Source organism: Setaria italica, chromosome IX (genome assembly GCF_000263155.2).
Source record: "Setaria italica strain Yugu1 chromosome IX, Setaria_italica_v2.0, whole genome shotgun sequence".
In the NCBI taxonomy this organism is placed as follows: Eukaryota; Viridiplantae; Streptophyta; class Magnoliopsida; order Poales; family Poaceae; genus Setaria; species Setaria italica.
This window is the reverse complement of record NC_028458.1, coordinates 48,533,647-48,602,403: the sequence shown is the minus strand read 5'-3', so window position 1 is coordinate 48,602,403 and position 68,757 is coordinate 48,533,647. Positions and strand designations below refer to the sequence as shown.

Below are 68,757 nucleotides of genomic sequence, written 5' to 3'. Positions count from 1 at the left end.
GACGGGTTCAGCCTGTACGCGCCCTCGCAGCAGCTGTAAACCTGGCCGTCCTCGAAGCACCGCAGCGACCGCGCCGGCAGCAGGTCCGGTGGCAGAGGGTCCATCGGGACATCATCTGCGGCCATGTAGGATTCATTATTTGGACATGAACCAACTCCTTTTTTTTTTTTTTTTTTTGCGAAGTGGACATGAACGAACTCGACGTGTTAGCATCGCCAAAGCAGTAACGAGTGAAGAATACGATGACGACGTGTGTGCTGTGAGCTTTTGGCGATGGAGGATGCACGTGCTGAATCGATGATGCTGAGCGTGCACACCTGGCTTGCAGAAGGTCGCGCAGAGGCAAAGGACGGCCACGAAACGGCCGCAGCAGCGGCGGCTGTGGCGAGCAGAGAGATCGCCCATCCCAGGAATGGCAGTAATAGATGGAGCTCGGAGCTCCTATCCAGGCTTGTGCAAATGGCCGGTGATTTAAGATTGGGAGCAAGGAATTAAGCCGGCAAGTTGGAGAAGCTCAAAGTTCAAACCTACCCTGACCTGCCCTCTTCTTTTCACTCGCGTCTTTATCCTGCGATTCGCCGGTTCATGGATTCCTGGAGATAGCGAGAGAGCCCAAAAGCTGCAGCAGGGTTGGACGATCTGGATTCTGGAAGAGGTTATTGATCGAATTGAGCCACTTTGGGAACGGCTGTTTGAGTAGCAGTTGTACTTTGCAGAAGAGATTTGCTAGAAATGTTATACTACGTAGTAGGAAGTCTCCACAGATAAAAGCTGCTCCTTTTTGCGACTGTGTTGGCCGGACCTGATGTTCCTGGGTTACCGTTTGGTGGGAAACATGAACGGGAGGGGACGAGGCTTGTGCCGTGCTTGACTCGAAGTTGACGTGCCGCGGCATACGAGCTCTCGTTTCCGCCGGATTTGGCCATACTATTATCGTTAGCACCTAGCAGCTACTCCGTCGTAGGTTAGATTCGTGTTCCGTGGTGCTGTACAAGCTAACCACATTGTTTATGGGCTACCAATACTTCTAGAAGCTCTCCTCGTTTATTTCATTTCGCCAAAAGCTCCCTCTATCCATCCATCAATAATATACGGACTTACGGAGAGAGTGTACGAGAGCGAGCAACGAGCAGCTCCAGTGTATATATTTTAAGGGTGTGTTGGAACTTAGAAGATGTTAGAAAAAAAGATTCCCGTCACGCTAGCTAGAGGGCGTGGGATGCTACTAGGCTGTTTGGGAGAGCGGTAGCTTTTTCCAAAAATTCCTTTTTGGAGAGGTTCTACCCGCCAGTCCAAAAAGCTACTTTTCATAGAAGCTCCACCTGCAAAAATAGGTCTGTTTGGCGTTCAGCTTCTTGAGCATTAGCTTCTGTGTGAAATGGCAAGGGAAGGAGCGGTGCAGGCGCTGAAGGGAGCTCGCCACCGGACGTTGAGGAGGGCTGCCGCGGATCTGCAGGGCATAGCGCGCGAGGATGGCTCTCGGGGGAGGGGCAGCGACAACTGGCACGGAGGTGATGGATGGCGGCGGCGGTGAGCGGCGCGGAGGCGAGGGGCTGCAACGTCCGGCATGGAGAAGGGGTCATGGCCGGCGGCCCCCACAGAGGGGATAATTGGCGGCAGTCCGCACGCAAGGAAGGGTCGACGGTGGCCGGCGCGAGGGGTGGCGGCGGTCAATGAGGAGGGGCACCGGCGGCCAGCGCGGGGGGAGGGGCGCCGGCAGCCAGCGTGAGGGGAGGGAGCTCGTCTTCTCAGGGGGCGATGCGGATTCGAGCAAGAAGACGAGGGCAGAAGCTCGGGAAACTGGTTTTGACCAGCTTCTCCGCTTGCAGGTTAAATAGGGTTTTTGGAGCTTTTCGATTGTGGGAGAAGCAACCCTGTTTGGGGAAGCTGTTGGCTTGTAGAGCTTCCTGGAGAAGGAAAAGCTCCCCAAACAGGGTCTTAATTAGCTGCGGATGAATTTGTGACATTGCTTTGTTAGTTGTTACCACAACTGCAGTAAAACCAAGCAGCTGCTTGGATGAGAGGTGAGCCGTTAGCGGAAGTAGCAAGGGACGAATTAAATCTCGTTCTATGCGGAAACGAGATCAATCCACTAAAGAAAACAAACTAAGGGTGTGTTTGGTTGCTCGTATCATTTACTTTATGTAGGAATGATTCAAAATAATAATGATCATTTTGTTTGGTTGGGTGAATTGTAACATCCCATCCAGGATTGAGCTATCGCATTATTCTACTAATAGAAGTGAACCATATGGTACAGATAAATTGGTTGAATCCCACCATCCATGATCATACATGCATGCATCATACGGTACATGCAACCAAACACATCCTAAGCCAAGCACGCTGATCGATATATAGACCTGGTTCCTCCGTAGAATCAATCGATTTTCACTCTAACCTGAAAACTAAAGAAAAAATCAGCAACCTAACGGCATTTCCTATTTCACCAAGTTGAAAAGTAGGTGCACGCAGCCGATCAACAACCTTTTTGCAATGGCTCTTGATGAGATTAGGCTAACAGCTGCTAGCCTTGAGATTCACACAAGAAAGGAGATTGACAGAAATGCAAAAACGCTCTGGAGAATGAATTCAGTTACAGAAATGGCAGAGTTTCTTTTACTGTGGGACTCAGTTCAGAACATAACTCTAAATGATCAGCCTGATGCAATTACCTGGAGATGGTCTGCAAACGGAGAGTACAGTGCCAAGACAGCGTATCTAGCTCAGTTCAGAGGATCCTATTGCACATTCCAACCAGCAGCTATTTGGAGGGCGCAAACTGAGGGCAAACACAGGTTTTTCACTTGGCTACTGCTGCAACAAAGGATCTTAACCGCTGACAGGCTTCTTGCACGAAATTGGCCATGCAACCCTGTCTGCCCTCTCTGCCAGGTGGAGCTTGAAACTGCTACACATTTGTGTCTCCAATGTCCATTCGCGTTGCAAGTTTGGCGAAAGGTCAGTGATTGGGCAAGTGGTATGGTTACTGTGCCATTGGCCGGTTCAGAGCTTCAGACATGGTGGTGTTCATCCATCAATGCGGCCGCGAAGGAAAAGAGACGAGCAACAGCAGCAGTTCTCATTTACACGGCATGGAATCTATGGAAAGAGCGTAATAGGAGGATTTTCGATGGAATTCAGTGCTCGGAGCTGCAAGTTTTCTTCTTTATCAAAGAAGAAATTCAACTTCGACAGAAGGCCTGTGGCACGCCGAGTGTCGACTAGGAGCAGCATAGTGCATCTTAGAGCTATGAGATCGGAGTTTATATTTCATCATGTAATCTTATTTATGTAAACGGTTCACTCATCTCTCTCCTTATATGATATGGCAGTGCTCCTGCCCCTTTACGTTTCAAAAAAAAGTTTTCATATTTTTTTCTTTATTAAGATCAGAGGACAGCTTGCAAAGTCAAGAGGCATCGATGATCGAGCAACTCCCAAAATCAAGAACCATGGATCGTTTCACATTTATGTGATGCAGGCACTAAGCAGATAGTTCAGAGTTCACACGACAGCAAAGCATCATGAGGAAAAAGAGGAGACGGGGAAAAATTAAAATGGAGATGCGGGGTATCGATCCCCGTACCTCTCGCATGCTAAGCGAGCGCTCTACCATCTGAGCTACATCCCCTTTTGGTTAACTGACTGCTGAATTAATTATTCAAACAAAAACATATCATTTCATTTCCCTCCCAAGCCGAGATCCCAATTTGATTTCCCTCCCAAACCGAGATCCCGCGACCGGCTCTCGAATCTTCCCCGGTAAGCCACGCACGCAGGCACGAGCTCGGGCACGAAAAATCCCCAAACCAAAACCCCCCCCCCCCCCCCCCCCCCCCCTTCCCCCCCGTCCTGTTCCCCGCCATGGATTCCTCCGGCACAGACTACGACATCGGCGACGAGCACCTGTTTGACGGCGTCCGCTTCTTCCTCGTCGGGTTCGAGAGCGACGTCGAGTCCCAGGTGCGCCCGTGACACCCCGCGCCTCATCCTCTTCGATTTTGTAGCCTCAGTTTGGCTGCGGTTTGCCACGATTGGCTTGATTTATTCCAGTGGCTGATAAGTTCCGACGGCATCCGTTTGCAGTACCGGTCTGAGATGGAGGTGCGCGGCGGCGCCGACGCCGGGTCATTGGGCAATGGGTGCACGCACGTAGTCGTGTCGAACCTCTTCTACGTGAGTTGGATTTGCAAATTGGTCTCTATATGCCTTGGCAGCTTGGCTGGGGGACGGGCTGTGATTTGTTTTTGCGGTGCAGGATGACCCAACGTGCGTGGCCGCGCGGGCAGAAGGGAAAAAAGTCGTCATCGATCAGTGGGTGGAGGATAGCTTGGATCGCGGGGTGCTTGCTGATGTTGATAGGGTGAGTTTTTGCTGCTAATTGTTCGGGCACTTCTGCTGCCATTTCTGCATCAGAGCCATGGTTTAGTTTTGTGACCTGGTTATGTTAAGCTTTTGCAGGTTATCTATTGGCCGGTGAGACATTCGAATGGAATACCTGGTGCACAATCACTGCTCATTTGCTTGACAGGTTACCAAAGAAACTATCGCGAATACATAATGGTAACAGCCTTCCAGTTCTATCTATATGCTAATAAAAGTAATGATTTCACACAATGAGATATCCATAGCCATAGTATAAACGGTTTGATGCACACAACACAGAATGCCGCACTTTTTGGAACTAATGTGATGCATAAATTTAGTTGCATTTCTTATATATTCCTCATTCAAATAGGAAATTAATGTGATGCATTCACATTGAAGCTCTTGGGTACTGTACTTGCGCTTGTAATGTAATTTATGTCAGGTGATATCTTCTAATTGTTATGCAGAAAATGGTTTCTTTGATGGGAGCACGATTCTCCAAGTCTTTGATAGCAAATGTTGTGACTCACCTTATTTGCTATAAATTTGAAGGTGTGTTGTTTCTTTTATCTGTCAAGCCATGACATACATAACAATCGATTAGTTCTGCTGCTTTTCCTTCCATGGAACTTCATGGCTGTTGCCTTGTACTCTTTCCTTTCCAAATTATTTGTCACTTTAGCTTTATCTTAAGCCAAACTTGTCTAACTTTGACCAAGTTTATAGAAAAAAGTACCAACATCTACAACATCAAATTAGCTTCTTTAAATCCATCATGAAATATGTATTAATAGTGCATTTATTTGGTATTGTGGAAATCAACATATTTTCTTATAGACTTAGTTAAAGTTAAAGAGGTTTGACTTAGGATAAAGCTAAAGTGATTATGGGAATGTTTGATTGTAAACTTAGTTTGCTACACATTCCTGCTTAAGGCTACTTAGGTTAGTCTTGCCGTACTTTTGTGGCAAGAAAAATAGAAAATTGACCACCTATCCTTAGACAAAGTTAGGCAAGAAAATTTAATGTATGACAAGTGGGCAAGTGACTAAGAAGTTAGGCGGACTAAGTTGTGGCAGCAAGCAACGAAACACTGACTAGAAAAATTGTAGCTGCCTAAGGTTAGTCGTGGCAACCTTAGGATGTGAACCAAACAGGAAATATTATTTGGAACAGAGGGAATACTTGTTTAACAAAGCTATCTTTTAATAGGTTGATGTCTTCTTTAGTGTGAGATGCAATGTGCTCTTTAATGATTCTAAAGATTAGTTAAGAGTTTTATATCCAATTCTCAATGGCAGCTATGTTTCCAGTTTGGTCATAATGGACATTTGTTGCTCGGCATCTGTGTTTTTTGGTTGTAGGATGCGATGATCCCATAACAGTTTGGACCTTGCTCCTGTTTAATTTTTATGTGAACCGGTTCGCAAAAACAATTGCGAACCATACAAAGGTTTAACCTCACCAACCATGTTTCCTCCTTTTGTGGTACAGAACTGGAGGAAATTCGTAACTAATGACCAGAAGTTATTATTTGTACATTAAAAAGCATAAAAAAGCATCAAAGTAATCCAACAACATAAATCATAACATGTCTATTACATGTACGCTTTTAGTCATTTCTTTCTTTTTCTATGCATATATTGATACTACATAGTTCTTTTATTTGTTGTATGAATTTGACACCTCGATTTTCCATATAATGCAAGGCGAGAAGTATGAGGTTGCGAAAAAGGTGAACATCAAACTTGTGAATCACCAGTGGTTGGAAGACTGGTATTTCAAAACCACCTCTCCTGACTTAACTAGAAAGCCAATATGTTAACTGGATTGCTTATGTTTTGATTCATCCTCTTCATTATTTCAGCTTAAAGGCATGGGAAATTCTCCCAGTCGATGATTATAGCAAAAGGTAAGTGACATTGTAGGGTTTGTTCTTTGATTTTTTTCTAGTTTCCTGATTTCACAGTATTAGAATGCACTGAAAACTAATTCTGGCTATTTTTGTTATTCAGTAGCTGGGAGCTAGAATTAATGGAGGCGCAAGCTAATGACTCTGAACATGAAGCAGAAGCTGCAGGTCCAAGGTCATTAAGCAATAGGTCCAGTGTCAGGTGCACTCTCAACTCAAAAAATTGCAAGGAAACTTTTGTGAAGTATGATGTCGATGCACGAAAGCGATCACCTGTAATTCCCAGTGGTAATAAAGAGGTGGTTGTGGGAAGGAATTTGAACAGCCCTGATCATATCTTGAAGACAGAAGATGCAGACAGCAAGACACGTGATATTACAGGCCAAAGCAGTGCTAGCTCTATGGTTCCAGTTTCTGCTAAGGCTGATGTCTTTGCACGCATTCAAAGTCCACTGGGTCATATCATGAACGCAGAGGATGCAGACAGCAAGAGACATGATATTAGAGGCCAAGGCAGTCCTAACTCTAGTTTGTTGGCAGTTTCTGCTAAGGTGGATGGCCTCTCACCCATTCAAACTTCACTTGGCCTCAGTCAAAAGAGAGATAATTCTGTAGTAAGGAACAACAATAGCCCGAATCTGCAGGAAGCTGAAAGAAAACATGTTGGTGCAAGGACACAGGATTTTGCAAGTGGTGTTCTAGGCACTAGCTCAAGCAAAATGACTGCTTTTAGTAATCATCATTTAGATACCTTAAATAAGGCCCCGGGCATTCTAAAGGGCCACACAGATCATGTTTCTGGAAAATCTTCTGCCAGTCAGGATCATATAGATGTTACTAAAGTCCCATTGTCCAGCCCCTTGAGAGGAAATCAGTCTGCGGATGAGCTTGATTCATCAAAAGTTGACAGATGGCAGCGTCACGAGAAGTGTGCACCCTCAGGTATTCATATCACAGCAGCTGGTCGGTCAAATACTGATGACAAGCTCACCAATCATGAGTCCAATCCAAAATCAGGAGGTGATTCCAAATTCAACAGCATCAAGAACACAAGTAACTCTAAAAAGGCCTCTCGGAAGTCTTTGTTACCAGAAGTGCATTCAGTTAACCATATGCAATCACCTAAGAGGGCCGAAGATAGCACACTGCGAGCTGACTCCAATATTTCTTCATTAGAAATGGGACATCAAAAGGTTTTTGAGAATGCTGACGATCAGAGCAAGAAAGGCAATGAAAATATTAAGTGTGTGGATGGACTAAATGGTGCATATGCTCAGAAAAGGAAGATCTTAGTCTCCCCAGCTAGCCTAAATTTGCAAAAGGAAGATCTGGTGTCAGAAACTGGTCCTTTAGATTCTCCATTTGCGAGTTGGCTGAGTGATGCATCTGACGCTGAAGCTAATGCTGTTAATTTTGGAAAGCAGCAATTTAGCTTATCTACAAGCAGACAAAGAAGATCTAGGAAGACCTCTCTCAAGCATGGTGGTCTCATTAATGGAATCAAGCTTCCTGAATCGTCTTCAAGTGATAAGAATGTAAAATCTTCATTGAAAGCAAGAATGTCACTGAAAGCAATGGTAGAAAACAAATGCACCAGGACTCCTTCACCCGCTGTTCAAGATGGAAAGACAAGTTTCTCCTTTCAAAATAAGGATGGGGAAGATACACAAGGTAGTGGTAATGCGGTGAATCAAGATTGCTTGCATGAGATAGGAAATCTTCGCACAAAGGATCAGGCACATGACAAATCTGTACATAATTCAAGTAATTCACATGTCGTTTCCTCTTCTGGAAATGTTGGCACCAAGGTTACTGATCCACTCAAGGTCAATGATTACGAAGAGCCAGTGGTGTCAAATTCTGAACTTGAGAGGGTAGTGTCTGATGCCAATGTGAAAGACAAAGAAGACGCTAAACGATTACAAGACACTTCAAGCAATGTTCAGGGTGAAACCAGTTATTCAAAGAAAGTAGCAACTCCTGAACGAAGGAATGCAGGTGCCAAGAGGCCTCGAAGTGCTAGTATTGAGGCTGAAGGGTCAGCTATTAACAGTGGTAAGAAAGTAGTTACTGAATCCTGGCCTGCTGAAGTGATTCCTCATGAGAATGCTGATCCAGCCTCCAAAAATGGCTGCACCATGGCAAGTGCAGCTGAACTCAAAACAAATCCTTCAAAGAAAGCACTGATTTGTAGAGTGACAGATACTGTTGCAAAGAGGACAAGGAATGCTTGCGCCAAGACAGATGACACACAAGTAGCTTCTAGTTTGGAGTTCAGTAAGGTGATTTCTCAAGAAAATATTGAGGCAAATCCCAAAAAGTTTTTTGACACCGGAAATGCTGATGAACAACAAAGAAATTCACCTAAGAAAATACCCAACACCAGAGTAAGGAATACAGCAGCGAAGAGGTCACGGAAATCTGACATCAACACCAGCAATGAACCGTTAGTTGACAAAACTGGGACAGTGGCAACTGGTTCATTGTTTGATGACTTGTTTCCTTCAGACAATGAAGACTACCCTAAAAAACTTTCTAGTTGTGCAAGTGCTAGTGACTGTGGAACACTTTCCTCCAAGACTGTATCGAATGGCAGAACTAGGAATGCAGTTGCCAAGAGGAAAATGAAAACTGTAGAAGACAAATCAGGCAGCAAGTGTGGCAAAGTTGGTAGTGTCATTGCATCTGTAGCAGAAGCTGTTTCATCAAAGAGAACTGAAGAGATTTCATGCAATAGCAACAAAATAACCACTGATCAGGACTCTGACAAATCCAATAAGGATGTGATAAAAGATGCATCCGGATTGTTTTGTCAAGATTCTGGTACGGTAGACAAGCAAGGAGGATCATACAATTTTAACTTGAGAAGCAGCAAAAGAAATAAAGCTCTTACTTCGGATCATGAAAAGGAGAACAGACTAGACCATAGTAATCTCAACTCTATATCAAATAGAACTAGCAGTTTGCAGTCCAAATTTGATGCAAAATCAATTGAGAAAAGCACACGAGTGCTCAGTGACAGTGAGCACCAAGGGGTAAAAGTAAGTGAATCTGGAACCTTGATCGTGAGTGAACCTGCATTATTTATTTTAAGTGGAAATCGTGAGCAGAGAAGGGATTGTCGCTCAATTCTTAGACGGCTGAAGGGACGAGTTTGTAGGGATTCACATCATTGGTCATACCAAGCAACACATTTCATTGCCCCAGATCCTCTCAGGAGAACCGAGAAGTTTTTTGCAGCAGCTGCAGCAGGCAGGTTAGAACTACGATCTTGGTTATCCATGTTCCATCTTAAAATACTTGTTCACATTTATTGTATGGTCCTTTTTCAGTGACAGATATACATGCAAATATATGGCTTAATTGACCAAATCAACTTTACTTGCTAGTTTATTATGCTAACATTTTATCAAGTGTTTTGGGATTGTGTAGTAAAATTCTGTCTTTTCACAAATTTGAATGCTCACAGCTTCTTTCTCCAATTAGGTGGATACTCAAGAAAGAGTACTTGACTTCGTGCACTGAGGCTGGCAAGTTTGTGGATGAAGAACCATTTGAATGGTTTGGTTCGGGCCTTAATGATGGAGAAACAATCAGCCTTGATGCTCCTAGAAAATGGCGAAATATAAGGCAGCAGATGGGCCATGGTGCCTTCTATGGAATGCAGATTGTTGTCTATGGACAGCTCATACTACCAACGCTGGTAAGAGTTTTTGCTTAATTAACTTATCTGGCAAGCCTTATGACACTATGGTGTCTGTGGAAACTAATTCACATTGTAGGCCAATCGTCTATTAACTTTATGCTTGGCAGTCTGATTTTGTTATATTCACTCTAAAATTAGAGTTCTTGCCAGGATACAGTGAAGCGCGCGGTAAAAGCTGGTGATGGCACCATTTTAGCAACATCGCCGCCATACAGTCGATTCCTTGACTCCGGGTTTGATTTCGCTGTAGTATCAGCGAGCTTACCAAGAGCAGACGCATGGGTTCAGGAATTCATCAGGCATGGTATTCCCTGTGTCAGTGCTGATTATCTGGTTGATTACGTCTGCAAGCCTGGCCACCCCCTCGACCGACATGTTCTCTTCAAGACAAACGATCTGGCCAACAAGTCCCTTGAGAAACTCATGAAGAACCAGCAAGAGATGGCCACGGATATGGAACAGTCGGAAGATGAAGAGGACGATCCGGAGGACCTGAGCTGCTCAGCGTGCGGGTGCAAGGACAGAGGAGAAGTGATGTTGATCTGTGGCGACGAGGACGGTGAAACCGGTTGTGGGATCGGTATGCACATCGACTGCTGCGACCCTCCCTTGGACGCTGTACCTGACGATGATTGGTTGTGCCCCAAGTGCGCTGTGCCGAAAGCCAAGAGAAAGCCTACTAGAGGCACTGAACGCAAGGCAAGAGGATCCAGGCGAAGGTGATCTTCTGGTGTTGATGTGTCCACTGCACACCCTTGTTTTATTGAACAGAATAATGTACTAATAACCGGAGCCATTGTAAAGTTCTCAGAAATGCCGGCTCAGCATTTCTTTGATCATGTAATCATTTTTTTATGAGACTGTAAATGGAGCAGTGCTGGTGCAATGCGTATCTGCAGTTTCATGTGCCGTCTCTTCTGCTGCTGAACGGACAGGCGATCGCATGTCAGTTGGGCCGGCAACATCCGAGCAGCCAGGCAGGACCGGGCTCTACTTGGGCCTCTGGCCTGGGTCGCTTCACAGGAGGCGCCGTGTACAGTGTCCACCACCCACTGCAGACTGCAGTGCATAGGATCGAGGCACGGTTGTCAATTGTCACGCGATCCCATGATTACCGTTCTCCTCGCTTTCAACACCCTTCACCTTTCCGGCTTTCCATCCTCATCCGGGGCGTGCCATCATGAGACCGCACGAGCACAAGCGCACGCTCGCTCCCCCGATTCGGGAACCCTCCCCGTCCAATACCCCTCCCCGTCCCCGATCGAGCCGGGCAGAGCCGACTTGGCTTGGAAGCGAGCCAAAAGAACGGAGCAGCAGCGAAAGCACGTTGGTTTGGCACCGAAGCGACCGGGTGTTTCTTTTCTCTACCCCATTCCCTTCCCCGTGCCGTGCGCCGATCCGGCAGTTGGGCACGGACCTTTTCTTCCAGGCGCCGCGAGCCACCATCTGATCCGATCGACCGATCCGCCGATCATCCTTTGGCTCCGGCCGCACTCAAAGCCGCCGCGCGCTTTCGTAGGGCTGCCCGGGAAAGCCACTGCAGCCATCACCTTCTCCGCGCCCGGGCCACATGTGGCGACGACGCGAGCGAACGCGACGGGTGATGCCACCGCGATCCTTTCCCCCCACCTGCACTCCACTCGCCTCGCCCAGTCACCCGGTACCCCCACAGGCCACACACGATCTCTCTCGTATCCTCTTGCGATCCCGGTATTGAAGAGGAGGCAGGAAAGGGGGCAGTAAAGATGGTCTCTGGCCCGGGCGAAGCAGCAGCAGCGTCGTAGGCAGGGCAGGCGAGGCATGCATGCGCGCCCGCTGGAAAAGGGCGGGCAATAATCTTGGCGCAAGTTGTGCTGCGGCCCGGGCCGGGCCTGGAACGGGAATTTCCCCGTCGACCTGTCGTTTTTGTTCCCGATTGGTGCGTTCCCTATCCATTACTCTCGTTTGCCTACACCTCGGAAGGGCCCCCGGCTATGGCGATCCATCATCCATGATCTGCCCCTGCGTACGACAACATCTGCAACAACCTCAGACCGAACCTGTGGGGCTTTCTTCGGCCATGGAGCGCTGCCTTTGGCTGTGAGCTCTGAGCTTTTCGCCCTCGTCGCTGACAGATTTGCATGCAATCCAATCCACTCCACCCACGGTGAAACAGGCGTCTGCATCTATCGATACACACAAGACTACGTTGATATAGGAATTGATCAGTATCATTGCTAATGAATGACCTATCACGAGACGGAGACTATTTTCTTTTCAACGTACAAGAAAGTCTCCACCCGTGGCCAGCCACGCCGCTGTCACGTGTGTGACCAAAAGGAGGACACGGAGAAAAACCCACACACATACAACCCACACAAGTCTCGTCATCGGAGGAACAGGCAAGGCATCAAGGCAAGTACAGGCTACAAATCCCTTGCTTTCGTAGGTGTCCAGCGGGGTTTGCAGGCCTAAGGTCAAGGCGGCCATGTGCGGCCCGCCCCCACTCGCACGTGCCGCCCAGCTCCTCCCTGCTCGCCGCCGATGCCTGCCCCTCCCGCTGGAACGGGATGGAATCCGATGCGTGCCCGACGATAATCATAGTACCACATCCATCAGCATGCCATCACATCACCGTGATGGGCTTTGCTTACTTTATGCTAACCCCGTGGCCTTTAGCTGCCAAAACCAGCTCGATTTGAAGTGAAGATCGAGCAGGAGCATGCCGGAGAGGGAGGAGAAAGGAAGGAATTTCGCCAGCCGAAAAGGTGCTTGTGCAATTCAGCGGCTCATTATTGGTTTGGCCTCTGTCCAGATCTGATGGGCCGGCGTGCGTACGGCCGTGATTGTTTTTGGTTACTGGTTGGGAATTAGATGAGTTGGTTAGGCTTGAATATCTTCAGCGCCATTGCAAGTACTATCCACTCTTGTGACCGTACCGTTATGCTCTTAGTTACTAGGGTAGTGTTCAAGGTTGCCTTTTATCTACGAGATCACATCAATTGAGCCTCTACCTAGTTCACGATCGAAAAAAGTGCCGTCCTTTTCTATTATTGGATATTCCTTTTTCTCTCTCTCTCTTTTTCTATATGAATGATGAAATGCTAGTTCAGGGGGTCCTATTTCTTCTTTGCTCCACCTGAAAATGGAGTTTCAACGCTTCTACATTGCCGATTCATACGCTTGAACATGGCGATGGAAATGCGCTCCTTCAAAATGTCAATGTAAAAAGTTAAAAGGATTTAAACTTGCTTCATGGCATCCACGCCGTGTCCATAAGTTGTACGCTACATGCACGTATCGTGAGAGAAGAGGGGACAAAGTGTTGGAGGAATCATATGCTCTTTGTGATGAGCGAGCTAGCCAATATAATGCACGCATTGTTCAGATCAGATGCCGTTCACATGAGTTCCAATCATGTCCATTGGCCAGCCACAACGCTCCTTCACATGACCTGACCCGGCTCAAAAACGATTCACGGCTGTCCCCTCCACTCTTTTGTGCCCATGCTTTCCATCAATGCACGCCCTCCATAGATTCTTGCCAAATGATGAATTGAACTCTTTTGCCCCAGAGTACCAATTAGTGGCCGATAGCCCGTTACAAGTAAGTTTGGCTGTGTTTTGAAAGGATTAGGACAACTTTTATCAGTGTAATTGTATCTTGAATTTGCTCTCAGTTTGATGGTGCCTTTTTCCTGTCACGTGCTGCTGCCTCGCACGCACGTACTCTATATCCTCTTCGATCTTCTGGGGAACACGTATGGATGGAGAAATTAACACCTCTGCTTTACCTTTTTTCCCCCCCTCACCAAGGACAGTGTGGTCCTTGAGAGATTTATGTACGTGCCCTTCTTTGCGCAGCTAGCGGTTACTGTTGTTGGACAGCCTTTATTTCTTGCATGGTTGTCGCATGTACCTTCTTTTCATGTGAAAAATATTAAATTTCTGTTGCATGGCAAGAACTGATTGGATTTAAGAAATAGAACAAAATATTGTAGCAGTTTAATTTGAGTCCACAACAGAAATACAAATGGATATAGGTGATGTTCTGGTGGTACTGCTGATTGACCACACTATCTGCCCACTACTTGTTCTAGCTGTTATAATACTGTTACAACCACTAGTGGTATGTGCATGGCTCTGAACCACACCCATCAGTATGATGCAGATATAGGCATCCTAGGCTGACAGTTCATCAAGTCCAATTAATAAAAAGGCATTAGCAAGATACTATAACTCCACTACCAACCTGTGTACTGTAGGCCATCAATCAGCATGAACTTGCTAACTGGTCTGCATTTCAATAGAGAGCTAGTATGTGTAACTACTACGCTTTATTCAGCAAGTCAGATTTGAATCCAAGTATGTATATGCTTGTTCAATTGTATATATCTGTATATATCTGCAGCTTGTGCTCCATGCTGACGCAGTAAAAAAAAATGGTGAGTGTTTCTAGGCTGTGAGTGGCCAATTGGAGCAGGAGGAGATGTACGGTATCTCTTCTGCATGCATGACCAGTAAAAGAAGCGATGAGATAAGATTGTATAGTGGCCCTGCAATCTCCATGCTAGGAGTATCTTCTCCTTGTACCCAAACAATGGATCGTTTTAGACGACATTAAATATTACCTGTCGCACAAGTTGGAGGCCGCCGATTTGTATATATCACACGCAAATTGGACAGGACCATCCCTGTGACGTATGCTCTGTAGCAGCTGCTAATCTTCCTGCCTGATAGCCATTAGAAGTACCCGGCGATGCAATTTTTTATGGCGCAGATCGCCTTGTTTGGGTACCTGAAAGATTCTGTGCGTGGTAGCAGCTCGGCGGCTCCCCGCTGCACTGGTACCCAAGTTACGGGGCTAAAAGAATTTCAGAGCGCAGGGAGGCACGCACTAGCGCAGGCAAGCGTGGTCCATGCACTTGCTCAATCGCTTAGCCGCTATCTAAAATTTTAAGGGCTTGGTTGTACAGTGCGTGTACCTGCTCGCGTATTAAACCTGTGATAATTAGTCTGTCCGAGATGATGCGTACATTGCGAAGCAACTGATGAAAACTGGTGGTTGTTATTGCGGTTTAATGCAAAGCATATCGTCCTGCTTGCAGCTAGCGGTCCATCGGTTGATCAGCCAAGATTCGTTGCTGTAGTAGTACTGATTGATTATGGACGCGTGACAAGGTATGGAAATTAAATTTATCATAAAAATTCCATCGGCTGTTGATGAAGCGATGGAGTGCAGTCTAGCTGGCGGACACGGCCCAACTCTCGTCTTGCACTTGGATCATTCAGACTGGAATCACTGGATCCAGTCTAACCTACGTTTTAAGGTGCTGTGCGCACGCATGCATCGAAGCACTGAGCACGGCGGTCCAGTTCAGTATGCGTCGAAATGAGCTCTAGTACAGTAAACACAGAGCGGCCGGCAAGCAGGTCAGTGGAGCACCAGGATCTCGACGATCAGAGCGAGCTACTAGTCATGATAGCCTTTCTCCCTTGGTTTTTCAGCCGGGACGCAATCCAATTCGGAGCATTCGTAAAAGTGCTCCGAAATAGCCATGCATGATGCCACCCCGTCCTCTCCTCCCCTCTCTCACACGGCCACGGGCCACCGGCCGGTGGCGGTGCGCAGGTGCCTCGAAGACAGCGGGAATAAGGGGATGGTTTGGAAAGCCACGCGCTGACGCGCGGACCGAACGACCCGGCCCTCGTCCCCGTGCGGGCATGTCGTTGACATGCGCGCGACCTGCTTCTTGCTGCCCGGAACGAAAAGAACTCACCAACCCCCACGACGCCGACGCCGACGCGCGTGGCGAGCCGTAAACTACTGCTCCTCCACTGCAGCCTTGTTCGCCGGAGAGGGTGAAAAAGGGCGCCCGGCTCCGCGATTTCCACGCATGGTGTCAGTGTAAAAACGGCTTTGCTAGCTCTGCTGCATGCATGAGTCAATGGCCGGCCAATCGTGGCTGGACAAGTGCTGCCTGCGTGGGACCGGGGGAAGTGGTCAGACTAGGCTGCTGCCGGCCTGGGCGTAGGGCGCCGTGGCCGCGCGCCGTCGGATCGAGGGAACGCGTACGAGGGGATGGACGCGCGTTCCGGCCGGGTCACGCGTGTTGGGTGCTGAACGAACTTGCCCGTGCCACGTTCCGTTGGAAACGGGTCTCGCGTACAGCTCCTAGAAAATATGCTGTGCGACCGTGTAGCGTGTACAGAACTGTTGGTTTCGTATTACGGCGAAGCTGCCCCGGGCGATCCCGTCCCGGCTACGGCAGGGCCGCCTCCCGTCCTCACCAGGAACGCGACTAATTTTGGATCGACTCGATCGGCGCCGTCAAACTGAAGGGTTTAGGGTTACTATTTTGCCGGCTGGCGCCATTCTCTGTAAAAGCTAAGTAGCAGGTAGCTAACTGGTAACTTCATCCAGATCTCAAGAGATCTACGTATGCTGCAGACGGACACGGACTGGTGGTTTAACGCCATGTCAGTATGTCACCTGGACGCGCCGTAGCCCGTAGGGTGCGTACCGCAGCTCGCAATTTTCAGTGCGTATACCGGCGGCCGATCGACCGTTCGCTCTCGCCTGCGAACGGCAAGCCCATGTGAAAACCGCGAGAGGGCCGGGCGGAGGGAGGCCGGCCGAGAGGAGTGGGCGGCCGCGATCCGGCAGGCGGATCTGTCACGGTGTGTCGTGCACGGCAGGGGGTGCCTGCCCCCGGCAACGGCCATACGAGCCGCAACTTGCCGCCACAGTATACTTCCTACCCCAAGCAAGCTCCTCGACGCAGGACCGTACCGAACCCTAATGTCAATGATCATCAACGGCCTCGTTCCGGTGAATGAGATCAATTGAAGGCGGCAGCGGCGATCTACCAACTGTAGAGCCTCCGATCGAGAGCGAGCTGCCGCAGCAGATTAGACACAACTAGCAGTCTAGCACATTGGACTTCCACAAATAGATCGGCAAGCCGTTGCATGTTCTCGGTCCGTTGCCGGCTGGGCGCGACGCCGTGGCCGTGGAGCCCACCCCCCGCACTTCGCCACAGTGCCGCGCCATGCGCGCCTGCTGGCCAACTGCCCAACTCCAGGCTCATGTCATGTGCCGGTGTGCGTGCCCAACCGGCCGGGAGGCTGGGTTTTATGCCCTTGCCATGGCATTTTCGAACCAAACAAAATCCGCCACGCGCTTCTTTTGTTTAAATGTTACTATAACAAAGCCAGTACTCTTACTACGAGTGGTATTTCTTGACCGGCGGTTTTTCAAACTTTGCATCTCTGTCTCTCTGGCGGTCTGGCCTCCGGGCAACGTGGTCAAACTAGTATTTCAGTCGGGGCCGCCGGACAGCTCTGTCATGCCCCGTGTTTCCTTGTGCCATCATCACCCAATCATCGACCGTCCATCCGTCTCGACATCTTGTCACGGCGCCAGGGCACGTCGTCTCGGACGCTCCCTGTCCCTGCCTATCTGTAGAGTAGCCTGCGACCGCGTGCCTCTACACGTCGTGGCATATAAATGTTTTTCCGATATCATCATAAAGCTTTTGTCGTACAGTAGCGGTTCGGCGACGGATGCACGTATCAGAAAATGGATGATGGAGCGTTTTCGTGAGCCAAGTGGACACGGCCGGTGCGTGATCCGATCGGGCGATCACGTACCCGTGCCCGTGCCGGAAAGCTAGATTTCGGCGGATCCCTCTCACCCTTAGTTTAACAACCCCGGACGGAGCCGGATGTGGCCGGTGCGCCCGAGCTGTACGTATTCGAACCGGAAACCACACAAACGGGACCAAATAAACAAAAGCGCCCCTGCGTCCTGCCACAGGACTCGCATATTTTTTTGTGTGTTTGTTTAAGTCACCGTCACCGATCCGTTGTACGATGCCGTCACGTTGCATCATCAGGACGGGACGGGTCGGGTCGGTTAATCCCCTGCTCAGCCAGAAGGAGTAAAAAGTAACCCGAGTACCTCTCCGTGGTACGAGACATTGTTTTAGCCTAGTCGGCACAGACCATCCATCACCAGCAGCAAGGCTGCAAAGGGGATCCAACCATACATCACGCCACGGCGCTGCAGCAATAACACAAGCTCCCTCCTTCCTCGCTGGCCTAGACGCAGGGCACGCAGCCTACGCGGTTGCGACACTTGTGTGCCGCGGATGCAGTAATAAATGGGTAAAACAAATGCACAGTTTCTTTACGTACAGGTACGTACACAGATCAGTAAAAAGTTAATCATGCCTTCCTGCTAATCTGCTTGCGGGTTAATCCGGACCGGCATGGGATTAGTAAAAGCTAATTAGGCATGCTAATGGCGCTGTACCCGCCCCTCCCCCCGCATCAGCTGATAAATTTCTGCCAACCCGCCCCCACCAAAGATTTAATTGATCAACCCTCCACAACCCGCCCCAACCCATCAGTTGCTAATTAAACATTCTCGCTCCTTTAGCACAGTTTGCAGAAAAAGAAGAAATTGCATGCATCAGTGGCTCATTTGGCACAGTTTGCAGATGGGATGTACATCTAACAAAAAAGAACTAGGCTGCCAATAAATTACAAACAGAATTTTCTCAGCTCTCCAGCTTCCATGTTTTCTCCATCATTACAGTAAGATTTGGCACACTCAATGTTTCCTCCGCTCTCCATCAGCAACTTCTGGAGCTTGAAGAAGGGGGACACGTGGAGGACAACATTGTCTGATTGTCATTGTTTTCTCCATAGAGCGCATTAAAAATGAAACCATTATCACAAGTTCACACACGCCAAGCACAAACAGGGCTCACAGATTCTCCTCTTTTCTCAAACAAGCATTTGTCAAAAAGTATCACAACATGGATCTCAAACTTTAGTGAATAATGACGAGAGAATAGAGACTGTAAATCCCATTAGCGCAGAAGCATAGCTACACAATTGATTCCTACAAGTACAGGGAGCATTCTACTAAAACATCAAGCAATCAGTTGCTAACGGATGTACCAACAGCTAACTATGAGCTATGGTGATTCAGTCAGAGATTAGTAATGCTGAACAAAACATGAGCAGGGATAAGAAGTCTGACCGTGCAAAGGATCTTAAAGGATAAGGATAAGCTTCTCAAAATTCCCTAACTCACTCCTAGGCCGCACACACAGATAAAGATCATCATGTCATGTGGGTACAGATGCAAATATATTCATCTCAATCTCTCTATAGAATTATTAATTTCCGATGTGTACAGCCGGTACACATGCCTGCCATTTGGTCGCTGAAAGTCCCTCCAAGGGTCCATTTCTTTCTTTGACTTTTCACTCAAAATAAAGTGCTGACTAGAGATAGTGTCAACAAAAGGAAAAAACTTGAAGACAAAAGCTGTCTGTTCTGCAATGAAGATGAATCGATCCAGCACTTGGTTTTTGAGTGTGTAGTAGCAAAACAAATTTGGGGGCATGTTTCCGAGAGTTTAGGTAATGACTGTGGTAGCTGTTTTGAATCCATTGGAAAACTATGGCTTAGTAATAAGAAATTTGTTGTAGCAAATATGTTTACTTCTGCTGCCCTGTGGTGGCTATGGAAGCTAAGAAATTGTCTGTGTTTTCAGAATGGGCGATGGAAAAATGTGGCTTGTTTACTGCAAAGAATAGTAAACCTAGTCCACAATTGGAGAATATTGTGTCCAGCCGAGAAGAAGCAAGAGCTGGAGCAAAAGCTAGACAGGTTGAGACACTTAACAGGGCAACCTAGAAGATTGGCAGCTGACGATTGCGCAACCTTGTTTCCCCTTTTGAGCAAACTGTGCTGTAAACGTTTTTGACGGTCTTTGTTGATAAGTAAGACTGGGGCTATGCCCTATAACTCTAAAAAAAAATCACAGGCCAATACTAGCGCGGCTCCAGTTCACGCATCATGTCAGCTGATTAGTTTAATCTAGCAGTTTGGAGTCGCGGGTGGTGATTGGCCGGCGACGGACGGCGGAGATCACGTCGGATCACGGGTCGCGCTAACCACGCGTCCACGAGCCGCTGCGCGAGTAGCCTAGTAGATATTCCCGTGACGCCAGCAGCTGCGGCGACGGGAGTGAATTCTTGCGACTTTCCTCGCGTCTGCAGAGGCCATCACCCTACTTCACTTTCAGTGACCACACGGAGGGCGGAGCTGTGAAAAGTGGAAAGTGAAAAGCCTACACACACGCTGTAACTCCGGCGCCAGGGCCACGGGATTATCCATGACACGAGGACGCGCCCACGCCCGGCGCCGGTGAAAAGGATATGGCTTTCGCTTGCTTGCAAAAGCGAGCAGCGGCGGCAGGCGCCGAGAACCGAGGGGCATCTAATCTGCCACCACGCTAGATCGCATCGCGTCGCCCGACCCCAGACCCCTCTCTATCATCTATCCACAAGAACAAGACCACAACCGCCTCGCAAGGCCACAAAAGATGGCAGAAATGGCAGGGGAGGGGAGGACCGGGCCAGAGAGAGCAGAGTCCCAAGCGATCGTCCACTGTGCACCATTTGCGGGCAGCTTTAAGAGCGACCCCCCGTCCCCGCACTCTGAACGCGTTGGCCCGATGCGAATGCGACCCAATCACCCACAGACGGGTGAAAACAAAGCCAGAAACCACAGGGCAAAATAGCAATGATATTAACGCAGCACGGCAGTAGAGGTTATTGAGGGCAGTATGATCATTGGGCCCGGTGCGGATTCTGAACTTGGGGTAAAAACCATCAACAAGGGGAAAGACTGTACACGGCTGCTGCAGCAGCAGCTAGCAGTGGTAACCGGAGGGAGCAGGTTTCTGTGTAAAACCTGCAGGATGAGATAACAACGGCAAGGAACTAGTACACGCACAGAACTAACAGCACTGTAACAACTCACATTCATGAAGATGCAGCCAAAATTTACCGTCCACTAGATCACCCCATCCTGCATCCCAACATTTTTGCACTCGCCGTTTTTTTTCCTCCCCAACCATTCCAATTCCACTTCCCCCAAACTGTACAGCAAGTGAGTTGGACGACCAAACAATTCAAACCCATCTCCCCTTTCCCGCCACCTCGCTGGATCTCACGTTCCCATCCGTCTCCGTCTCGGTGCACGCCACGTCGCACATGTCATGTGTTGTGTCCAGCAGAGCGCCATCAGCATCAGCAGCTCATCGCCTCGCACTTCACCGGGAGGGCACGGTCGAACCCGCCGCCGGCGCCGCGGGACAGCAGGGTTCCCACCACAGCCATGTCGCGGCAGAACACCCCCTGGTACACCGGCGCCGTCGAGGTCACGGCCACTGGCGCCTTGGACACCGTTGGAACGGCGGCCGTCTTGGGCTTCGTTTTCGCCTTGGGCGCACGGCCTGGCGGGCTCCTTGGACGGACAGTCTCCGTGGTCTTGGATTTCTCAGGCACCGGCTGCGGTGGTTCTTGCTTCGCAGCTTCCTGCTTGGCAGCCAACGCGGCGGCCGCGGCTGCAGCAGCGGCCGCAGCGGCGTCCTTCGCCCTCTGCCTCTCGGCAGCCTCCTCGTCCAGCACGGCGGACATGACGAACGAGTACCCCTTCTGCAGCATCCGGTACAGCAGCAGCGCGGACATGCGAGCCTGGTCGCGCACCGCCTCGAGGTCGCGGTGCTCGTCCACGAGCTCCAGGCGTTCGCCGAACACCACGGCGCGGTCAGGCTTGAGCTTCAGCGAGAGCAGCAGGTGCGCGCGTTCCAGCTCGGAGCGCGTGCACCCGCGCCGAACGCCCAGTAGCAGGTAGTAGTCGATGTTGCACGCCTCGCCGGCGGCGACGCGGCTGCGGAGTCCCTGGATCCGGGCGGTCAGCTTGCGGTGAGCGCCGGCGATCTCACGGTACCGCACGCCACCCTGTGGCCGCCACCGCGGGCCTGGGAGCTTGCCGTCCCGAAGCGCGGCATCGTAAAGGAGTTTGAGGTGGTCAAGGTCACGGAGGCAATCGGCGAGCGCGCCCACGGACTGCAGGAGGTCGGCGCGGGCACGAAGCGCTGGGATGTAGGCGGGGTCCAGGGCGAGGGCGCGGTTGCAGTCCGCAATGGCGTCGGCCGGGCGGCCACCGGCCTGGAACGCGGCGGCACGACCGACGAGGCACGCCGCGGCGAAGGGGTGCGGCAGCACACCGCGGCGTGCCTCGAGGATCTTGGAGAAATGGCGGACAGCCTCGGCCGGCAGCCCTGCGTCTAGCGCGGCCATGGCGGCCGCGCGGCGGCGAAGCAGGAGCTTGACATGCGCCAGGAGCTGGGACACGGCCTCCGATTCCATGGCCGGGATAATGAACGCCGAACCGGACTTTGACGTTTTCCCCGATGGAACGGTGGCGACCGCGGCGGCGGCGGCGGACGACGTGAAGCTATCGTCGGACCAGCAGACGCTCTCGCGGCGGAACGCCGCTGAAGCGAGGCGGCGGCCGGTCTGGAGCAGCACCATGGCGTCCTCTATGAGGCCGAGGTGGAAGCAAGCTTGGCCCAGGACCAAGTACCTGTACATGGGCATCAATCATCAGGAAATCGAAATCTGTAGGATTTTGTCAAATCGAGAAATCATCGGTCTTATGGAGTGTGCAATGCCCATGGTTTCGTACCTCCATTGGGTGTCCGTGTTGGGATTCTTGGAGAGGCCGGCAAGGACGCGGCGCTTGAGTTCGGAGATGTCGAAGCAGCGGAAGGAACGGACGGGCCGAGCGTCAGGCTCGGCGTCGTCGGAGCGGTGGCGGTCGGGCGAGAGGAGCTTGGCACGGGAGATCGTGCCGAGGTCACCGGAACCGGAGGACAGCAGCGACGCCGCCGACGAGGAGGAGGCGGTGTCGTCGCCGGAGCAGGACTTGCCGCAGCTGGGGATGTAGTCGCGGAGCATCTCGGCGACCTCCCGGTAACGGCGCAGCACGAGGAGCGCGCGCGCCCGCAGCTCCAGGGCGGCCTCCATCCGAGGCGACAGCTCCAGCGCCGCGTCCACCAGGCCGAGCGCCGCCACCGCGTCCCCGCCGCCGGACTCCGGCGCCGCCACGAGAATCGCCCTCGCCTCCCGCAGGTACTTGTCGATCACCTGCCCAAAACGGAACAGGAACATTAGATTTCCGAACCTCAGGAAGCTTGACCCTTGAACAGAGAAAGCTTGACCCATCTGAGAGGACAAAACAAACCAAACAAAACCAAAACAGGACAGGCGGACAGAATGCGCTGGAATCCAGCTGTTCTTGTGCGAAACAAACAAAACGCACGCACAGCGAGCTTCAAAGATCCAACCCGTTCTTCGCCGTCCTGGCATTTGCTTGGACGCCAAGAACCAGCAGTCAAAGGGCTCAATCTTGGCATTAGTGCAGTACCAAAAAGAGAGCAGCAGTTCTTGAGCACCAAGAAACATTCAGGTGGAAACGGAAACCGACCCCAACTCAGAGAACGGAGGCAGCGCGCAGGAGGAGGACGGGAACCGGCACTGACCTTCCTGTTGCTGAGCAGCCACTTCCTCTTCTTCTCCGGAGCAGAAGAAGGCGAGGACACCGCCATTGCCTCCCTCGCATCAATCGCACAGCCCAGCCGAAGCTTGAATCGATCCCCGAGGGGAGGACACCTGACAACCCACACGGAGAGGGGAAGAGAGGGGGAAGCCCGGTGGGGGCGGGGGAGAGGGAGGAGGAGCTTGGGATGCCGGAAGGGGCCGAAGGGCAATGGAAGGCAATGAGGCAAGAGGAGAGAGGAGGTTATATATACGGGGTGCCAATACTAGCTCCCAAATCTATCGCGGCCTCGGCGTATTTCCTAAGCTTTTTGTGTGCTCGATTTGAATCGAGTGGGGAAGAAATGGGGGTGGGGAGGAATACAATGTAGAGCCAGACGGAGAAATGCCAGCTTTGACTGCACTGCGCCCCACTTCCTCTCTCCCCTCTCCCCTCTCTCTTCTCCCTGCTTTCCCTTTCAAAGAAAGCTTCGATCCCTCGCCATCCTAGCTGGCCAAGATGCCTGTCCAGCGACACCTCTCATCCACCTCAACGCTCCTCGTCGCAGGACCAGTAAACTAAAATAAAAAAGGCCTCACAATTTCAAAAAAATTGAAAAAGGGTCTCGTGTAGGGTGGTGAAGCTTTTAAAAGGGCAGAAACCAATCGTGCTGCCCCACTACCAGTCCTCCTTCTTCCTCACACCCAACCATTTTAGCTTCTTTTCCTTCTTTTCTTTTTCCTCCCGCTATCTTTTTCCCATGATTCGTTTATTCGCTTCCTTATTTTAACTTATCAGTATTTAAAGCTCGGAGGATCACATTACCATTTTAATTAAAACAAAAAATCCCAGCCCTCAAAACTGAGCTAGCCGTTGACCACCCTTTTCAGCTCAGGCACATGTTACACACAAACATACGCACTTCGTTTTCCTTTTTTTAGCTTCATTTTTGTTGTCGCCAGTGCAAATTAAAGCTGGAGAAATCACGCGTACTACTCACCTACCGAATACGTATACGGGGTTATGAGTTGAATCACCCAAGGCGCAAATACGAGGCCGCGCGGCACTCATAAATACGGGGTACCGCTACTTGCAGGCTGGCTCCCTTCATATCCGAGTCCGCGTACTTCCTGTCGAGTACAGGTACTCAGATGCGTATACGAAGGCAATAAATCCGAGTAACTACTGACAACAGGTGGCCTTGCTTTCGGCATAGACACGGCACGGGGAGAAGGCTTTTCTGTTCGCTGCCAAAATACGGTAGGCGAGCAGGGCCGCGCACAGTCAGTGTAGGAGTACGTGTGTATGCGTACGTATACCTTCTTTTAGATGTACTGTATACGTGCAGGAACGATTGGGGAAACGGGCGCCATAAAACGTAAACGCTCGCCGGAACCGGAAGTCTGGTACAAGTCCTGCCTGCCGGTTACTGGAAAACGGCGTGCTTGGCTGCTTAAATGGGTTCCGCAGCTCTTTTTTTTTTTCGAGTGACAATCCGGTACCGCAGCTCATGTCGGAATGGGGAGCTTCCTGGAACAGACTCTTTTTAATCCACATGATGCGGAGATTATCTTGGTGATAATTGAAATTCCGAAGCAGGGCATGGGGATTCCTTTGCTTGGAATAATGGGAAGTCTTGCCATTTTGAGGGATGTTTGGTTCTAGTCCCTATCACATTAAATATTTAGATACTAATTAGGAGTATTAAATATAGATTAATTATAAAATTAATTGCACAGATTGAGGCTAATTCGCGAGACGAATCTATTAAAAATTCATATTGCGAATTAGCCTCCATCTGTGCAATTAATTTTATAATTAGCTCATATTTAATCCACCTAATTAGTATCCGTGGAACCGGACACACCCCTCACTGTCCGCAGTGCTTACAGACATCACTCGGCCGTTGAGGAGCTGAAAGGGCAAGAAGGCCCTGTTGTCGGATGCCGAACAGAGCAGTGCAGGAAGGGAAAACTGGCACGACAGGGCTCGCTTCTTGTCGCAATTAGCGGTGGATTTGACTGACCGGAGCTAGTTACAGAGACGCAGATTTTGGCACGGTGCTTAGTTATCGCAGCAACTATCTCAAGGGTATGCTGTATGCACGGCACTTCATGCATGGAGTCTGGTAGTTGTACCCGATCGATATGTGCGATGGCTGTCTCAGCAAAGTAACAATTGTTTCGGGGTCACGGCAGATCGATCTTTAGCACCCGCGCGATCACGCGCGCGCATGATGCGCCCTAGCCTCTAATTCCTATCCACAGCACGGGAATCGGGAAGGCGTAGGGGCTCCAGGCCGGGCTCTGAATGATGCAGCGCAGCAAGAGTAGCAGTGTACGTACACGTAGCGTTAGCGATGGCGCTGCACCGCCGTAGCCGTAGCCCAATTTATTGCCGGCGATGGTTCGGCGCAGCTGCCGCCGATGATGGATCGGACGCAGGGACGCGCAGCAGAGTAGAGTGCCGCAGAAGCAAGAGCGAGCCGAGCAGCGGCGGCAACCACTGTAGCTGTAGCTGCCACCACGCCCAGCAGCTAGCTATACACCAGTAGCAGCGGTACACGGCGACGCCCCACCTCTGCCGTGCCGGCCTTGAATACCCCCCTCTCCTTTTCCCTTCCCCCCGTAGCCCCTACCGGCTTTACCCCCATCGCCATTGAATGCCCGGTGGTCACATGTATGCCTGCCGCCGAGGCGCCGAGGAGATGTCAGCGTCGCCCCCGCCCGCTTTACAGCCGAGCCGGAGCCGAGCGCCCGAGCCCACGTTCGCGTCGTCGTCCGTGTCCGTTTCTTCGCTTCCTCGTCCGCCCGCGAATCGTCGCGTTCCATCGTCCAATAGCTCTCAGTTTGTTCGCTTCCGATCTCTTCTCCGGCCAGCTGCTTCGCTTCGATCGTATCGCTCGAGGAGACCGATCCTGGGTGCGTACGACTAGCGGATGGACATACGGATATGTATGGGCGACCGTATGGACGAGACGACGACGTAGGCGGCGCGAGCATACGTTGCGTCAGTGATACTCCTCCCGGGGACAGGGGTCAGGGAATATAAGCACGCACGCAAGCAGTAGCTCGATCGATCGATCCGAGGCAAAGGTCGCCCTATCATTGGAGCCGGAACGGGGGAGAGCATCTCCTACCCATCATGTCTCCATGTTCTGCCTATTCCGAGGCTCTCTCCGCCCTCGATCGGTCGACCTGTCGCGATGCTCGTTGCTCGTTCGTCAGGTTCTTGCTTGCTCCTAAAGCATGCCTAGCTGCCCCTTTTGGGGCTCCGTATCGCGTGGTTCCTCTCTCCGAGCACGTAACGTAGGAGTAGCAGTGTGCAGAATAATGCTCTAGCTCGGCGGCGGATCGATCGAGTTCGCAACGTGCCGTTGAGCGGCCGAGCGTGCACACGCTTCCTTTCTTTCCATTCGCGTACGTTGATGTCTGCTTTGCGGCGAGAGGTCGCTACGCTACGTGATCGATGTGCAGCAGCGCCGTCGTGTCCAAAGGGTTCGGTTTGCTGTTGGTTGGGGAACTGTGGAGGGTTGGCGCGTACGCGTATCGACCCCTACCCGCGCGGGGCAGCGCGTGTCACCGCGGCGAGCGGCACGGCAGCGACCATCGGATGCCCTGCGCCTGCAATCCCGGCGCCTGTCGCCGGGCAGGATCGATCCAGTATCTCGCTCCCGCCTTCTTCAATTCCCTCTGGCCTCTGCACACTTGCACAGCACTGTTTTCTTATTGGCTCGTGATCTTTCATACTGATACTGTAGGAGTAGTATCGTATTGCGGGGCAAGCTCGAACAAAGTCAATGCGCGATTATTAGCTCGGCTCTAACGTAATGCGAACTGGATAAGTGCCCGGATAGTCGTCGGGCACACTCCATGTCACCATGCAGTATTGTACTCCTGCATGCGGGCTTGACTTACTGTAGAAAATACCAACGATCTGCACCTGACCCCCATTCTACATACCCACTTGCTACCAGAGTAACAGTACCCTCCGATCGCTTCTGCTTCAGGTTTTGTCACTTTTTTTTATAAAAAACGGGAACTTCTTCAGGAATTTTCAAAAGCATACGCTACGATCGATGGTGGGGGCCAATGCGGCTGGCTTTGTCTACGTGCCTGCCATGATGGCCGAGCACGTTGGCGCCAGCTGCCGACCTGCGAGTGGCTCTGCCCCCATTGGCCAGTGGTGCTTTAGGACAGGTAAGCCTACGCCAACAAACAGCTTGTAGGCCCTTGACCAAATACACATGGGCATGGCATTGGTCTACGTGTACCAGGCTACCAGCTGATGATGGGCCCGGGACGACACCCTGTCACTTTTCACACTGGCATGTGGGGCTCAACAGTGGGAAACTAGGAATACACTAGATAGAGTGTCTTCCCACACGCACACCATTGGTCAATTAGTCAATATAAGCCGCGGCGCCAGCCGTGTCATGAGCAATTGAGCATGTAGCTAATTAAAAGGCTCAACTACTGTTAGTTGTCCCCGAGTATGTTGGCCGTCAATTGCTCCCCAGTCCCTAGTGCTGAGATATGATCCATTTCAGAATTGAACAGTAGGTAAACTACTTCTGTACAGTATGACATGAATAAAACCGTTCACAGCTTTTGTCAACCAATATTAGTGTGTACAAATCCTAATGATTGAGATGCATCTGTCCAAATGCGTTTGTCGTAAACTCGTAATTCATGTGTTTTCACTACAATTTTCGATGATATTTGTTACAGAAGGCAGTTTCAACCAACAAACCATATGTTACAATTTCGTTCCATATTAGCTCTGCGCCTCTGCCCATTGACACATGACCCACTCTAGAAGAGAAGATGATTACTAGCGAAACCCTTTGCGATATATGGTGTAGAATAGATGGTTACTCTTGTATTTGTAGATACAAGTGGTACAAGTTGGCATTTTTAGTTTTAAGCACTCTTTTGTGCATTTTACTCCCTCTATCTACTAGAGGCAACTACAGCTGCTGATTTGTAACACAATTTATTCGTAATTTTAGAGTCAAGTAATCTAACAGTGTTTCTTGTAGCAGTATTTTCACACTGTCAATCTTTGATGGCATGTTTTTTCATCATGCACCACAGCACTAAAAAAGTTTAAAAGGTTGAATTCACATGTGAGGTGTTTCCTTAGAAAAGTTCTGCTAAGAGTATTTTGTAGGATTAGGTGCTCATTACATGTACTTTAGGGCTCTACACCTGCGTCGCGCTTGTGTTTTTTTAATTAAAGGGTTGGCAGAAAAGAGAGCCATACCTAAATGTAATTAGCTGCTCTTTTTCAAAGCATAATTGCACCGGTACGTTGATGTGTCGTGCTACTGGTAGAGGATTCATAATCATATAGGAGTACAAGTGTCACCCTAATACGAGCGTTGAATCAGTATTTAATCAGATGATTTGATTGGTTAATCACGTCGGTCTGGACCGGTTGTTTGTTTAAATGAAAGCACCAGGACATCAAGGCTTGAGGATCAAGCGACCAATTTGCCATCATTTTCTCAGTTGTTTGATTAATTGGATCAAAAAGTTATAGGTTAAGCGCAGTGCGTTATTCACTAGAGTTGGCTAGATGTCGATAGACATTCGATTATATGCAAGTGATCCGTCATTATCATGACTAATTGTAGCTTGGCAAAAAATTTTGATGAGATAGGAGGGTTGTCCCCTACAGGTGTAGCTTGACAAATTAACACCATGCTATTGCTTGCTAGCTAGCTCTGATTTTTCATTTGAAGAACAAAGCTAGGCAGCCTTCCTCGAAGTTGCACGCTAGCTTCTTGTATTTCATTTTCCGCTATATGTCAAAATATCCCTTTATATGATACATTCTGAATCAATATATGATGGTAAGTTGGGTGCACTTAACCGCGTCTTATGGAGATGGAGCTGAAAATTACGTCTGCAGTTTTGCAATACATTTGCTTTTTCAAGTCCAACTTTACAAAAACGTTTTTTATAATTAACTAAAGCGAAATAATGTTTTTCATTATTGCTCCAGTCAGCTAATTGCGCTGACACAGTGCTTGAATTAAGATATATGCTAGCCGCTTGCTATTACTAGTACCAGAATGCACTGCGTCAGATCATCAATTAGCTAAGTGAAATAAGACTTCATAGTACTAACCGCACCCCAAAACATAAAGTATCAGTACATTTCCTGCACGCCTACCTTGCTGAATGCTGATTACCTAATTAAAAAGATTTCTCACATAGCGCATTAATTCTGTGATTTATTCTCATATGTCCTAGCTACTTGATGCCCCTGTCCTCTTGCACAGCCAGATTCAATTTTCTCTGACTAGCAGATCTTATGAGTACATTTTAATATCTTTCTGTAAAATAATGATTGCACAACTGATGCATCATTCATTTTGAAGGACAAGCTAGTCTAAACACTAAATGAAGTTGATGTACCAAACATATCATGCAGATGCATATATAGTCTAATTTTTTAAATAATTGATGCACCGAGTATATGGTGCACAGTAGTGACCAACCACAGAGCGAGAGAGGTGGTTGATCAGGGAGGGTTATCCAAAGCCATTACAGGAGCACGCTGCGATCTACACTGTGCAGATGTAATTTTTAGAGAGAAGGTTTTGGCTTTTGGGAACAAAATCAGTTTATGCCTGTTCCTTCCGAAAGCTGTGACAGCCGCTGTACTTGAAGCTAGTAGAAACTAATCCAGGACAACTTTCTTACTGGTTTTGCCGTTTACCTCTCTTTTTGCCTCCTGCTTATGCTTATCTGCAATTCTTTTTTTCCATTTGAAATGCCTATGATGTTTATTTATAGGTTTTGTTTTTGCCTCCACTAGAATCGTTTAACAAAGTTCATGAAAAAAAACTTTTTAAGAAAAAGAACTGACCTCTACAATTTGTGTTCTCCCTTGACAAACACATACGTACTGTATACAGGTTTCGGGGCCTCAGAAGAACAAGATTAACGAGGGCACTATTTTATTGAAGCTGTAGACTGTTGAGAGAGCCACGAACCAGAGAAGTTCATAATTTAAATATCCTAAATTCCTATAGCGATTAAAATAAGCCGCGTAGAACAAAAACTGTATGGAATAAATGCAGCACTTGACAAACACTAGCAGGAATCTTGTTCGGCTAGGCCGCTAGCCATGCAGCAACCTGCGACCCCCCGGCCAAAGGCGGTCTCCCCGGTGAAGCCCCAGGGTCAAAGCGTCGCGGAAAGTTGCGCGAGAACAATCTGCCTAGCCTTCTGGGCCGCAGCTAGGCTGGACATACATGTAGGCAGCAGTAGGCTCGACAGCCTAGAGCTTGTTTAACCCCAGCTACTACCATTCCTAGCTCTGAGCTCTCCATGGCTCCATGCTGGCATGCTCGATCGTGTAGGGCACCCTGGCCTCTTCCGATTAAGGCGCGCAGCTTTCTTGTGATCTCGCCTCGTCCTTTTCCCCGCTTCTCGCTGCGCCGCTGGCCTCTCTTTCGGATCCTCGTCTTTTTCTTTGATCGTCGTCTCAGCCCTGACTCGCACTCACTGACCATATCCATATGCATCTACAGCTGCCGTCCGTGTACATGTACACGTACACTATGATCCGCTGCTGGATTCGCCGCAGTAGAAGCCGGGTACTGTCACGAGGCACATTTCTTGTTTCTGCGCGCGTGCGTGCACCCCGATGAAATGTGCACGAAATGACGAAATCAATATGCACGCAGGCTAGCTGCAGGTGCTACGACATGGCACTGCAGAGATTGCTCGCCGACACCGTGCAGGGGAGAGCAGCTGATCCTACGCTGCGGCGAAATTAAATGCCCGTGTGCATGCGCCGCGGCTCGGTCGCCGGGCGAGCGACGTGTGCCGCGAGCGTGATATGGATCGATCCATCCATCGGGCGATCGAACGACGTGCCTGCAGTGAATGTGATGACCACCTGAGACTGACGAGGGCGAATCAAACGGAGCTGGTGGATCGAGCGCGCTCCTCGATCCGGGCACGCAGCAGCAGCATTCAATGCTGATCTCACGCCCCTCGCTATGGTTTCGCTAGCGTGCTTTGGACACAACACAAGCGGTAACGTAGCCGAGCAGTGATCTTTGCATGCGCTCGTCGTCTCGTATAACAGCTATAGGCTAGCTACTACCTCCATGGCTCCACTAGATCGTTGCTACCCTTTTCCTGAAGCAAGTTTGGCACTACTCTGGCAAGTGACATTGCTAGGACTTCTTCCATGGTTATGGGCTTATGACAATACAAATAAAAGACGACCGATAGGGTCAAACATGCACACAACAACTACACAAGGAAAAGGTTTGCATCGCATCGATCGTCGTGGCCCACGACCACGAGCGAGATGCGTGTTCCTGTTTCCAGAAACATGATGTCTCTGCGTTCAACAACTTCCTACCACAAATTAACGCGCCTCTCCGTGCAAAAGCTGGGTCAGTAATGAAGAAAACACAAGCACCCTGATACGAGACGCACGAGACCAAGCGCTATCAAACAAACACAGCCCGGTAAAGCGCGAGCCCATCCGGTCACTTTACTTCCGCACAGTGTGCGCGTCTGCCGTCAGGCAGAAGAAATCCCAGCGTATCTATCGATGCCTTTATACAACCATTTATCATCTTTTTACCATGAGCGCGCGCAGCATTTCTTAAGCTCCTGATGTGTTTATGTGGTGAGAGTACATAGCCAGAAACAGGCTATGCTGCACGATCAGATAAACGTACGTGTCAGGAAGGAATCACCCGGCCTGTTGGCGTGCAGCCATGTCCTCCGCCCCCGTCGCGATCGATGCGTGGTGGATGGAGGACGACGATGAGGCAGGCCGCCGGCACCGCGTTAACGCCGGCACAGGGGATCGGCACAAGGGGCACAGGAGGCGTACGGGCTCGGCACAATCACATCACTGTCCGGTGTCCGCCGGCGACAGTGTACGGGCGCGTCCAATAAATGGCGGCGGCCTGGCTCGTTCCCGCCTGCTGGGTGCCGGCCCAGGAAAGCACGAGAGCGGGCAACGCCGCAGCGTGCCCGCAGGTTCGCAGCGTACGTGCAGCGCATGCCATTCGGCGCGCGTGGGACGTACGCGACGCGCGTGTCTGGCGCGCGATTGGCCGGGTGTTCTCGGGTCCCCCAGGCTCGGGGCGCGCAACGGGGCATGCATCAGCCCATGCGCGGCTAGTCCCCTGTGCTGTGGAGATGCCTTCATCACGCTCTTGTCGTCGGCATGCTGTGGTGCACCGATCGGTTACATAACGTACTGTTTATTTCTCGCATCGATTCATCCTCTTTTCCAGCTCACGACCTTCCGATCGAGAACTACGCACGGTGGATGTGGATGTGTGGGTGGATCGAGCTGACCTTTCTTCGTTCTGTTTCATGGCACATGAGTTGAAGAAGGCAATTATTTACTCACCCTATAACTAATGGCTGGTCTGCCACATGAAATGTTTGGTGGCCTGCGAGCTACTAGCCACTACCAGCTTAGCTCGATCGCTCGCTCGCTAACTGCCCCTTCCGATGCATATGCGGGAGATGGGCCAATCGATCTTTGTCGACGTCGCTATCGCTGCCATCCATCGGGTTAATTCTTACGGAAACTAGACAGACACAGCGTGCTGACTGAACCCGATCAGCCCATCGTTCATCGCGATAGGCTCATGTTAAATGTTTAATGCTACGACTTCTTCTCATTGAACGGAGAAATGCGAGAAAGACCTGTGTGATTCACTGATTCGTCATAAAATCCGAACACTAGTATAGTAGCACCCCCGGCATGCATGCTTGCTTTGCTATAGGCCGGAAGCCTTCGCTAGATTCCGTGTGGTATTGTCAGCTGTACGTCGCGTACTATACGTATACTGTATACACAGACATCTCCCGCTGGTTGTCGTGCACTCGTGCTGCACGCAGATGCGCCCGTCCGTGGAAATGATATATGCCGCCTGTTCCTGTCATTCACGAAACTTGCAGAGATCGCAGTTTTTGTCCCTGTCGTCCCTGCGTAAACCAACATGCCTCTAAAGTCCTAACAGTCGCTATAATGTTCAGGATGTTTCAATTTCAACACAGCTCGGCAGCGTGTTGCTTCTATTGTGATCACCGCTCCTGCTGTCACGCATTTGCGCATGGGTATGGCCAAGGCCCGACAGTACAATGATGCAGGCATGCGCCGGATCCTCCCTTTCTTGTGAACCGAGGGCCAGGATTCGGAGGAGGATGAATGCATGGACGCGAGGCTTCCATTCCTTTCATTTCTTCACAGGGATCGTGCAATGTACCTACCTACACATGTATATATGCTACTAGTTTCGTGTGATTGGTTATGCATGCCTCGCTTGTGAGTTGTGATGGTCACGTTCATTTGTTCGGTGAGGCAACGACCGGGAAAGCAACAGGTACCTAGCTAGCTTTTCGATCCGATCCACGCACACCATGCGCCTGCCTGCATGCAACGCAACGATGCGCACTGGCATGCACCAGCACACACATGCACAGTGCGCGGCAGGGTGGCAGGCAGGGCACTGGAGCTGCGAAACGGCCATGGCGCCATGCATGTTCTCGGGCCGCCATTGGCCTAGGTGTGACACGAACCTTTGGAGCGGTTGCACGGCTTGGAAGCATGCTGCCATGCTGGTTAGTGGTTTTGTCGACGCGTGAGGCCGTCCTGGTTTTTATCGGCTCGCTCGCTCGTCCTTGTTGTAGTGCGCTGTGTCGCGGGCGCGAAAGCGAGGTTGCATCGCCGTCTCGCCGATGCAAAATGATCCCGCAGCAGCTAGCTAGCCCCAGCTCGATCGATGCGGTCATCCCACAGGTCACTGTGGCATTGGATTCCCGGCGTCAGCGTCCGGCAGCTGTGTGGGCGCACAATAAAGGAAGCCTTCAGTTCCAGCATGGCAGGTCACGATCTCATGCACTGCACGCAGTGCCTGTCTCTCCTCTCATCTGCGCCAGGCCAGCGCGGGCCAATTGGCAAGGACCTCCTCATCAGCTAGGAGAAAGAAAAGAAAAATGAGAGAATCACTCGAGCCCTTTACACATGGACCAACCGAAGCCACGGGAGGAGGAAGATGGAGCGACAAGCAGGGAGATCGAGGTCAGGCTACCTAGGGTGGTGCCGCGGTGGCGCACACTCCGCACGTACTACACGACTGGCCGTCATCGCCTTTGATGCCGGCGCCACCATAGCCTCACTGATTCACTGTGGCTGGCGCAAACACAAGCTGCCTGCACAACCCACGTCGCATCCCATCAGCCATCACTCGGTGTCGCGCGCCCGAGCTCCCGTTCGTGCAGGCTGGCTGCGCACGGATCACTCGCCCGGCCGTTCGTTGTTTAAGGATCACGTCCTCTGCGCGGCGCAGCAGCCTCCTGTCCTGCGACGACGTGTCGGCCGCGCTGCGCCGCTGCTCCTCCGCACAGGCACGCACACGGATGACGTCGCGCAGCAGCTTAGCTCAGAGCCCGTGCATCGGCCTCATTCAATATGCATCGTGAAAACACAGAGTACCAGTTCACCTCCTGCATGGAGCCGTGAACTGTTCCAGACTTCCAGTCGGTATATCACCTGAAACTTGCACAGTATTTGAACTACTCACCGAGTCACAGGGGTTCGATTGAGTCGTTTCTCGTCAACTTTTCGGGGAGGAAAAACGCCAAATCAAGTCGATTTTAGAATGGATTTCACCGATCTTTTGCGTAGTTGTGGAACATGGATTGACAGTGTTTATGTGTCGGGACTATGGGTGATTGGGTGCGAAGAGGCGGAGAGCTCCCATTGCTGCGTGTCGGGGTGGGGCGTTCCGCGGGCAGGCAAGCGAACAAGCGAAGCCCAACTCCCTGTCCCCGGGCTGGGCCCGCGCCGCGAGGAGGAGAGGCAGGAGGCATGTGACCTGGCCTAACTCGGCTGACCTCGGGGCCCACCGGGCACGGGCCCAGCTTGAGTGTGAGCGCGCAGGGGCCCGCGGCCACTAACGGCAGCGCCCAGGTTTTTTAGACACCACCACCCTTTATTAATCAACTCGGGGTATATAGGGTTGCAAATGCCTTATAACAACCAAACTTATCAACCTAACTCACAAAAACCTGAGCTTCTAGCTAAATTATGAGAGTCCATATGGGAGGCTCTACTTTCATGAACGAACTCAAAAGATTCAAAGGCTCTCGCCCTAGCCTTTATCTCTTGGACGATATGCCCATCGCAAGCCAGACGAACCTCACTGAGCACGAGGTCACTAGGTAGGGTAAGTCCCTCTCTGCAATCTGCAAGCAACTACTTCCATCGATTCCGGCTCCGTAATCCCATCAATAATTAGCACTGATGCACCTATGAAAGAGCCAGTACCAACTCTTGCTATTGCCGCAGCAGCTGATCTGCCCGTGTTCTTTGAAATTGTTGCGTCCACATTAATCTTCATCACATTCCCTAGTGGAGGGATCCACCTAGGTGCCTTTTGTTGAGACTCTTGTTGGTCGTTGCTCAGGCTTGGTAAGGTCAAGATTAGCAATAAACCTCTGAATGAAATAATGCGTTGATAGTGGACTTTGCAATGAATTTTCATGCAACGCATTCCTCCGCACCTACCAAATTGCCCATATGGTGACCACAATTCTAGTGAGGTCATCATTCGGCATTGTCTCCACTGCTTTTGCCTACCATGCACGAGTGTTCAGTCACCTCTTCACACTCTAGGGCCGGACACACCTAGCCAAGTTGCACTCAATTAAGGAATGTTTCCAAGAGTCCTATGGAGCGCAAATACCACAAGAGCTCCTCCATGCTTGTTTTGCCAGAAGAGCTAGATTAAATAGCTCGATATCCCTAAAACCAATCCCGCTGAAGAACTTTGGTTTCACCGTATCATCCCATGCAACCCAATAGGTTTTCCTTTTTCCCTCCTTGCTTCCCCACCAGAAGTTCCGGAGCAGACTATTAATATGATGGCACAAACCTCTAGGTAACTTGAAACACAACATCGAGTAAGTTGGAATGGCCTGAGTGACTGATTTAATTAGTACCTCCTTCCCTCCTGCCGATAGACACTGCTCCATCCATCCCTGTACTCTCTTCCATACTCGATCTTTTAGATACTTGAAAGCGCTGTTAGTCGAGCTCCCAACATCCGATGGCATACCCAAGTACTTCTCACTGAGTGATTCATTCTGAACTTCCAAAACCTCTTTAATCTCGTCTCGTATAACTGTCGACATCCCTTCGCGAAGTGGATGGAAGACTTTTCCAGATTTATTTGTTGTCCCGATGCCTAACAGTATAGATGCAAAACATCTTTGATCTCCATTGCATTCTCCCTGTTCGCCTTGAAAAGCAGCAGGCTATCATCTGCGAAGAGTACGTGACCCACCATCGGTGCTGATGGTGCCACCATGATTCCTTTGAGGACTGATCACTATATTCTAGACTTCAACAGGCATGAAAGGCCCTCTGCTGCAAGCACAAAGAGATAGGGGAAATAGGCACCATGATGTACTCTAGAAGGTTTAAAGGTGTCGAGGCATACCTCTAGAAGGTTTAAAGCTGTCGAGGCATTCACCGTTAAACAACACCAAAAAGGATACAGTTGTAACCAACCGCATGACCATATTCACCCAGAATTGATGGAAGCCCAATTTTAGCATGATTGCACGGAGATAGCTCCACTCAACTCTGTCATAAGCCTTCTTCATATCTAATTTTAATGCACAGTAACGCTGATCTAGGGGGCACTTCTGTTTCATAAAGTGCAAGTATTCATAAGCTGCTATGATATTATTTATGATTAGTCGCCCCAGCACAAAAGCCGACTGCTCCTCTGAGACTATATCTGGTAGCAACATCTTCAATCTATTCGCCAAGACCTTAGATGCAATCTTGTAAATCACATTCCACAAACTGATTGGTCTAAATTGATTTAGTTCCTCCGGACTCGCAACTTTTGGGATCAAAACAATAAAAGTGTTGTTGATGCTAGCCGGATCATCCTCTCCCCGTAAAACCCTCAGCACAACTGAGGTCACCTCGCTTCCACAAAACTCCCTGGAAAAAATGTGCAGGAAATCCGTCCGGCAGCGCCCAGGTTAGCCCCTCGCTGCAGCGGCGGGCCGGGGTGGGGCGCATTGGGAGCTTATAAAGGCTAACCCCACAATCATGCCTTGTCCTCTGGTTGCGCCCGGCACTCTCTGTGAGTGACATGTGGGTCCGCCTTTCGTCACTAATGTCAGTGGCGACGTTTGGTGCTGTGTGCTGTCTCTGCTTGGCGCCTTCTCCTCGGAGTTTTGTTTATCCTCTTCGTCGCCGACTCGCCGTCGGCTTGAAAGTTTCGGCCACGTCGGACTCGTCTACGGACTACGGCAACGTGCCAAGTTACCAGTTGTACGTGATACAGTAGATAGAGAGAGCCAGAGCGGAGGAGGAGGAGAGTGTAGGGGGGCCTGGCCTAACTGATAGCAGAGTACGTGATGTCTCAGTGGCCATGCAGATGCAGGCATGCACGCAGCCACTCTGCACTGGGCCACTGGCTGTTGCACCATGATGAGCTGAGATACGCCAATGTCCTTGCCATCTGCCCTGGCCTTTCTCTCATACATGTTCCATCACGGGTTCTACACTAGGAGACCGGCCGATGCATGATCGAGAGCTGGCGCGCAAATAGTCCTCCATCTTGACTTGCAACGCCGCTAAACATGTAGCGTGGGCTCGTTATTACGCGCTCTCGATCGATCCCGATTCTGACCGGCGGCCGGCGCCTGTCCTCGCCGTGGGTGGGCACGCGGGCGCCACGGGGGGTATAGTAGTTTTCAGTTTTTAGGCGCAGCAACGGCAGCGCGCGCGCAGGCTGCAGCCGGCCGGCAACTCTGATAAATGTGGCGCCGGCGATCGAGATCTCTGGGCTCTGCCCAATGATTGGTGGAGCGACGCATGGCGCCCGGGACCCGCACGCCAGCGGCTGCGTGCTGGCTGTATCGATGATGATATGATCTGCCTGCATGTAGTAGTCTTCACAACGCGGGCGCGTCCTGGGGCGCCGGAATTCCCTTGTCCCTGCTCACATTATTGGTTGGGCACGCAGGTCGATCGATCGAGCTGGAACCCTGATGCCAACTCCGGCCAGCCATTGGTGGCGATCGGCTGGTCCATGCCGCCGAACTGTGTTGACACGCAGCGCAGGGCCGGAGAGGGGGAAGCCCGTCCTCGTCCTCGTGTTCCCACCCGCCCCTGCGTGCCATGTTGCGCGAGCAGCGCGGTGCAGTGCAGTGCAGCCGGGAGGCTAATTGGATGGACGTTACCCCAGAAGTCTGAGATTTTGACAAGGCTCTCGCTCGATGGCGATCTCGATCGCCATGCATGCCGCATGCATCTTGGCAGCAGGCCGCAACCAACAATGCAGGCTGCTGCTGCTGTTCCTGGTCGTTTTTGGTCCACAGTTCGAGCACTGTAGGCTCGTGTGTCTGGCCAGCAGTGCCGGGGGGGCTACCCGCTGCATCTTCAATTGGCGTGCTTGGAACTCGCCGCTAGCGCAGGGCCAAAGACGCAAGCATGTATATGCCAAAAGAATAAGGTTGTTGGATTTATTCACGGTTCTTGGAGTAGTCTTCTTTGGTGAAAACCAGAAAACTCATCTTACATTCTTACTCGATCATTTAATTCAAAAAAAAAAGAATCTAACTTAGATCATCATCAGGGAAGGATCGAATGCCTGTAGCTTTTGTGATCTCTCTGGGCTCTGGCGCCAATCAGCTCGCAACACGTAGACGTGTGCCAAGCTGACAACCTGCTGATCTTGATAGGTTTAACAATGGGTTCATGATCTTGTCCCCCTTTCTTTTTGTTGCCACCAACGTCCTCCATCCTTAAACCTTCATTACGACACCCCCTCCTACTTTCAACTGTAAAGGTCCTTCCATGATGCTGGGTCTGGGTGTGTCTGCTTGCTTGGGTCTCACAGCTTTAATGGGTTCTATGTATGCCAACTTTCCCAACCATACACTGATCGATACGCAGATGCATATGGCTGCCGTTGCATCTGGATCCGGGCAACCGTTGCAAAAATGCATTATTGCCAGCCAATCCAATTACCAAGAACAAATGATCCGAGAAAAAGATGGAGCCGAGATCTTATCCTAAACATCATTGTATCTTTATGAAGATTGCGCGATCGATCCGATAAGTAACTTACTAATTAGCGTCCCACTAAAGGCAAAAGTGAAGTTGGGTGTTGGTAAACCAGGTCAATCATGGAATGATGCTGAGCCAATTAGGCAGGACATGCGATCAGCATGATTATTATGACCGGTCATATGAACTCATGTGGCTCCTATTAGCAATGGCTTGTGAACAGTAAAAGAAAGCATATAGTCAGATCAGGCCTTTAGCTTTTCTCTACTCTATTTGAAGAAGGAAGAAAAACGACCAGGAGGGTCAGATTTTTAAATGACTCATGTTGAACATGAGTGAGTTTTAAAATGGTACGGAGCAGGTAAGAGCAGGCTGAAAGAGACCTGCGGGTAGTAAAATATGAGATCTTTTTGAGAACATGCAGAGGCAGCTAGCAAAGCCACAAGATCCAAAGCTGAAAGGGAGTGTGTGTGAGAGGGAGAAAGCACGGTACTGGTCCTGCAAGGACTCCTGTGCGCAGCTGTGTCCAGATCTGGATTGATGCAATGGCATGAAAGGCACTCGCTCATAGATAGATAGATTCCTGCTTATCAGGACAGAGAAAAAACATGAAAAGAGTTGAATGCATATAGTATGTGTGTAGACAAGTAACAGGTGGTCACACTGGTCAAGTAGACAGACTGTACATGCGAAAAGCATGACCTGTTATTTCAAAAAAAGAAAAAGAAAAGCATGACCTGAACTAGGAGTGTGATGAGTGTGAGTTGCAAGCTCACCAAATATACGTAGAGCGGTTTGTGCCTTGGCCCTTGTGGTATATTGTTTTTTTAATAAGACAATAGCTTTATACTGCGTCCATCCAGCTAAAAAAGCTTGTGAAATACGAACGAAAACGCTGCAGTGGCTAGCCGATTTTGTCTGCGTACCCCGCTAGCTGCAGCCAGCAGCCTGCAGGGTCCAGATGAAAAGTCTTGCAGCCTGCATGGTTGCATGTTCACGGGAGTTGTTGCTTTGTGGCGTGCTCTTTGCCTGCCTGCTCAAGCCATGGGTATAGGCCTAGACAAGATCGGCACGCGTGTGTTGCCGGCTGAGCACGCGGAGGATGATTGTGTTGAGCTTCCATGATAGGGCATCAATCATCTTCTTCCATGTATGTAGCCCGATGGAAATTGTATGCCCGACGATCGACATGCTAGCCAGTCAATTGGAGTCCATGCACACCCGTTTATGCAAAAGCTCTCCGCACGAGTTCAAAATAAACAATATGCCCAAAGGCCAAAGAAGGCAAACACTAAGCTTCAGAAGAGGGTCTAAGCAAAGACACCTCGCTCTCCATTACCCAAGAAAAATCTTCTAAGTTCTACAGGTACAACGTACTACTTTTTTTTTTTTTTTGAGAGAGTCCAACGTACTTCCGTGGCGCTGGCGACTTAGTTGGGCTGAAAAATGTTTATTAAGCCCACTACTAACTAGGCTGAAAGTTTATAGCGCGTGGTGGGTGGTCGTTAGTACCGAATTCTTACGGTAGGAGCCCAATAAGCTGACGGCCTTGGTAGGAGGCATAGCAGACCGTTGTCAAATATTGGGCTCCCGTCGTGGATCGTGGATACTGGACAAATGTTTCCCCCCAAATGAGAAAACTTTTAGCTCAAACACCAACCAAGTGCCATCTAACTTAAGCATGATACTGATAATTAATCCGTTCTGATGATAGACATAGTAGAGGCTGCAACTGCCAAGTAGCCAAATTGCACCTCGAGTTTCTGATTCACCCCTACGATTCCGGACCAGCCAAGCATTTATCCGAGCTCAGCATCCTCCCCTTCGTGCCTCCGAGCAGTCCCGCCAGCTGCTGCAATGCGAAGCCTGCACTGCACGAACACGCAAGGATGGTCATGTCTTTGCTGTGCTTTAGGGCCTGTTTGGCAACCAAGTGTTAAAGTTTAACACCCGTCACATCGGATGTTTGGATGCTAATTAAGAGTATTAAACATAGGCTAATTATAAAACTAATTGCATAGATGGAGTGTAATTCGCGAGACGAATCTATTAAGCCTAATTAGTCCATGATTTGATAATGTGGTGCTACAGTAACCATTTGCTAATGATGGATTAATTAGGCTTAATAGATTCGTCTCGCGAATTAGCACAAGGTTCTGCAATTAGTTTTATAATTAGCTCATATTTAGTTCTTCTAATTAGCATCCGAACATCCGATGTGACACTGTTAAAGTTTAACACCTCGTATCCAAACACCCCCTTATGCTCAGGTTTTTGGAGGCCACAGCCTGCTTACCGAGCGTCTCAGGTGGAAGCGCAGGTCGGCTTGCGAGGGGGCAGCTGGTGGTGAGGGGTTCTCTGGACAGGGCAAGAAGAAGACCAATAGTAAGTTCTGTACTGGAGAAATCTCATGAGTTCATTCAGATGAAGTTTGTTATGAGGAGTAATAGTTAGTTGAACTGAATGTTGAGATGGTCCAACTGACCTTCAGCTTGGGCTTCAGAGACTCAACAGCAGCCCTTGTGCTGCTATTTGCAGCTTGCTGCAAGAGGCGTTCCAAGAACCAGGGTTAGATACAGCTTGAGCTCTGACGGTGCAAAGTGCCACGCCTGAATATTGGTGTGAGCATTTTTGTTCTCTTCTTCTCTTACCTTGCCGAGCACCCAGTCTGCTGAATCGAAGTAGGCGCGCTCGTGGTCCTGCTTAGCAAGCAAGAACGCGGTGAATGTAATGATCAAAGCTGTTAGCTAGCTTGTTTCTACAGATGGTACTAGTGAAGTGCACGGTCGGTACCTTGGATATCAAAGGCTTCTTGGGTGCAATTCCTCCGTACTTCTTCTCAACGCATGCCTGCAAAATTATTCGTTCAGGGCATCAGAAACTCCTGACCAGAGCCTGCACAGAATATGCGTAAAAATCACGACTAAACATGCAATCCTTTTGAATAATTGAATGTCCCCCGGAAAAAGAAAGAAAATAAGAAAATAAAATCGATGCATAAGTTGTGTACGGAGACATCGAACATGAACATCTCCCGGGAGCGAAGGAAATCAGGGAAGGTTAATCCGTTTGTTCAGGGGTCAGGGCCATCATGCCGGCACAGACACAGACGCTTCTCCAGTGGATTGACATGACAGCATGAATGCATGATACACACACTAAACCATGTGTTCAGGCACCCGACCCTTGCCTTTTTGACCACCCGATCAACCATAATTTCACGGCTGAAAAGAGGATCGGCCGAAAGCACACCCGTTCGCTCATGGGATCGCATTGCGCCCGCGATGACAAAACGGGCAATCCCTCACGCGACCAATAAATCGTCCCGACGAAGGACGCCGCTGCGCTATGCGGCTGCTTTTGATCCACCGAAAGCATGTGACCGATCTACTGACGGCGATCTCTGAACGAAGCCACGAAAACGACAGGATTCCTGAAACTGTTACCGGGTCGTTCGCCGCTCATGCATAATCCATGCAGATGCAGTTGCAAAGCTGAGAGAGATTCTCCGGCGGTCAGCTAGGTCACAGTAAAGAGGCAGGGCTGGTCCATCATCGACGGGACCGAGGCCACATCGCCTCATGGTCGTTCAGAACCTCAGGAGTTTCAGTCAATAGATTCTTGGGTTGAAGAGCAGGTTGCGTAAAGTTTACTTTGCTTTAGATCCTTCGTTCATTCCGTCACGGTATATTAAACTAAATCTTTGGTGCCTACGGTCAACAAAAGCAGTTTCTTGGGCGTAATCTACAGAGGTATTAGTACTAAGATAGTGCAGAATCTTTAAATGCGTTGGGCATGGAAAGTTTGCTAGTAAGCAGGTGCTGAGGATAGGTGCAACTCAATCAATCGACGCACACATTAGGTGATGTCCTGTAATTGCCTTTTTTAGTGGTTAAACCTGATGGTTTTCTTTAAGGCACAATTAAGGCCAGAAAAGAAAACATCACTGTGGTGTCAAAAAAGGGGAAAACTGAAGAAACTTTTGCAAGTTATGAGTATTTGCAGTTTAGCACTAAATGCAAGATATTTGTTTCGTTAAAGAAACTGAAAGCTGAAATGGGCAGACACGGGAACCTCATCTTTTCCCTTTATCCCCTGTTTTCCTAAGCTGCTTGTCGGTTATACATTTTCAGGCAAGAAAGAAAGGAGTTAGGGAACGCTACTGCATCTATCTTGGGAAGTTGTATGAACATGGTTCAGGAACTTCAGGATAGTTTCAAGAACACTTTCATAATTCATAAACAAACCCAGCAGCATTCAGAACTGGAATACCTCAACACACACAAAATTTATTCAAAACGAATAATTGGCCGTCATGTATTTCGAAATAGAGCCCATCATCAGCTCTGCGAAAACTGAACTCTACTCGATCTCTCTACTGCGTTTACGTTGTTAAGATCCCCGTAGTCCCGAAAAAAAGATCTCTTTGAGATCAATAACTCAGAATGTCCAAGCAGGTACTAATCCAAGTAACCCAGGTAGTGGAAACAACAAGCCATGTACAGACAATGCATGTTTTCTGCCAGAAACCAGTTCGCTGAAATCACGCAAAGATTACCTCTTCCTCCATGGAGGCCGATGACTTGGCTCCATCGCCGCCTGCCATCTCGTGCTCTTGCTCTCTTACCCTTCCAATCTCCCTTGCCTGCAACTGCAAGCAATCAAACAACGGCGCTGCGAGTTTCAGTGCCTGAAGAAACAGGAAAGCAAGTGAAAGAAGACGATGAAACATTCAGCGTGAAAGGGGGGGAGGCGTTGGGTAGTTGTTGAGGCAGAACCTTGTGGCGCTCTCTGCAGGAAGACGGAGAGGAAGGAAGCGCGTGTGCTGCAGAGGGGCAAGCCTGTTTATATAGAGCTCGTACGGGGGAGTGGGGGATCAGAAAACTTCTCGCGCAGCAGCACAAAACGCTCGCACAACAGCTCGTCGATTCCCCAGCTGACACAGAGGATCCCCAAGCCTTGCGAGATTACGAGCTGCAGCGCCAGGGCCGGATCTCGGTCGCTGCCCCTCGATCCGACGGCCGCCCGACGGCGATCGACGCGGCGCCGGTGCCGTCGCGTCGCGCACGGGTCCCTGCAAAAGCAATGCCCCGGGTGGGCACGCGATCCTTGTTGGACGAGACGACATGTCACCAAACCTCTGCCGATGAGTCGACGTGCCTGTACGTGTCCATGTGTCCTCGCTCCTAGCGCGTCCCTATGCCTGTGTCTGCAGCCGTGACGGCCTTGCTGGCGTGTGACGACGAGCGACCCGGCGAGGGACACGTGAGGCCGTGTCGCCGGCCGGATCGAATTAGCGAGGCGTGAGGGTTTGAGCGAGGCGTGCCGTGGAGATTTTTGGGGAGAGACGTATAAGGCTGATGATCGGATCGGCGGACAGGAATAACTCTGGCCGTGGTTGCCAAATTGGTTCACTAGCAATCAAAGAAGATAATTCTTTTTTTCTTCTTCTGAAAGACCAAAAGAAGATAATTCTAGAAAGGTAATAGGAATATGTAGAGCATGATTTTGTTATAGTATGTACTCCCTCCATCCTTTAATATATGACGTTGATTAGTTCAAAAATGAGCTAACCAACGTCGTATAATAGAGAATGGAGGTAGTAATTTAATATGACATAGAGGTAGCATTTGTAAGGCATATGAGTGGCATTTGTAAGGTATATGAATTGCATGTATCAATCATTTCAATCCAAAAACCTAAATGATAGAGGAAGTTTGGTAAGTCACTTATAATTATGGATGAATGGTGATCAGAGGTTTCAAGAAATAACTTATCTAGTTGAGAGGACGTTAGGCAATTCACTTGTATTTCTACAATTACGAATGAAGGGCGATTAGGGATTTAAGGAATAACTTACCGAGTTGGGTTGGACCAACGTCAGAAACTGAAATAAAAATTGTTAACTAAAAAATGATTTCAAAAACCAAACAAACTCTAGAAATATTGACAAATCGGTTTCTTTTTCATTGTTTGGTTTCTTCGGTTCTTTTTTCCAACTTATGCTATTATGCTTTTGTTTGGATGGCTTGTTTGCGCAACTGAAAGCTTGCACATGTCATGGTTGGATCTGTTAGAAAATCAGCACAGGTAAGAAGTTTTGCTTGCTAGTTTTAGGAATGCAGGAGCTGAAAACAACTATTGATTTTTGAACTGTGATGAGCTACTCTTGCTGGTGGCTTTAGCCTCGCTGAAAGATACACTACAAACCAGCCATAGTGGCTTACTTCCTAAGGTAAAGACTTGACTACTTCATCCCAAAAAGAATACAATTTTAGCTATAAATTTGGACAAGTGTTTCAGCATTCTTTTCGGTACGGAAGAAGTAGACTTGACTTGACTTACTAAGACAAAGACTTAACTCAAACTTGGAGCATAAGGAAACTTACTACCTAAAAAACTAGGATCTATATTAACATTGTTAGATAAGCAAAACATAAGGATTACTGCCAACAAGATAGCATGTATCATGTTGATGTTTGTTTTAAGAGTGGAACCTTTTGCATTATCCAATGCATACCAACAATGTGACATATATGGTCTAAAAAAAGTGATATATCATAATTAAATTGCACAGATGGTATCGCTGATCGGTGCTCTATCCGCTTCTGACCTGCGCGTCATGCTCATGCCTCTCCTCTCTCCAGTTCTAGCAACAGTTTTCGTCTGTGGTTATTCTCCCTCCCTGCTCCAAAAAATCCGATTCAAATGTGCCGTCGACTCTTGTCCCCGTTGGATTCTAGCAGCCAGCTGCTGCAGTGCTGCCCTCGTATATTCTCCCGCGTGCGTGCTCTTCTCCCCTTATCCCTGCTCCTTGCATGGCGATGTGTCGCCGGACGATTGGCTGCTCCTTGCTCCAGCTTCGCTTTACTAATCATGCTGTTGGCTCACTGTCACTGGTGGCCATCCCGGTCAAAATTCCGGTGAGTGCCTACCTTTTTTCTTTTCAAAAACTAAAGAAATGGAATACCGGTGGCTGTGAGTGGCTATCTTGGCGTGTCGAGTCATGCTGCAAATCAATTCGCTAAAGGAAACGTCATGATTCATATCTCACACGATCGGCATATATGTTGTGTGTGGCTCACGTAGATGCACAGGTTGCCCATGTTGAGCTCCTCAGGTCTGAGTCTGAAGGACATGCGCATCTTGCTGAACATCTTGTCAGTGAATAGACGTTTTTGTCTTGATGCCATGATTATTTTCCTAGCTGTGTGACATCTCCAGTATCAGCAATATGCATTATAGAGTACTTATGAAAATAAAGGAAGTTTAGGGAACCATCTCTGGATGTGTTGGCAGGGTTGAGGAAGATATCCAGATCAAGATTCTCACATGCTTAAGAGGGTGTAAGGAATAGAATGCACCCCCTGCTGGTTTCCAATGTGCAATTTTGACTGGAAGTTTTTATATTACACGGTAATTAAACTGTGTAAAATTTCAGCTTCATAAAAACACGTAAAATCCTTAATCTAAAAAAATAAAAACACGTAAAATGTGATTTTATCCACCGAAACCCCATGGCACGTGTTTCATTGAGTTGCTTGATATTGGGTTGTTGAGTTAATTGGTGCTGAGAAGTTGTTGTTTTCACATTTGTTTATCTTCTTTTTAATGTAATTGGCTATAATCGGTGGCTCTCTTGCTTGGTCAAAGTTTGATTGCTTGCATTTTAGCAATACAATGAGCCCCTTTTCAAAACTCGAGTTTCTTTTTGTTTCAATCTATATCGAATCTCTGTAAAATTCCTGCAACCTAAATATTGCTGAATAAGCAAATACTACTGGATGGTTTGTATGGGAAATCGTTTATAGGTAGCCTCTCTGATGCTGGTCCTTTCAAGTAAAGCTTGGTAGGAGCCTGGTTTGGGAAAATCTTGCACTGGTAGTACATTTCAATTTAGGTCTTGGTAGGCTAACCCTATCAATCAGACTGTAAGGCCATTAACAAAAGCCATCTGCTCCAAAATTAAGATACACACGCGAAGCAACTGATGTGGTGTGATCTTTGAAGCCAAGGAAGGACGATCCATCCACACCCATATATCCCCACAGGAGGCTGGATTGGATAAGATCATGACAATTCAGTAAGCCATTCTCTGAAATCCAACTGACCCCGCAGCATGCTGGGTATGTATCTAATGCAGAATAGGGAAATAGCATTAGTTTGAGTACGCGTTTAACACAAGTGATTCCAGCCAAATGTTCCTATCCAAATGAATAGTGGAGTACTACTCCAGTTGGATGTCACTGTCAGTGGTGTATCAACCCCGGAGAGTACTAAAAGCCTGGCCGATTGCTTGTCGGCACGGCATGCACACCAGTCACCAAGCTGGCGTTTCAATGCAATACGATAACAGATCCAAGGCTTCGAATCTCTCGCGCAACGTGTGTCGCCATGGGGTTTCGGTGGACAAAATCACATGATTAGAGTATGACCGGCTGGGACCCTGTGTATTATTCGAATGGATTGTTTGCAGATTTTGTTGCTGGGTTCAATCTAGGATGGATGATCAGGAATGTGACAGCAAACGATTTTTTAACAAGGTCGCAAATGATACCTTTCATCATCGACTTAAATTGCAAGACTATATCCGTAAAGCCTAGTATGTGTTTTTACTAAATTAACAAGGATATTGCGAGTCAGTCTAACATAGAGAAGAGATTTGCTCAATATTAGGTGATTCGTATTTGCAAATACAGTCACATTTGTGATTGTTCATCAAAGAATGCAAACATGAAAAAACGACATGTTCATTTTTTTTGTTTGTGCACAGTATGGAGTGGAAGCTAAACACCTTCTTCTTGATCTTTTTCAGTAGGAAGTAGGGAGTAGAAGCTCAATTTTGGGCTACCTTTTTCATCTATTAGACTATTATTCCTTTGAGGAACATCATTCACTAAAGTGAAGAATCTTAATCTTTTTCCTCTGATGCATCTGTATGGTTTTGTCTGAGTTCTTTCATATCTCGCCGTATCCATGGATTGACCCAAAAGGAAATTGACCGGAATATGTTCTGGATTTCTGACGGGAAACCAGGAATCCACATTTTCTTTCAACTTATTCTCAGCAACACATCATATGATCATATCAGCACGCACAGCACGAGGTCGCATGCGTAAAAATGAGACGTCAACTCTTGCCTGAGAGTAAAAATACGTGCTCATGTAATCCTTCGAGGGCTTGTTTGAATGCAACGGGGATTGAAGAGGAACAGAAGAGATCGAAGAGGAAACAAAGCGCCTCTTTGTTTGAGCTTTCTGGTAGCTTCTCAGCGTAAAAAGTTAGAAGCTCAAACAAATAACGAAATTCTCGTGCAACTTCTGAAAAGTTGGAAGCCCAAAAAAAATTAAGTTTACATGGAAAGTTGGAAAACTCACTTTTGTGAGCTTTTCGTAGTTTTTTGAGCTCAGGAACGTAAACCCATCTTCTATAAGCTAGTGTTGGCTTTTAAAAAAAATCCAATAACAATTTTTTATAAAAGTTTAAAAGCTGCAGTTTAAACAAACGGACCCTCGATGCCTCGGTCCACAGGAAGAACGACGCATCAAAACTAAGCCTGAACAACAAAGATATGCGCTGATGTAGGAACGGTATCCTTTTCCCAGGCTTTTCAATTGTCGCTGTGCCCCCATGTGATGACATGGACCAATCCTGCTCCTTTTTCTTTACATGATTGCCGCGCGTTTTCCGGACGCGATGCGCTGTCGTGCAGCCAAGCACTCCAGCGGTGACGAACTATGCGTGCGTGCATGCCGATGCGATGCGGCGACGACGCAGGAGTCGCGGCATAAAGAGGAGCTTTTGCACTTTCCCTAGGATGGCAGATAGGCCTGATGGATTCTGTCTGTTCTCGCGTTTCAGCCAAAAAAATCTGCACACGTCGTCGTTGTCGTTAGTGACTGAACTGGTTGTTCGTTCCGGGCTAGCTACCGCTGTAGCGTAGCTTTGGGTCGTACGCCGGAAAGCAAGTGAACCTGGAGAGAGATACTTCTGTTCAATCAGCTTTTCAAAAGAGTGAAAGACCCAATCTTTTCAGATATCTCACTTTTTTGTCTTCAATTTTTTTCATGCGGAGCTTTACGGTTTTACCGTGGCAGAGAATTTTGTTCTTCAATCTTTCACTTCTTTGAGGTCTTTGTAATCGTCTTGCCATTAACGTACCCTTGGAATACAAGTGGAGTGAATGAGTGATACACGAAGTCCCTGAATATTCAGATCCTATCTGTTTTCCAGACAAATGACAAACTCGAATACAGTTTATCAGGTGCACATGTTGGTCGTGCAATAGAGACATTATACGAAATACAGTCTGTAGTATACCACCTTCATCTAAGAGTACAGATTACACCGGCGATTTGCACTGATGCCAAATGGTTGCTCAATGTCGAGACAAGATCGATCGTAAGGAAGGTTCAGACCAGCTGGTGGGTGGAGTCGTGGAGAACCTGAGCGCAAGTCGAGCTCACATCCTGCTCTTCCGGACCGGGCCCAGCTCCTTGGCCTTGGCCCTGAGCTCATGCTTCTTGATCTTGCCGGTAGCCGTCTTCGGCAGAGGCCCGAACACCACGGACTTAGGCACCCAGTAGCCGGGCAGCCTCTCGCGGCAGAACCTCATGATGTCGCGCGCCAGCGCCGCCTCGTCCGAGCGGTCCACGCTGTCCTTGAGCGTCACGAACGCGCACGGCGACTCCCCCCACTGCTCGTCAGCGCGCGCCACGACCGACGCCTCCAGCACCGCCGGGTGCAGGTACACCGCCTTCTCCACCTCCAGGCTGCTGATGTTCTCCCCGCCGGAGATGATGATGTCCTTGGCGCGGTCCCTCACCTCGATGTACCCATCGGCGTGCCGCACGCCCAGGTCGCCCGAGTGGAACCACCCGTTCTCGAACGCCTCGGCGTTCGCCTTGGGGTTCTTCAGGTACCCCTTCATGACGCCGTTCCCGCGCATGACGATCTCGCCCATCGTGGTGCCGTCGGCCGGGACCGGTGCCATCGTCTTCGGGTCCACGACGTCCAGGCCCTCCAGGCCGACGTACTGGATGCCCTGCCGCGCATGGAGGCGCGCGCGCTCGTCGGCTGGCAGGCTGTCCCACTCCGGCTTCCAGGCGCACACGGTGGACGGTCCATACGTCTCCGACAGGCCGTAGGTGTGGGTGATGCGGAAGCCGAGCTTGGACATTGATGCCAGGATGGAGGGTGGAGGGGCAGCGCCAGCAGTCATGACATTGACGATGCGAGGCAGGGGGAGAGTGTCTGCCGGAGGGGCGTTGACAATTGTGTTCAGGACGACCGGCGCCCCACAGAAGTGAGTCACACCCTGGTGGGCTATCGCTGAGAAGATGGCCTTCGCTGAAACCTGTCATACAAAGTTTAGAGAAGAAAAATAAATGTCAGTTGCAGATGAGAACAATTTACTAGGTGAATAACATGTTGGTGATTCCTCTCTCATATGTGAATAGGGCGAATTGTGAAGAATTACTTTATTTTATCATGTGATTTGTAAATTTTCATTGCAGCAAACAAGCAAGGTCATGTCCTCAATGACCTTACAATAAAACTTACTCCAAAAGAAATCAGAAACAAGTTTATCAGGAAGCCTAAGCTTTGCCCAAATTGTGCTGATCTGGGAAATTCTACAGGTCAACAGCCAAGATGGACATCAAATATTCCGCTTGGCAAACTTGCTTCAAGCAACGCATGTCAAAAAGAGTTCTTGTTAGTACTACTTACTAGCATCTGGAAAAAAAAAGTTCATTTTCAAATCAAACAAGGAAACCAACCATCAAGCTGGTAACACAATAAGTTTTAGTCAAAGGATAAGAACAGCATTGGTTCAGCTTATGTGAACCTATCCATCCATTCATGTGGGTATGGGGTCATTGCCTCACATGCAAGTCCAATAACCATCAAGCACCTAATGTTTTCCTGAGTCATGTTATATTTGGATACGGTAGTAAAACTTGTGATATGAAGAAAACCTTACTAGTGAGAAACCAAGACTTGAGAAAGAAAGATGAGCAATCGATCAGCCACCTAATGAAAACTTCAAGATACCCTGCTTATAACAGCATAAATACCCATCCTAATTATAGCCTGACAATGTAGCAATGCAGTGCCTACCAAATATTGGTTTCATATTATGTTTTTCCTTTCCTCACTTTACATATATCATCCAAGTAACAACTTTTATGTTTATACTGCACCACTCTTGAAAAATGTAAGGAAACATTTATCAATAGCAATATAGCGTCCAATAAAACTTGATCAGTTTTGATCAATTACTATTTAATTATTTACTGTTTTTTAATTCCTCATGGTAATTTGTTGGTATGATGATTTTCTAGGGGCCTTTGCATCAGTCTAAGTGTGTTTTCCAGTTATATGTGCTCTTATTCTTGAAGTTGTGTAAACAATCTTCTATTTGTGTACACATGCTATTCATGAAACATGACATGTCATATATGGTGATCTTCATAAGTATTACCACTTCAGTTTTCTATAGACTTCTACATGTATTTGATAATAAGAAGGTTGGCATATACTTATTTAGAAAAAAAGAAGGTATACCTGACGAAGACATATACTTGTTCCACAAAGAGCAGCAAGCGCCCATGTATAGCACCAGCCATTACAGTGGAACACTGGCAAAGTCCACAAGTAAACAGCGCCTTCGTTCATTCCCCATACCAAAGCACCACTCAGTGACATTAGGTAAGCTCCCCTGTGATGTAATACCACACCCTTTGGATTAGAAGTTGTCCCAGAAGTATAACCTAGTGCAATACTCTTCCATTCATCCTGTGGTGGTTTCCATGCAAACTCTGGATCACCACTTTCCAAGAATGTCTCATACTCGATGGCTCCTTTTCTCAAAGCATCTTGGAGGGCCGCTGGATCACATGTCTGGTCACCAATAACTATAAGAAGTGGCTGTTTGAAAGAACCTTTCTTTTGATCCGCAATAATCCTCAAAGAGTCCTCTGCCAGGGAGAAAAATTCTTGGTCAACCATCACAACTTCAGCTGAGGAGTGCTCCAATAGAAATGCAACAGTGGCAGCATTTAGTCGAATGTTGACGCAATTGACCACTGCCCCGGCCATGGGCACTCCAAAATGAGCTTCATAAATTGCTGGGACATTTGGAGCTATTACAGCTACCTATGAGATTCAGGATAAACTAAGAATCAATAAAACATGATAGAATGGATTGAGTGCACATAATCAACAGAAGTTTTATCTAGGACAAAGTAATAGATTGACACAATAGTAGAACATGAACAAACAATACTGTATGCAATATTATTTATGAAATTGTTCTCCTGTACAAGGCAAACAGAGTAATGACTGCAGCTGCCAGGGGCAGATCCAGCATGTATCTATTGGTGTCCCATACTCCCGTGACACCAATGGCTTGCTGCTAATCCAACAAAAATTCTAAATTTTTTAGATAAAAGAACTAGGTTCCAGCCTTTTACAAAAGTATGTATACAACATCCAAAAATTATTACAGAGTTCTAATTTTGTTACATGATGACACAAAACTAAGCACAAATTCTATGATTACACTGCCAGCCGTGCTTGGTAAAAATTTGCATTGCCATCAATGGCAAACTCTAAATATACATAGCAAACAATGCTTATAAAGTTATAAATAGGTACATTTTTCTATATTCTCTAGGAGTGACACCAGTGGCAAATGTTTCTGGTCCACCCCTGGCAGCTGCTGAGAGTTTCCTTTTACATTGGCAGATGGTGGTGGTGGATAGGCCTTTCAATACATCTCTACATCAAAACTTCACCACAACATCCCCAAACAAGCCAGGACCATTGTCAAGCGCAATAAGCAGTGATTTCGGAACATGGAAGCTATGTTGAAACAATATATTCTTATCTTAATTTAGGAAGTTTTACAGACCATAGTTCTAAGAACTGAATGTACGCAAACGAATATGGTACAGCATTCCAGATCTACTCTGGTAGAGCAATAGCACAGATATGGTAAACGAGAGCTAAGTACGGACTGTTTGGGGCCAAGCATGAACATATTGGAGACACTTTGAAAATCCTATTTCACACCCAGAGATGGTATCAGTTGATTTCTGCCAAAAGGCATGTCAGTATTTCAGATTATTTCAGCTAGCATGTGACGCGTCAAATATGTCATGTGTTTGCGCACACAGGAAACATGAGGTGAAAGGGCGAACTAAGTTTTCAGGGTGTACGGCTGCGGGTACTGAGGAGTGAAGAACCACAACATTTACTCATTTGGCCAAGCATCCACTGCCAACATGGTAGGACAAACCATCTGTTTTAGCCTTTCAGCAGTAATTCAGGAGTTGACAGCCTAATTTATCAACACACTTATCAACACACCCTTTTGCTTTCGTGGCAGGTTTTCAACAGCATAACCATTTATTGTTGAAATTTTTACTACTACCGTTTCACAGTGAAGTGTAAGTTTTCTCTCCGTTCACATCTCAGAATTTAAAGTCAGAAGATCCATGGAAGAAGAAGACTAGGCAAACAGGAGAAATGAGCGGGAAGAGATGGAGGGCGCACCGTGCTGCCGTGGCCGACGGATCGGCGCGCGAGGGCGGAGGCGAGGCGTCTGCACCGGCGGTAGGTGTCGGCCCAGGTGTAGCGCACGGGCCCGTGCACGACGGAGGCCCTGGCCGGGTGGGTCAGCGCGGCGCGCTCGATGAACCACAGCGGCGTGAGCGCCGTGTAGTTGGCGTCGTTCCGCGGCAGGTCGTCGATGTCCCGCTCCACCGCCATCTCCGCGCCACCACCACCAACGCCGGGCCCTCGGTTGAGCCCGCGGCGTCGCTTTGACCTGCCTTGCCTGCGGGGATGGTGGGGGGATCGGAACCGAAGGGAGAAAGAGTCCGAACAAGTGGGGGCGGGGGGCGCCTCGCTCGCGTTTTTATATGTGTTTTTGGGCAGCCGGCAGGCGGGACAAACCCCGGCGCCCGGCGTGGGCGTGGGCGTGGGCGCGCGGTGTGAGGGAGGCGGGGGATGAGGAGCGGGTGGTGGGGATCGGCTGCGGGGGCAGCCCCGTGGCATGGGTTTTTGCGGGTTTTTTAGTGGCGGCGCACGGCGCTGGGCGTGTGTCCGAGGCTCCGAGCGGGTAGGTTGGTGGGTGGCTCGCGGGTCGCGAGGCGGCGGGTGGTGGCGAGCGCCGTGGCAGGCCGATCACGTTGGGGTTGGGAGAGCCCGGGAATTTCTGCTGTTTGTTTAGGCAGGGGCTGCCTGGAGCGGCGTACAGTTTTGGGTGGCAGATCCTGCGATGTGATTGCTTGCTGTTAGGATTAAGGCTGCTGATGGTCTGAGATCCAGACTATAAAGCCGCACCAAACCCACTATTCTGCTGCTCGTCAATTAAACCACATCACATCAATCTGCATGCCTCAAAAACGGAACTACACCAATCCGCCAGCGATTTCACACCAAAACCAAACTGAACTTGTGGTCTTCACCTGATTCTCTAACCATACATACTGTGGTAGCTTGCTTGCGCCAGCTTGCGTGTAAACTATCGTTTGAAAGGAATCTATTAAGCCTAATTAATAGATTCCTTTCAAATCATGGACTAATTAGTTTAATAGATTCGTCTCGCCGTTTAGTCTCCACATATGTAATGAGTTTTGTAAATAGTCTACGTTTAATACTCCTAATTAGTATCTAAATATTTGATGTGACGGGTGCTAAGTCAAACGGCCGAAGTACGGTGCTGTACAGAAATCTGGAGGAGGAAGCAGTGGCAACTCCGAGCGAATCTCCGCTCTGCTGCACTGACTGGCTACAATTTCGGGATGGAGTAGATACTCCAGAGCCTGCTGCCCCTGCTCCTCGCCTCCTTCAGCTGCTCCGCGTCGTGGACGCCCGGCGGCGGCGGCGGCCGCTCCGTCTCCAGCCCGCCGCGCGCAGGGCAGCCGCTCCTCGAGTCCTTCGCCCCTGCTCCCGTGGCTGTGGCCGCCCGCCAGAGAAGTGACCAGTAGTTGGGGCACCCGAACGTCGTCGGCAGCGGTGGGGGAGTGGCAGAGTGAGGAGTACGACGCGGCGGCGCCGGCAAGATGGGCAAGGACGAGCCCCCGGCGTCGGCGCACTGGGAGACGGAGGGAAGATGTGGAAGGGGGTCGCGAGTCGGGGTTAGAGCAACCGGCCGTTTGGATCGAACCAGGCCGGACCAATCTATTATGAAAGAAAACCACACCAAACCAGCCTACTAAACACCTCAGCCTGTTTACCACCGAACTAATTAAGCCCAAGTAACAAAACCAGTCCATTAAAACCGGGCTTAGCCCGAACCATTAGCAGGCTTAGTTAGGATGGTGAATTGGTGATCGCGATTCCTTCGCGAATGCATGAATTGCATGCTGGGATCCTAAAAGGCTGCTTCCTCAAGAAAAAAACAAAGAAACGGGGAACAGTTGCCGGATTAATCAATCCAGATAGCGACAGATGTCTTTGTTGCGCTTGTAGAACAGCTCCAGCTACGACCATGGGCACTATGCATATCTCGCACATCTCACTGTGCATGCTTCCCTTTGGTGTTACCGAAAGGGCACGCGGCGCCACGGCAAACTCCACTGCTCCCTGGTAGAGAGGCTGAAACGAGCCGTGCAATATTTTTTTTGCGGACAGCTGTATCGTAGAAATATGTTCTTCGTGCCCTGTAAGGCTCAAGTTGTCAAACATTTTGATGCGGACGAAACTACACTGTTGGTTTAAAAAAAAAAAACTACACTGCACGTCCTTGTCGGATTAGCACTGGCTCGCCGGTCGCTTTTGCCTGATCACCTCTCGATGGATCAGGGGCATTTGGATCGGAGCTGGGCGCCACGCTTGACTCGCCGTCGCGAAAATTCTTCGGCAGCAGCCAGTGCCGACGCTTGGAGAACATATACAACTCCGCGGATTAAGCTGAACAGATCGGGTTGGGGAAAACTCATCGTCTTCTTTGTCGGGCCAAACAAAAGAAAATTGCAAGTGGGGCAGCTACCATCCTCTGTTATCAATCTGTCGCCGTGATGCGAATGGATTTTTCAAACAAGGATATGATCGGCCGCCTCCGCGAGACGAAATCCAAACGATGCGCACCGTGACCTGTTCCAACGTGGCAAGAACGGATGGACGTAGAGAACGTCAGCACGCGACTTCCACCTCCGTTTCTTGTACAAGTAAGTGTGCATGGCGATTGGAACTGGAATCCCTCATCGCAGGTCAACACGAGAAGCTGCTCGTGCAAGCGACCGTTCTCAAGAAACAAGAGAGAGAATGAAGAATGGCAAACATGGTCTCCTTAGCACATGGCAGCAGCGACCACTCTGCTCCAAACTGTAAAATACAGATCTGATCTGAATCTCTGAAGGATACAACTGAATAAAGCACAAAGTAATCAACCTCTGTGCATATTTTGAAATCCCAGGACTTTGAAGGTACTTCGCCGGTGAAATTTCTGGTTTCCTTTATGTAACGACGTCGGCCCAACCATTTTCCTTTTCCCCTGTACTATACTCCTGTCTCAGCACCAGGGTTCACACCTTCACATCCTGCTCTTCTTGACAGGCCCCAGCTCCTTGGCCTTGGCTCTCAGCTCGTTCTTCTTGATCTTCCCCGTGGCCGTCTTGGGCAGCGGCCCGAAGATCACCGACTTGGGCACCCAGTACCCCGGCATCCTCTCCCGGCAGAACCGCATGATGTCGTTCGCGGTGTCCTCCGTGCCGTCAGCGGCTCCGTCCTTGAGCGTCACGAACGCGCACGGCGACTCCCCCCACCGCTCGTCGGCCCTGGCGACAACCGAGGCCTCGAGCACCGCCGGGTGCATGCACACCACCTTCTCCACCTCCAGGCTGCTGATGTTCTCCCCGCCTGAGATGATCACGTCCTTCATCCGGTCCCTCACCTCGATGTACCCATCGGGGTGCTTCACTCCCAGGTCGCCCGAGTGGTACCACCCGCCCGCGAACGCCTCCGCGTTCGCCTCGGGGTCTTCAGGTAACCCTTCATCACGGCGTTGCCGCGCATCACGATCTCGCCGTAGGTCTTGCCGTCGGCCGGGACGGGCGCCATCGTCTTCGGGTCCACCACGTCCAGCCCTTCCAGCGCGATGTACCGGATGCCCTGCCGGCAGTGCAGACGGGACCGCTCCTCCAGCGGCAGCTCGTCCCACTCGGGCTTCCACGCGCACACCGTCGAAGGCCCGTAGGTCTCCGACAGGCCGTACGTGTGCGTGACTCGAAAGCCGCGGATGGACAGCGCGGCGAGAAGGGACGGCGTCGGGGCGGCTCCGGCCACGTTGACGTTTACGACGCGGGGGAGCGGCAGGAACGTCTCGCTTGCCGGAGCGTTGATGAGGTTGTTGAGCACGACCGGTGCAGCACAGAAGTGCGTCACACCTAGCTTCGCAATGCTATGGTATATAGCTTTCGTGCTCACCTGCAAATTGCAAAATGGTGTTTGAATTACTACAGCCCAAATGAATTGCACGGCAAGTTTTCTTGCTTTTTTTCACCCTGAAGTTGAGTAGATGTAGCTGAAACTAAAAATGCATTCCGCATAATTTCATAATACACTTGGGGACCAAAATGTGGTCCAGGACAGATGGTTAACGTACCTGGCGAAGGCATACGCTCGTTCCACAGAAGGCTGCCAGCGCCCAAGTATAGCACCAGCCATTGCAGTGGAACATGGGCAGAGTCCACAAGTAAACAGCCCCTTCAGGCATTCCCCACACCATAGCAACACTGAGCGCCATGAGATAGGCACCGCGGTGATGCAGCACGACGCCTTTTGGGCTGGAAGTAGTCCCCGAAGTGTAGCCTAGGGCGATGCTCTGCCATTCATCCTTTGGTGGCTTCCAGTTGAACTCTGGGTCACCAGTTTTCAGAAACTCTTCATACCCTATAGCTCCCTTTCCTAGAGCATAGTGCAGGGACTTTGGATCACAGGTTGGGTCACCAATAACGATCAGGATAGGAGGCCTGAAAGCTGATTTCTTCTTCTCGGTGATTATCTTTAGGGATTCTTCAGCGAGGGTGAAGAATTCTTGGTCCACCATCACAACTTCTGCTACAGAATGCTCAAGAAGGAATGCTATTGTCTCGGCATTTAACCTGATATTGACGCAGTTGACTACAGCTCCGGCCATTGGAACGCCAAAATGAGCTTCATAAACTGCTGGGACATTTGGGGCTATTACAGCAACCTAAGCAAAGAAAAAGATTCAGTTTATTACAATTCAAGCACAAATTGTTTCCAAGATAATCAAAATGCTTCCTCTTTCTTAAGGACCTCAGGAATCATACAGCCACAATGTTTATTTTAGTAGCTAAATAATCATCCAATTAATTTTATCCTAATGGTCTCCCCCCACCCCCCAAAAGGTGCAGTGGACTGACCGATGAGCAAATATACATTGGAGAAAATGTATAGGCCATCATTAGACAAGTTTTTTTTTCTTCATGAGAAATGGCCTTTTTTTCAAGGCTAGATGCTGCCCTCAAGTCTCAACAGGTTGATAGAGACAAGACCCAAAGTCAAGACCAAAATGAGATAGGCTTATCTTTTATTTTGACCAAAAACAGCAAGCTGTCGTATTTCATTTTGATGAGGAAAGCTACTGCCACTAGACTAGTATTGATAACAGGCGCCTTCTAAAAGCAACCAGAATACCACAACTTGGCAACGAGTTGTTAAAGTTTAACACGAGTTGTTAAAGTTTAACACCCGTCACATCGGATGTTTGGATACTAATTAGGAGTATTAAACATAGGCTAATTATAAAACTAATTGCACAGATGGAGTGTAATTCGCGAGACGAATCTATTAAGCCTAATTAGTCCATGATTTGACAATGTGGTGCTACAGTAACCATTTACTAATGATGGATTAATTAGGCTTAAAAAATTCGTCTCGCGAATTAGCACAAGGTTCTGCAATTAGTTTTATAATTAGCTCATGTTTAGTTTTTCTAATTAACATCCGAACATCTGATGTGACGCTGTTAAAGTTTAACACCTCGTATCCAAACACCTTAGTAGCCTAAAAACAAGATGCAACCATCTGGGGCCACTTGCTACTGACATGGCCTGGACAATTCCATTGCATCTTGAATATGCAAACGATGTATGTATCTGAGTAGTTAATCCAACATAAATGGGCATCTCAAGCTATCACTGGACTGCAGTGTTCTACAAACAGGGGAGGACCCCCTGCTTCCTTTTTTTGGAAAGCAGTCGTCGTTTTCTTTCTTTGCGAAATGGAAAACAGTCGTTAACTACTACTCCATTGGGCAAGAGTAGGAGATCTAACGCAACATGAATACATGATAATAGCATAATGGTAACATGCAACATGTACGAATTGACGATCAAATACAGTCAAATACATACATCAGAGAACTACAAGAGGAACCATGCAATGTTTTTTCCTTCAAAAAATAAAGATGGTGAAATTCATCTCGCAAAGGTAGGAATCAGTAACAGGTCCTTCCACTAGTTGGAAACAGGGCCCATCTTTTTGCATATAAATTTGCAGTCAGGTCACTGTCAAAGTCCCCACGAACGAAATTTTAGCATTTTACCCAATGAATGCAACTCATATTATAATTCAAAAGTTCCTAAAAAAGACACGATACCGTTCACAAACGCCTATATGCTTGGGGGAAAACAGGGACCCGCTTATCAAAAAAGGATTCCCCAAAGAAGAGGAGGAAATAGAAGGAAGCTGAGCGATCTCACCGTGCTTCCGTGGCCGACGGATCGGCGCGCGAGGGCGGACGCAAAGCGGCGGCACCGGCGGTAGGTCTCGGCCCAGGTGTAGCGCATGGGGCCGTGCACGACGGACGCCCTGCCCGGCTGCGCCAGCGCGGCGCGCTCCAGGAACCAGAGCGGCGTGAGCGCCGTGTAGTTGGCGTCGTTCCGCGGCAGGTCATCGATGTCCCGCTCCGGCGCCGCGGACACGGACCCCCAAGAACTCATCCTTCCAACTCTGTCTCTCCCTCTCTCTCCAAGATCGTGACGAGGCGGCGACTGGGTGCCGTATCAGTGTGGAAAGCGTGAGGCGAGGAGAGAGTGGAGATAGGAGGCGATGCGATGCGACGGTGCTCGGCGAGCTCACTGCCATTTATAGCTCGGAGTGAAGAAGACAACCGCGGCGCCGTGCGGGCGACCTGTTCGCCAGGACACCCCGTCCGATCAGGAACGGACGCTCGGGATCGTTCCCTGAGCCGCGACGGACTTGCAATTGGACTTCGCCTTCGCCAGATCCGCGGAATGGGCCTGACGAGCTTTACGTACGTGGGATGAGATTGGACACGCGTACCCTGCTCTGTACCGGCGGGCCCTTGGGCTCCGCCTGCTTTGATTATTACTAGAGGCTGATAATCGCTATGGGCCAAATATGTCTGCGATCTTCAGATTTGATTCCAGTGCAGTGCAGTACTGCGAGTCCGCGATCCCTGAAGGGCGATCCTGAATTCCGAAAGCCACCTACTACCAGGTAGCACCCCCTCAAAAAAAAAAAAAAAAAAAAAACTACCAGGTAGCAGCGAGCCAGCGAGCGCTCCATCGAAATCGGGGACGCCTGAAGAGACTGTGCTAGAGAGGAGACGGCAGTGGCACTGTGGCAGTGTCTCTTTCTTTCTTTCTTTCTTTCGTGACAGGGTGGACAACTATGATGATCTGGCATCATCCGAGTGTGAGGTAAGAGCTGATGCAAGCGGACGCAAGTTGGCGGCATCCGCTCGTGACTCGTGAGCCCACAGAGGCCCCCCTGTCCTGGTCCAACGCATCATCGAAATTTGGCGGCGGAAGTGTGCCAAATGTTCACGAAACGGTTTGAGCGTGTGGTATTTGCTTTCGAAAGGAAGTTTGCATACGAGAGCCTTTGCTCCGGTGCAAAAACGAGAGCGCGCGCATGATACCTCTGACTCTGAGACCACAATGCAATATCGTGTGGGCTAGAATGCCTGGGATATCGTCGGACTCGAGCATTATCATCGTATCGTGTTCGTGTAAATGATACCTTTCCTTCTTAATTTGTCGACACATCAGTGATTATCTTACGTGGCAAATAATCAATGTGCATGATAATTTCCAATAAGAATAGTCTTTCAAAAATACGTGGGCCACAGGCCCACAGCGGGACGCTATGCGAGTTGAATTGCCTCGCTTGAATTGCTTGCTGGCTTATCTAGAGTTGGGAATTTTAATGGTGTTCCCAACGCCTACGGCTACTAGCTGCTTTGGCGATGGCGTAGCGAACGCGGGTTCCCAGAAGGCGTTTCATGCTTGTAAAGCCGCTTCTGTTGACCACTGGGCCGGGCTTGCATGCGTGAACGATACTGCTGTGCAACTACCAAGGGCGTAAATAGGAGGAAGGCCTAAATAATGGGCTGAGCTGCTATCCCCTAAAATAATGGATTTCAGCGCTGGCCCAGGAGGGCAGTACGTGCGGCTTCGCCCGACAGCCCGCCCGTTTGCACATGGTCCGTGCAATGGCAGTTGGACCCATGGGTGCAGGTTTGGCACCCAAAGTGTGCACGTGGGTGTAAAATTTTAGCCATGAGTTCAGAACCAATCCGATATGTATTGAGATGGATCAGGAGTGGGTGAAAGATTTCATCCATGGATACCCAACGGTACTCATCTATTAAGATCTTGATCCCTAAATCTTGCCAAAATTAAACTAGTACTAATACCAGGATCGTGCCCGTGAGTTGCTACAGGCAAAAAAAAAAACTATCGTGAGCATAGATAGTTTAGAACGGTACGTAATGCACACAATAAAAATCAGTTTAGAATGGTACATAATGTCACATAACAGTTTAAAATTGGGTTTTCTAAAATGGAGTTTGCATGCTACACATAATTCAAGAACTACAAGTTCATAGTTCTTGAGTATCTCAACTGTACAGTCTTCCAGGCAGTATCATGGTTCACCACTAAAGTAACCCAAAATTCAACTAAAGTCCTGACTTTGCCAGTTCCCATGTCATACATGGAGCTGCAAAACAGAGCATCATCTAAAAATTAGAAACACGTATATTTCCTTGAGATCTCATCTTTTTAGTCTAATGAAGATTAAGCTTAGTCTGATGGTCTGAAATTTAATACTTAAAAAGGATTTCACATGACTGAAAGTGCAGATTAAGAATGCAAAACACTAAGCTTCAAAGTCCGTGATTGCCAAGAGCTGAAACACACTACATTGTGTTTACCATGTAACTTTCCCGTGTGCATCCATTGGATTACTGCAGAGAAAGTTTTGAAAAATGGTATGTTAAGCAATGAACAAATCTTGATTGCAGTTATTGTAACATTATGTCCATTGAGGAAACAATGTCGTAATATTCTGCCGTAGAAATTTGTATGCATTGATTAGAAGGGAATGAATGAAATGGACATGATTAAGAAATGAAAATAAGAAGATAAAAACCTTGACTTACCTCTGCCAGTGCAACAATAGTAATGCCTGAATGAGTGAAACAAGCAGCTGGGTTGCTTAAATGAATCTAGGATGTGGTCCCTTCCAAAGATTTGCTCAGCAACTACATTTGAACAGTCAGCTGAAAAATAAGCACAAACTGGAGACAAATAGATGCAACACCAACCAAACTTGCTTTGTTACGGGCTTAGATCATAATCAAATAAAATAACATCAACTTGATATTCAAACAATTATGAATTTAACCTAGTGAGAGAAATCATTAACATTAAACATATGTTCCTATTGTGAACCTCCATATTGAATATTGATACTATCATCTGGTAAGTAACTGTACTCATAACTTACCGGACCAACATAAGCAACAAGACTCTTAATTAGACCTCTTTGAAAAAATTACATGCCCTTACTCAGCAAGGTTTATCGTAGTGGTGAGTGTTCCTGTCTCAACAGGTCCTGACCTCCTGGGTTCGATTACAGCTCTTGTGCTCCATTTTTGGTATTTTTCGGTCAATGACAGATAGATGCAGGAAGTTACTAATATGCTAAACAACAGTCCCCTTTACCATGCATGCGCAGCTGCAGACGCTTTCCGAAGGAGTGCATATTTAGTCATTCCAGGGAATCTGTTAGGAGGAGTACGATAGCATGGGCAAGCAACAAAGCCTACAGCTCGGCTAGTAATCTTCTCTTCTCATCAACAACCTGAACCTGTTAACTGAAAAAGAATGAAATCAAACACAGGAGAGTGGTCAGTAATAGAAAGTGGCTCGAACCTTTTGTGGTGTTAATGTGGACATATAATGACAAAAATGCAGTGAAAAGGATATCACAAAGACCTGGACAGCGACGGCAACCATTATTCTACGGGCGTAATCTACATTCAAGAAAAACAATGTCTGGGCTACATTTGGTGCCTGGACAGGTGTGTCTTCACATATATATAATCTACAGGTATTATTAGATAGAAAAGCAATAATGCGACTAATGGCACAACAAGATACACAACATGGTCCGATGTGATAATGAAAAATCACACTGCAATGAGCAATAATAGCATAAGCACACTATGCACTTGAAAGTTATTTATCTCTACTTGCAAAAAAAGTAACCACGAGCCTAAATTTTAGAAAGTCTAAATTCATATATTCTTGCAGACTCAAAAATTCATTGACACTAAAATTCCAAAAAAAAAATATTTATCTCACCCTGCAAGTTATTTAATCGCATACCTTTTCCTTGCAGGTTCCTCTGATATCCCTTTCTGGCTTCAAACTCAATTGATTTGTCTATGTTTTTTCCTCTGCAGTACAAAATAAAAATTCAGATATTCTTGCAGACTCTAAATGGCTCCAATACTCTTTATGATTAGGAGGAAGATAAAGTCTTTGAACTGTATACTTTAGTAATACCTCCTAAGAACATTGCACAGTGGATGACTGAGATATTCTCGATGCTTGGCCACCAGTAAATAAACCAAAGAGGCATGCTAATGGAACAATTCAGGATCCTACCTTTAAAAAAAAACAATTCAGGAACCACATAATTCTAGCAATCTATAGCGCTGCTATTATATTTGCAGAACCTATCAATCAAAGCCATAACTATTTTTGGTTGTCTGGCTGCGATATTGCAACCTAGTCTAATCTCAAATGTTCAGATCAGATAATATAGCAGTCAGCTTCATGTAGGGGTCATAGAGGAAAGTTGTGCTCTAGTTAAGCCTCTCTCCTGGACAGGCAGGCTGTGTGCGCCTGACTCACCAACCTCACGGCCATCAAGGCAACGCGAAGCAGTCATCCTTAACACGTGCAAAGCAGTCGATCACTCGATCTACATCTTATCAAAAGGAGGAGGAACACGATGGGAATTGACCAGGGGAAGGCACTGAATACGTGGATCAGAAGGGCAAGCGACAAATCAATCTAGAAAAATATAGATCAAGTCGAAGAAACTTACAGGCAAAATTGAGAGGCAGGATGGGGCAGCGGAGAGGGACGTCGATCTTGCCAGTCTTCTCCATGGATGGAGCGGAAGGGAAGGAGCCGACACGAATCACCACCACCGTCACATCCGCAGCTAGGGGGAACAACCCAAGGGGATTGGGGAAGCTGACCGCCGCCGACTCGCCGTGGTCCCGTGGGCCGCCACCAGTTCCTCGTGATCCTTGGGCAGCCGTCGCCTCTGGATACGGGGTGATGATCGGTGGGGACAAGAACGGGCTGGGATCGGTGGGGACAAGGCGGGCGGCTACTCACAGGTCGAGGACGATGTCGGGGTCCCTAAGAGACGGGCGCGGCCACGCCGAGCTGGTCGGCCTCCGCGACCCACTGTAGACGTTGAAGACCGACTGGAGCAGCATCACATGGAGGTGGGCGAAGGCGAGCGCCCTTCCGTGCTCCTTAGCCGCCGCCGCCTTGTTCCGCTTGTGGGTGGCGGCGGCGACTCGATGGGGCACCTCCTCCCGTTTTCCAGCGCCGCCGCCGGAATGGATCGTGTGGGAAGCTGTGCAGGGGGCGCGCCGGCGTGGGGCCGTAGAGGGGACGCGCCGGCGTGGGGCGCCGGCGTGGGGCGCCCGGAGGTGGCCCGGCGTGGCGGAGGACGGAGGAGATCCAGCAGGGGGCGTGCCGCCCGGGGGATGCTCGGCGCAGTGGAGGAAGGAGGCAGCCCGGCTGGCGGACGGTGGAGGAGGCGCGACCGGGCGGAGGACGGAGGTGCGAGCGGCGTACATCGGGGAGGAGGACCCGCGTTAGGGCTTGGGTGGAGAAGGGAGGCGGCAGGGCCGACTTTTTTTGTTTTTTAGCTTTTTCTTTTTTTTAAAGATTCTTAGGCAGGGCCGACTTTTTTTGTTTTTTTGTTTTTCTTTTTTTAAAAGATTCTTACTTTTCTGGTGGAAATATTTCAAAATCTGTAGCCAAGCTTACACGTCTCGGCGTCAGAGGGTTTGACACCAAGGTTGTTGCGCCATCGGTGACGAGGGTGCTGATAGGCGCCGAGCTGTTACCCCATAGCTCTTGACATTTCGAATAAAATAAGTATATAATTATTCCGAGAAGCATGCAACAAACATATTATAGTTCAGTTGGTTAAGATTTGAATATCTTTTGTTACATTTTATTCTTATCCCAAAGGTTTGGGTTCGAACCTCAACATTGAATTTCTTTTGCTATATTTTATTTTTTTTTCTTCCTCCCTCCTCCGCTAGCGTGGCAACGAAGGGAAGGAGAAAAAAAGTTGAGAAAAAAACGGAGCGAGACCCTTCAGAGCATTAGTCTAGGGAGGAGCTATAGGTTTTTCAGCGTGCTACCACCATGGAATCACGCCGCATGGATCCAAGCAAGTCCTTTGGCTCTGCATGCATAATGTCCGAAGGGAGCCTAAAATGTCCAGACGAGCTGCTCCCGATCTGCTGGAAAGTTGTAGTCGTGATGGCATTCGTGGTGACGGAACAATATTGTATTTTTGTTGCAGTTCTCCTTCGGGAGGGAAGAAGTCAGTGTGCGTATTCACAGTTTTCACACCTGGTGCACTGTCATTTGCTAATCTCTATAATCTGTCGAAAGTGAGAAATTGACATATTTTCGTTTGAACAATGTGCAAAATTTGTAAATGCAGGTCAGCAGTGTCATCATAGGATTTTGTTCTTGGGCCCTCAGTGCCCTCAGTGCGGCAACGAAGGGTCTCCCTCGCTCCCTTTTTTTCTCAACTTTTTTTCTCCTTCCTTTAGTTGCCGCGCTCGCGAAGGGAGGGAGAAAACAAAATAAAATGTAGTAAAAAAAGATCAATGCTAGGTTCAAATCTAAACCTTTGGGATAAGATGTATGCATCCTAACCAGCTAAACTGTAAAGTGGTTTGTTGCATGCTCCTCGGAATAATTATACTTGTTTCATTCCAAAAACTTGGCGCCAAGATCTACGGCGCCAAGCTTGGCGCTATCGACGCTGGCGCCAAGCCCCCTGCCATATCAGCACCCACGTCACCGACGGCGCAACGACCTCGGCGCCAAACCCTCTGGCGCCGAGACGTGTAAGCTTGGCGCCAGCGTGGATAGCGCCAAGCTAAGGGTTCAGATTTTGAAATATTTCCACCAGGAGAATCTTTCAAAAAAGGGCTAAAAAATAAAAAATTCGGGTGGCAGGGGCGGGGCGGCGGGGGTGATAGGGAAGGAGAGGCGGCAGGAGCCAAGGGATCGTGGGAGGAGGAAGCGGACGGTGGAGGGTAGGAGGAGGGATCGAAGGGCTCACGATCGGTTTTCAGCGGACCAAAACCGCGTAGGGGCATGGTACTACGACATTTGTCAGCTTATTCGTTTTTTAGCTGTAGAGATTTTGGACTCTGGATGTTCAATTGTTGGTATATCATGAACTATAAGGTGAAATTTTGAACTAATACTTTACTGAAGTTGAATTGTTGATGTATCATGTAATATTATTGGATAAAAGTTTGGTTTGGTGCAATTGCTAGACTAACTTTTTTTTAATCAAACATTAAAGTTTGGTTCCCTAAGTCTTTGCTCAAATTGTATTTTGTATGTCAAGTTCGTGTTATATTACTTGACATAGTATGACCACGTGTGTATATTTCGTAAATTTCTACTGCTTTGAATAGATCCAGTGGATGCCGGACACCCGACAGGTGCGGTGCAAAAATCCACCCGTTAGACATTATGGATGTAGATGCAGACAGATATGACGGGTTTCATCATGGGTGAGTTTTGCACCGCTCGCACTCCGACCCAACCCATTGAAATCCCTACGTGCAACCGGGAATCCGAAGATAGGCACACTATTCACCTCCTAATATTTGAGATTCGTGCGGTGGGCTGCACAATTTCCTTCCTCCTTCCATCACCACCTTCTCTCGTTGCTTGTCGCGTTGCCATCGGGGTAAAGTCGGGGAAGGGAGGAAGCTGTGTAGGTGTTTAAACTCGGCAACCTACCGAGGGGTGCCCGAGGTAGTGTTTTTGTTAGTGGGGCTCGTTAAGATCAGGAACTCGAAGGTAAACGTAGATACACGATTTAGACAGGTTCGGACCGCTATATTGCATAATACCCTACATCATGTGTATTGGTTGAATTGAATTGCCTTGGAGGGGATCCCTGCCTCACTTTATATTGCCGAGGGCAGGGTTACAGGTCGGTTGTTCACAAGAATACTAGTCAGATTCGACTAGACAAGTTCTACTCTTACTGCTACGAGTACTTTCCTAATCCTCGACTAGCTCCTGTCTTACCACGTAGACTACATCGTCCTGCGCCACAGTCTCCATGTCAGATATGTTTCGTTGTCCAACCTCATATTTTGGACTGTCCAAATTTTTTGGTGGGTCATAGATGTATGTATGACAAACCTCGAGTACTTTTTAGTCAGAATGCAGCAGTTTCGAGTACTTTTGTAGGCTTCACCGACCAGTTTTGGTACTTTTTAAGTACTTTATTGGATTGAGTCTTCAAAGGTATCTGAGCATTGGGGTTAGTGAGGGCGGCGGTGAGCAGGGGACGGCCGACGCGATCGAGGTGGTGGATGAGGGGGCGGGGAAGAAGAAGGAGATAAGAAGATGGGCCTGTAATCTTATCTTTCGTTTGTCTGGGAGGAGCCCCCGTGCAACGCGCGTGGCGACAGACTGTTTTGTGCCGCGCGCGACGGAAGTAGTGGCGCGGAGCCGCGGACGGCGAAGCCTCCCCTGCTCTGCTACTGGTCCGCTGCTACTCTGCTGCTTTGCCTTGACACGAGGCTCGGGACGGGAATCTCGAGGAAGGAGCACGGCGGAGACACCAAATTTTGACTCGTTTCTTCGGAGCTGGTTCTTCAGCAGTCGTAAGTCTACTTCTAG

General features: G+C 48.9%; 6 protein-coding genes, 1 long non-coding RNA gene and 1 other non-coding gene across 16 annotated transcripts in view; 1 reads left to right on the top strand and 7 right to left on the bottom strand.

The window, feature by feature from the left end:
- Positions 1 to 529, bottom strand: part of LOC101760544 — a 1,158-nt gene extending 629 nt beyond the window's left edge. The window contains exons 1-2 of the mRNA XM_004984583.2: positions 318 to 529; positions 1 to 115 (exon numbers count right to left, since the gene is read on the bottom strand). The exon at positions 1 to 115 is cut by the window's left edge and continues 185 nt beyond it. Of these exons, the coding sequence (XP_004984640.1) occupies positions 1 to 115; positions 318 to 405 (203 nt within the window). The 5' untranslated portion in view covers positions 406 to 529. The remainder of the gene's footprint in view (positions 116 to 317) is intronic.
- A 3,032-nt stretch (positions 530 to 3,561) lies between these two features.
- TRNAA-AGC lies at positions 3,562 to 3,634 on the bottom strand. Its single transcript has one exon. It is a non-coding gene; the product is annotated as a tRNA-Ala (tRNA).
- A 193-nt stretch (positions 3,635 to 3,827) lies between these two features.
- Positions 3,828 to 10,856, top strand: LOC101775152 (BRCT domain-containing protein At4g02110). 3 transcript variants are annotated; one of them, XM_004986977.3, is made up of 10 exons: positions 3,828 to 3,966; positions 4,090 to 4,179; positions 4,262 to 4,366; positions 4,465 to 4,566; positions 4,839 to 4,923; positions 6,081 to 6,147; positions 6,239 to 6,283; positions 6,387 to 9,539; positions 9,770 to 9,986; positions 10,140 to 10,856. In XM_004986977.3, the coding sequence occupies exons 1-10, from the start codon at positions 3,868 to 3,870 to the stop codon at positions 10,710 to 10,712; spliced, it is 4,536 nt and encodes a 1,511-aa protein (XP_004987034.1). In that variant the 5' UTR covers positions 3,828 to 3,867; the 3' UTR covers positions 10,713 to 10,856. The 3 variants fall into 3 exon arrangements, with proteins under 3 accessions (XP_004987034.1, XP_022679278.1, XP_022679279.1); XM_022823543.1 differs by having other exon boundaries at positions 10,128 to 10,856; XM_022823544.1 differs by having other exon boundaries at positions 10,147 to 10,270.
- A 9,753-nt stretch (positions 10,857 to 20,609) lies between these two features.
- Positions 20,610 to 23,774, bottom strand: LOC101760132. Its single transcript, XM_004984582.4, has 3 exons — positions 23,382 to 23,774; positions 22,526 to 22,986; positions 20,610 to 22,423 (listed from the first exon to the last, which is right to left on the bottom strand). Exons 1-3 carry the CDS (start codon positions 23,445 to 23,447, stop codon positions 21,082 to 21,084), a joined length of 1,869 nt encoding a protein of 622 aa, XP_004984639.1. The 5' UTR covers positions 23,448 to 23,774; the 3' UTR covers positions 20,610 to 21,081.
- Positions 23,775 to 41,116: 17,342 nt separating this feature from the next.
- Positions 41,117 to 44,402, bottom strand: LOC101759190. 5 transcript variants are annotated; one of them, XM_022829864.1, is made up of 7 exons: positions 44,254 to 44,402; positions 44,034 to 44,126; positions 42,269 to 42,325; positions 42,127 to 42,174; positions 41,961 to 42,017; positions 41,739 to 41,833; positions 41,117 to 41,389 (listed from the first exon to the last, which is right to left on the bottom strand). In XM_022829864.1, exons 2-6 carry the CDS (start codon positions 44,079 to 44,081, stop codon positions 41,780 to 41,782), a joined length of 264 nt encoding a protein of 87 aa, XP_022685599.1. In that variant the 5' UTR covers positions 44,082 to 44,126; positions 44,254 to 44,402; the 3' UTR covers positions 41,117 to 41,389; positions 41,739 to 41,779. The 5 variants fall into 5 exon arrangements, with proteins under 5 accessions (XP_022685599.1, XP_004984637.1, XP_004984636.1 ...); XM_004984580.4 differs by having other exon boundaries at positions 41,117 to 41,346; positions 41,772 to 41,833; XM_004984579.4 differs by having other exon boundaries at positions 41,117 to 41,341; positions 41,772 to 41,833.
- A 5,205-nt stretch (positions 44,403 to 49,607) lies between these two features.
- LOC101758784 (acetate/butyrate--CoA ligase AAE7, peroxisomal) lies at positions 49,608 to 54,398 on the bottom strand. The gene is made up of 3 exons (XM_004984578.3): positions 54,035 to 54,398; positions 52,043 to 52,633; positions 49,608 to 50,831 (listed from the first exon to the last, which is right to left on the bottom strand). Exons 1-3 carry the CDS (start codon positions 54,248 to 54,250, stop codon positions 49,938 to 49,940), a joined length of 1,701 nt encoding a protein of 566 aa, XP_004984635.1. The 5' UTR covers positions 54,251 to 54,398; the 3' UTR covers positions 49,608 to 49,937.
- A 2,355-nt stretch (positions 54,399 to 56,753) lies between these two features.
- LOC101758375 (acetate/butyrate--CoA ligase AAE7, peroxisomal-like) lies at positions 56,754 to 60,587 on the bottom strand. The gene is given in 4 exon segments (XM_012842713.3): positions 56,754 to 57,466; positions 57,469 to 57,913; positions 58,092 to 58,682; positions 60,217 to 60,587. Coding segments are annotated over 4 exon segments (1,722 nt in total). The 5' UTR covers positions 60,457 to 60,587; the 3' UTR covers positions 56,754 to 57,020.
- Positions 60,588 to 62,523: 1,936 nt separating this feature from the next.
- LOC105913579 lies at positions 62,524 to 65,837 on the bottom strand. 3 transcript variants are annotated; one of them, XR_002675737.1, is made up of 5 exons: positions 64,883 to 65,837; positions 64,336 to 64,437; positions 64,156 to 64,226; positions 62,925 to 63,641; positions 62,524 to 62,729 (listed from the first exon to the last, which is right to left on the bottom strand). It is a non-coding gene; the product is annotated as an uncharacterized LOC105913579 (long non-coding RNA). The 3 variants fall into 3 exon arrangements; XR_002675738.1 differs by having other exon boundaries at positions 64,336 to 64,433; XR_001162978.2 differs by lacking the exon at positions 64,336 to 64,437.
- Positions 65,838 to 68,757: the final 2,920 nt, after the last annotated feature.

Coding starts and splice junctions, on each gene's coding strand:
- LOC101775152 (XM_022823543.1), top strand. CDS start 3,868: ATGGATTCCTCCGGCACAGACTACGACATCGGCGACGAGCACCTGTTT. Junction 4,367..4,464: donor TGCTTGCTGATGTTGATAGG/GTGAGTTTTTGC, acceptor AAGCTTTTGCAG/GTTATCTATTGGCCGGTGAG. Junction 9,987..10,127: donor AGCTCATACTACCAACGCTG/GTAAGAGTTTTT, acceptor CTCTAAAATTAG/AGTTCTTGCCAGGATACAGT.
- LOC101760132 (XM_004984582.4), bottom strand. CDS start 23,447: ATGGCGGTGTCCTCGCCTTCTTCTGCTCCGGAGAAGAAGAGGAAGTGG. Junction 22,987..23,381: donor GGCTGCTCAGCAACAGGAAG/GTCAGTGCCGGT, acceptor CGTTTTGGGCAG/GTGATCGACAAGTACCTGCG. Junction 22,424..22,525: donor AACACGGACACCCAATGGAG/GTACGAAACCAT, acceptor GCCCATGTACAG/GTACTTGGTCCTGGGCCAAG.
- LOC101759190 (XM_022829864.1), bottom strand. CDS start 44,081: ATGGCAGGCGGCGATGGAGCCAAGTCATCGGCCTCCATGGAGGAAGAG. Junction 42,018..42,126: donor CAGACTGGGTGCTCGGCAAG/GTAAGAGAAGAA, acceptor CGCCTCTTGCAG/CAAGCTGCAAATAGCAGCAC. Junction 41,834..41,960: donor CTCTGAAGCCCAAGCTGAAG/GTCAGTTGGACC, acceptor TGCCCTGTCCAG/AGAACCCCTCACCACCAGCT.
- LOC101758784 (XM_004984578.3), bottom strand. CDS start 54,250: ATGGCGGTGGAGCGGGACATCGACGACCTGCCGCGGAACGACGCCAAC. Junction 52,634..54,034: donor CCGTCGGCCACGGCAGCACG/GTGCGCCCTCCA, acceptor TGAATCTCATAG/GTAGCTGTAATAGCTCCAAA. Junction 50,832..52,042: donor CAAGTATATGTCTTCGTCAG/GTATACCTTCTT, acceptor TTTGTATGACAG/GTTTCAGCGAAGGCCATCTT.